A 62,485-nucleotide genomic window follows, 5' to 3' on the forward strand; every position below is an offset into this window, starting at 1 on the left:
AACAATGCTAATCAACGAATATTGTCCAAGGAACGAGGTTAGGAAGTTGGAAACTGAGTTACGAAGCCTGAAATTTGTTGGTACTGAACTCACCAACTACAATCAGCGATTCATGGAATTAGCTTTGCTATGTCCCGAATTGATACCAACCGAAGAACGGAAGATTGAACTGTACAAAGATGGTTTGCCTAAAAATGTCAAGGCAAATGTTACAGCATCGAAACCCAAGACTATTCATGAAGCCATCACTATGGAAAACGAGTTGATGGACCAGATTATTCTGGATAAGAACACTGATGTCAAGACATCGGGAAACAAAATAAAGTGGGAAGGTAATCATCAACAATCCAACAAGAAACGAGAAATCACGCAAGGTGCGGGTAGCGGTTCGAGCTCAGGTTACAAGGGACGAAATCCTTTATGTAACAGATGCCACAAACATCACTCTGGTTATTGTAATGTGGTGTGCAACAATTGTAATCGAAGGGGTCATCTTACTGAAGATTGTAGGGTTCCCGTTAAAATTACAAATGACACCAAGACTCCTGCCACCAATGCAAATAGAACTGCCTTGGCCACTGTTACTTGTTATGGGTGTGGGAAACAGGGTCATTATAATAGCCAGTGCCCTAATCCAGAGAAGAATAACAGACCTGCACGTGGAAGAGCATTTATTATTACAGTTAGAGAGGCGCGTGAAGACCCGGAACTTGTTACGGGTACGTTTACCATTAATAACTTATCAGCATCTATTATATTTGATACTGGTGCCGATAGAAGTTATATGTGTAGAGACTTTTACGCTAAATTGAATTGTTCCTCATTACCTCTAGATGCTAAGTACATGATTGAGTTAGCTAATGGTAAACTAATTAAAGCCGATAAAATTTGCCGTGATTGTAAAATAAATTTAGCCAGAGAAACGTTTAAAATTGATTTGATACCCGTAGAATTAGGAAGTTTTGATGTAATAGTCGGCATGGACTGGATGTCCAAAATAGGAGCTGAAGTTGTGTGTGCCAAGAAGGCAATTCGCATTCCTCGTAAGGATAAAACGCCAGTAATGATTTATGGAGAGAAGAGTAACTCAAAGCTAAAACTCATTAGCTGTTTGAAAGCCTAAAAGTGCTTGAAGAAAGGGTGCTATACTATCCTAGCACATGTTAATAAAGTGGAAACGAAAGAAAAAGAGAAGTGCATCAACGACGTGCCTGTGGCAAGAGATTTTCCTAAAGTCTTTCCGGAAGAGTTGCCGGGATTACCTCCATTTAGATCTGTAGAATTTCAAATAGATCTAGTACCAGGAGCTGCACCAGTGGCTCGTGCTCCATACAGACTTGCACCATCTGAGATGAAAGAGTTACAAAGCCAGTTACAAGAATTACTGGACCGTGGTTTCATTCGACCGAGCATTTCACCGTGGGGAGCTCCAATTTTATTTGTCAAGAAGAAAGATGGATCCTTCCGAATGTGTATAGATTACCGTGAATTAAATAAGTTAACTATCAAGAATCGGTATCCACTACCGAGAATTGACAACTTATTTGATCAACTGCAAGCATTATGTGTTTATTCGAAAATCGACCTAAGATCGGGCTATCATCAACTACGTGTCAAAGAAGAAGATATTCCGAAAACTGCTTTTCGGATACGCTACGGTCATTACGAATTTTTGGTCATGCCGTTTGGATTGACGAATGCGCCAGCTATATTCATGGACCTCATGAATCGATTTTGTAGTCCGTATTTAGATAAGTTTGTTATCGTTTTCATTGACGATATTCTCATCTATTCCAAAAATGAGCAAGAGCATGAGCAGCATTTAAGGTTGGTATTAGAATTGTTAAGAAAAGAACAGTTATATGCCAAATTTTCTAAATGTGCTTTTTGGTTGAAAGAAGTGCAATTTCTTGGCCACGTTGTTAGTAGCAAAGGAATTCAGGTTGATCTAGCTAAAATTGAGGCCATTGAAAAGTGGGAGACTCCTAAGACACCAACACAAATACGTCAATTTTTGGGTTTAGCCGGTTATTATAGAAGATTTATTCAAGATTTTTCCCGAATAGCTAAACCATTAACAGCGTTAACGCAAAAAGGGAAGAAGTACGAATGGACTTCTGAGCAGGAGAGTGCATTTCAATTACTGAAGAAGAAGTTGACTACGGCGCCTATTTTATCGTTACCTGAAGGGAACGATGATTTTGAGATATATTGTGACGCTTCGCGACAAGGTTTTGGTTGCGTCCTTATGCAACGAAAGAAAGTTATTGCGTACGCATCCCGACAATTGAAGATTCACGAACGAAATTATACGACGCATGATTTAGAACTGGGAGCAGTCATGTTTGCATTGAAGATATGGAGACACTACTTATATGGGGTTAAATGCACTGTGTTTACCGATCATAAAAGCCTTCAACATATTTTCGATCAGAAACAGCTGAACATGAGGCAACGTAGATGGGTCGAGCTGATAAACGACTATGATTGTGAGATTCACTATCATCCCGAGAAAGCGAATGTAGTGGCCGACGCTCTAAGCAGAAAGGAACGAGAGCCAATTCGAGTACGAGCAATGAACATAAAAATTCGCATGAATCTCAACTCACAAATCAAAGAGGCTCAACGAGAAGCTCTTACTAAAGAAAACATAGGAAATGAAATAATGAAGAAGTATGAGAAGCAACTCGTTATACGGGAAGATGGAATTCGATATTTTGCAAAACATATTTGGGTACCAAAGTTGGGTGGATTAAGGAAGTTGATATTGAACGAGGCACATAAGACAAGATACTCGATACATCCTGGAGTTGGAAAGATGTATCAAGATCTTAAGACGCATTATTGGTGGCCTAATTTAAAGATAGACGTTGCAACATATGTCGGGGAATGTTTAACTTGTTCCAAAGTCAAAGCAGAACACCAGAAGCCGTCAGGGTTACTTCAACAACCAGAAATCCCAGAATGGAAGTGGGACGGTATTACCATGGATTTTATCACGAAGTTACCCAAGACTGCATGGGGTTATGACACCATTTGGGTAATAGTTGATCGTCTCACCAAATCTGCACATTTCTTGCCTATAAAAGAAATGGATAGAATGGAGAAACTATTACGATTATACATAAAGGAAATTGTTTCAAGGCATGGAATACCTATTTCCATTATATCCGATCGTGATAGTAGATTTACATCAAAGTTCTGGCAATCACTACAGGAGGCCCTGGGAACTCGTTTAGATATGAGCACCACATATCATCCGCAAACTGACGGGCAGAGTGAAAGAACAATTCAGACTCTTGAAGACATGCTCAGGGCATGTGTGATCGATTTTGAAAACGGATGGGATAAATATCTACCATTAGCAGAATTCTCGTATAATAATAGTTATCATGCGAGCATTAAAGCTGCACCATTCAAAGCACTGTATGGAAGGAAGTGTAGATCCCATATCTGTTGGAATGAAGTAGGAGATCGACGATTAATTGGTCCCGAGATCATACACGAAACTACTGAGAAGATAGTACAAATCAAGGAGAGATTCAAAACAGCCCGTAGTCGCCAAAAGAGCTACGCCGATGTCTGAAGGAAACCATTAGAGTTTCAGATCGGTGATATGGTTATGCTAAAGGTGTCACCTTGGAAAGGTGTAATACGTTTCGGCAAAAGGGGTAAACTGAACCCAAGGTATGTAGGCCCGTTCAAGATCATCGAACGCATTGGACCGGTAGCTTATCGACTCGAGTTACCACAACAACTCGCCGGAGTACATAATACGTTTCACATTTCAAACCTTAAGAAGTGACTTGCAAAGGAAGACCTCACCATTCCCCTTGAAGAAATCCAAGTCGACGAGAAACTACAATTCATAGAAGAACCAGTCGAAATCATGGACCGTGAAGTTAAACAGCTCAAGCAGAGCAACATACCAATCGTTAAAGTTCGTTGGAATGCTCGAAGGGGTCTCGAATTTACTTGGGAATGAGAGGATCAGATGAAACAAAAGTACCCACATTTGTTTCCCGAGAACGCAAAATAGGTACAACTTTAAAATTTCGGAACGAAATTTATTTAACGGGTAGGTACTGTAACGACCCGGATTTTTTCGATCATTTTATACATATAAGATTAATATTTACATAAATTAAACATTACCAACATGATAAGCAATCCAAATTGTTGAGTCTTGTGTTTTTGAAAAGAGTTTTACACAACGTTTGACCGTCCAATTTGACCGATGATATCACGAACTATATAACATACGATAATTATATGATTGTGTACATATATGTATTTATACATATTTAACATGACCTAAGGATGGTTTAACATATCATTGTGTACTAATAACAATGAGTTATAAGTATACTTTGAGACTACTAACTAAAGTTTTCAAAACGGTAACTATACGTAACGTTCTTTGATATATATACCTATAGCCTATAATGCTTATACAAGTATCGTATAAATACGTATTTAATTACTTTTAAAGGGCTTAAATACATAAAACAATATAAGTATATTCATAAAAGATAGTTATATTTGAATTCTCGTTCCGTTTCCTCACGATTTTTACACGTATACCTAGGGTATATGTAATCGTATTGTACACAGCTTCTAGATGTATTTACTATTGGTATATACACCTTTAATCATTCATTCTTAGTAGCCATCTTAGAGTCAAAAACATGTGGAACCATTATTTATCAACTTGTATGACTAATGAGCTAAAAACAAACTTAAGGATTTTTTTTTTCTATATAACAAGTAAATTCGTTTTTATGATTTCACCCCATTTTTTCATTCCATTTTCTCATACTTACACTCCAAATTCTCTCTCAAAATACTCCTAACATCATACTTGGTCATCTCCAAACATTTTCACCATCTTTTAGCTTCATAATCAAGGTAAAACTATGTTTAAACTTTGATTCAATTCATGTAAGTTATTTATCTTAAATCAAGATATAAACTTACTTACAACCTTTGTTTCTTTTCATGATTTCACTTCTTAATATTCCAAGTCATCAAGAACAAGTTCATATCTTGTTTATTTAGTAACTTTCTTCATCATACTTGAGGTATAACCTTGGTTCATCATCTTGTTCAATTCATATATGACTATCTTACTACGAATATATATAACAACAAGAACATAGTTTGAATGATTTCAAACTTGTCCTCAAACTAAATAGATCCTTCTAAATTAACTTTTAAAACACTTCAAGACCTGTAATATATCATAAGGATATGCTAACTTAACAAGATACAACTTGATTTTACAAAGAACACCTTAAAACTGAATCTACGTCGTCGGAGTGCAACCGGTGGCTGTTTTGGGTTGGATAATTAAAAACCATCTTAAACTTTGAATTGGAAGTTTATATTCTGGAAAAATGATATTTCTTATGAATATGTTAATACATAAAAATCTCATGGTGTAACTCAAAGTGTAAGTATTTTTGTAAAAATGATCATCTAGATGTTGTTTTTACAACGGAAATGATCACTTTCATAAGATTCACCAAAGTTTGACCTATAACCTGTGATTTTGAATGCAAAATAAGGTATTTACAATTCATATTCATAAATAATGACTCGATCCAAGGAAGTGACAAATTGAACCAACAAAAACGGAGTTATATTGAAGAAACTACGGCTAAAACAAAATTGGGTATCCGAAGCTAGTTTAGCTACGAAATTAATTGGAGTAAAACTAAACTAATCATATCTTTGCTAATTAATATGATATTTCATATATATTTACTCATGAATTAATTCTACATATTTCAGGACCACCCGTAAACAACACGAGAAGATTAATCATAAGACCTCATGATTGTACGAAACACGTCATTTGACAACATGGTACCATGGGTCGAGATTAATTCCGATCAATACGAATACGATGGGGTCTTTATTTATTTTATTGAACAACTAATTGTGAACCACTAATATCGAACTGCTAACTACGAACAATTAGATATTAAAAGTATTATAAGTATACATGTAACGATTATTTGAAAAGAAAACATGTTGATATATTATATGTGGTTAGGTTCGTGATATCTATCGGAGACCAAGTCGTGTTAAACATCTTCAAGGAAAAAGTGAGTATATAGTCCCACTTTTAAACTCTAAATATTTCGGTATGAGAATACATGCATTTTATGATTTACGTTATGGACACAAGTGATAAAAAATATATATTCTACGTTGAGTTGTACCACTGGCATACTTCCCTGTAACTTGGTAACTACTATTTACATGCAGTATTGTAAACGCGAATTCTTTTGATAGATCTATCGGGTCTGACAACCCCAACCGGATTGGACGACCAGTATTCAACGGTTGCACAGTACTTCGTTTCGGTAACTATACTTGGTACGGTGTAGTGAGATTTCATAATAAAGGGAATATGCGACGTTGATTAAATGTTAAGTATGGTTATCAAGTGCTCAACCACTTAGAATATTTTTATTAAAACGTTTGTGTATATGAAATCTTGTGGTCTATATTTATAACGCTGCTAGCATTAAACCTATATCTCACCAACTTTATGTTGACGTTTTAAGCATGTTTATTCTCAAGTGATAATTAAAAGCTTCCGCTGCATTATGCCGAATTTAAGCAAGATTTGGAGTATGCAAATTTGTGTCAAAAATAAAACTGCATATCGGAAGATTTGTAATGTGAAATATGTTGGAAATCGTATTGTTATAATCAAATGTAAAGTTTGTAAAACTAAGATTATCACTAAACGATAATCATTATTATGCTGTTTGAATCTTCGATTATAATAAAGGTTATGGTTTGTATTATAAAAACGTATGCAGATTTTGAAAAATGTCACATATAAAGGTCAATACCTCGCAATGACACCAATGAGTACGTGACATTTATATTCGATATGAACGGGACGCTTCACTAAATCTTACTACTCCTTATGAGTAAGGGAAGTATGACCTAGAGTCGTATTTTTGAGATATCAGTAACATCGAACCTATATTTTAGCCTAAGATAGTTAGGGAGTAGTGAATATTTATTTTGGGATTTTCTAATTTATAAGATAGATAAATTAAATGCGATAAAATTTGTAATTCAGATAAGGTTAAAGTAAGCGCATACTATGATTTCATTAGTTATTCTGCCGAGATTATGAAATGCTGGCTCATGAATAGGCAGAGGCCTTGTATTCATTACACTGGTCCTAAACGCCCCTGTCATAAGACATGTCACTGGGTACAGCGTTGGGCTTGAAGATTCTGAATAGACAGCAACGTCCCTTACCCCCGACGCCCGTGCAGTCTGACTACAGGCATACACGTTAAGATGGCTCATCCAATTGAGCAACTCGGTTGGGTGACGTATTAACATTCCAAAATGGTCTAAACTTTCTTAAGCGTAATAGAATACATGGTTTACCATATCCGAGAGACGTGATGTGTTTCAATGCTTTCGTTAGTGATTGGTAAAAGATAGTTAGGCCCTTAAAAATAGTTCAACCATAAAGAACACCATGGCCAAGTCAAGATGACTTCCATAAACACGTTCGGTTATCCTAATGGTCCAATCCTTTATGTGTCTAAGCAAACATTTCCTTAATTAACTAAGAATCCCTCAAGCGGGGTGCAATGCTTGAGACCGCATTATGGTGCAGTGTACTGGTCGACACTAACCGTGTTCCAAGGCCTTACTTAGCAGAGGTACAGCTTACAACAACCGATGTGCTTCAGCGTGCACATACGAAGTTTATATGCTTGGTGACGACACTAGCATGGTCTGGGACCGACAATGTACTATGGGTCTAGTCAGATGTTTCACTACAAAAGAGTCCTCAGTCGAAATCCAAAGCTTGATAGACTTACTACAACCGGTGTGCCTCAGTCGATCTTATGTTGTATCCGATAGACTTCTCTTACCAAAGGGTGACACAGATAGTGTACTCTGGATCGGGGTTCGCGACTTCCCAATAACAGAGCCTATAACTACGTTCTATTAGTTGGAAAAGCGATTGAGTTTAAAGCATAATCGGAAAGAATTTCGACAGCATACACAAACCATAATATTATTTCGGCATTATAACTGCTTACATCATAGCATACACTAAAGATAACTACTCGCTAATCATGGCAACAATATAATAAAACATTATATAAGATAAAGGATAGAGGTACCAGTAGATTAAACAAGTTCCGAATACAAAAGTGACAACTTCAAGACTCCAAACCGCTCCTAATACAATCTTTAGCGTTCTTCTGCGGGTACTAGGTTTCCCGCACGGAGTCGAAGGCCTTGAGAGTATGACTAATATTGTACAAGAGAGAGAAAGAAGTGAATTGAAGTGTGTGTTGGAATGAATGACAAAGACCCATTAAATAGACTAGTAAAATGCCAAAATACGCCTGGCAGGCCGCATAGCAGGCCGCATGGCAGGCCGCATGGCTGGCTGGCCGTATGGTGAGGGCACTTGGTAGGGCGTATCTGGCAGGCAGTATCCATAGAGGCAGGCCGTATGGCAGGCCGTATGACAAGCCGTATGGTGTGCTGGTCAGCCTTGATTCCCTGGATCGTAACTTGATTTCTTGTCTTTCACCGTTTTCGCTCTAGAATCTTCGTTTTAGCTCCGATTCTCTTGATTCTTTTTGTACCGCCTTCGTAATTACTTGTTCTTCAATTCTAACTGACGAAATGGGTATTTTTCCGATAAAGTTCGAATCTTTCTTGTTTTTGGGCCTTAATACCTGGGTGAAAACGTGACTTTTTAGTCGATATCAAATATCCCACACTTAGACTTTGCTTGTCCTCAAGCAAACTCTCATTTTTTTTAAGAATCTTTTCGTTGTTTCTTTTCTAATAGCCTAAGCGGTTTGCTTTTATTATAAGAGAAAAAAGATAAGGTGAGTCATCTATGTTAGGATTTTGAAATTAGCTCTGCAAGCATGCGAGGAGGTTACATGACATAGGGTAGCTTTCACGGGTCACTCAAATCACTCAAGTGTTTAGGGTTCCCTATGGATCTAAGAAATGAAGTACGCTCATAGCCAGTCATGCTGCACCCATCTTCATAGGCTTGATAAAGACTCAAATCCTTGCTGCTAATGCGAGAACGGTAGTAATCTCAGCTTTATAGGTCATTTGTCAATGATGGAGAAGGAATTTTGGAGTGGTAGTGAAGTTGTTTTTTGAAGGGTGAGATAACGGGTAATGTAGTCTTTATACAGACTTTTATTCGGACAAATAGGAGTGCTGAAGTATTTTGAGAAGCACTTTTGAATTTTTTCTTCATTTGATAATCATTTTCGGTCGAGTTCTCTTCGGCGTTTCTCTTATTTAGTTCTGCTCCTCTTTTCAGAACTTCATTTTTTTTTTTTTGAGACTTCATCTAGAGAAACTTTTTGCCGGTAAACTTTTTCAAGACCTTTGTCATGATACTTGAGAGGTTTATAACATCGGGTTTTCGGAAGGAATCTCATTTTCTGGGTTTTTCGAGTAAATAGTAAAGGTGATATGGATGTGGTGGTGGAGTAGAAGTAGTGGAGGTGTGGAAGGTTTATGTTTTGACAAATGGGTAGCTATTTGAGTACAACCGAATCACGTTTCGCTGCTTGGAGATGTAGATCTAAAGTAAGTTCTGATTCTGAGCACAGACATCGGCACTCTCAACGGAAAATAGTGAAGCATTAAAGATGAATACCGGTCTTATTTGGGGTGCCTCACCATAATCAATTTAGGTCGATAATGCCTTAGTCATGCAATGCTCTATTAGAGATTTTAATCTAACAAGAATTCCACCTTAAGGACTTGAAATCTTCGTAATGGTTTATTATAATACAGCATAAAAAGATACCAACATCCCACACTTAGACGAACATTGTCCTCAATGTTCCTAGTGTATCCCACACATAGGAGTTTTAGTTGAAGATTTGGGAGTATTTGTCTAGTGTTTTGAATTGAATGTTATCCCACACTTAGTGATAAGCTAGGATGTGGCATATTTTGAATCTTGAGCTAGTAGCGAAAAGAAAGAAATACCCCTAGCAGATGCGGCTGGCTCCCTTGCTTCTTTATCGGCTCATTTGTCATCCTTTATTCTTCTACTCTACTTTATTGCACGGGTTGCCTCCCGAGAAGCGCTTTTGTTTAAGGTCGTTGGCTCGACCGTAGTGATGCTTCAAAAAGCAAACATTCCTCGTTGATGGTTGTGATCTTGGTCTTCTTGAGGGAATGTGAGTCTTGGTGGATAAGTCCTGAGAAAGTGTCGGACCAACAGTGGTAACAGATCCGGTACTTCTCTTGAAGATCTTCTGAAAAATAAGTAGTGTGCAGTTTCAGCTATTGACAAATCTTGAAGTCCGATGAGAATATGATCCACAGCTCTGCTAGTTGACTCATGAATGTCAATCATAGAAGTAGTGCTGGTGTTGATGATTTCTCTGATGGGATGCTCATTTCGGAGGTCTTCAAACAATGTCAGAAACTGTATTTTTAGAATTTCGAAGTCTTCGGAACGGTGATCTCCACAGTAGGAGTCTATATCTTTGCACAGATTACTTAAGAGACGAAGCCAGAAAGAATTGAACAGCAATCTTGATCCGAGTATTAGTTTCACCGTCTTTGAGTATATCTCCCAACATCCAGCTTTAAATGTGAAACTAGGATCCGTGGACTCGTGGAAGATACGTGATAGCTGCTTCATAACAAAGGTGAAAATATTGACTCGATCTGGTTCAAGATGAGAGAACGGATTGTTTCGCCTTGCTTCCTCCATAATAGCATCTTGTAACTCTTTGATAATCAGATCAGCGTGGTGATCAATTGTTACATAAATCACTAGTCTGTCTGGTGTGCTTTCAAAATTATCTCTATCCAGAAAAGCGAAAAGACTGTGAATATCCTCGATCATTTGCAAATCAGAGTGATAAGTCGGGCAGCCGGTGGAAAGATCCATATGCTTCTGGATGAGAGTCAGTAGTGCTCGTTGGTTTCGCGAGAACGGAAGTGCAGATCCGGCTAAGGCGTTATAAACCCTAGAGTAAATGATCTTCTGATCTCGACAGAATCTTATTTCGAGAATAGTGCGAACTACTGAGTTATGCTCTCGTTGCCTTCTCTTTGGAGATAGAGGTGGTGCTCTTCTCTGATAGCCATAATTCGTTCTGTTAAGCGTAGCGAAAAGTCAATGGTTGACTTCCGGATGGCTTCGAGAATGTCTTCAAATTCATCGGTATCATTGATGAAGGTGATCATGTCTGCATGTGTGGATATAACTGGAATTCGATCTGAAGAAGAGTCCAGCTCTCCTTGATCTAGTTCGGTTGGAGAGTGTGAGTTAGTCAGAATGTCTTCTTCCTCGTCATCATCGGTATCTTGCTTCTCTGAGGATGCGTCTGATGAACGGGTTTCTTCAGTATTCTGACTCTCCACTTTGATACTTACAGGATCAATTTCTATATCCTTAACCTCAGCCTTGTCGGTCTTCTTCTTGAAGCGAATGATTAAATTGTGATCTTCTGTCTCAAGCCTCATTATTTCTTCATGACGCTCAGTGCTTGGAACAGGTATTGTCGCAGTTTCTTTTATGTCTTCCATTTCCTCTTCCTCCTCCAGATTCTTCCACTTCCTCTATTTCTTCGCTGGAATCCTCTTCTTCCATTTCTGGGTCGTTTACAGACTGTGATTCGACACCCATTTCGATATCATCGGCTGGTGGTGACTCGTCATCAGAAGTGATCCGTCTAGTGGAAATAGCAAACATCTCTGCCTGCCCAGAAAGATCGGTTGGTCGGTCAATTTTGAAGGTAACGCTCTCCCCATGTGATCGTAAGATCATGGTTTGATTGTACACATCAATAACAGTCCTAGCCATATTAATGAAAGGTCTTCCTAACACTACTGGGGTGTGTAGGTCTTCCTTGATATTCATCACTACGAAATCTGTAGGATACAAGAATTTTTCGACTTTCACCAAGACGTTCTCAACTATGCCCTTAGGATATCGAATTGTATGATCGGCAAGTTGGATTGTCATTTTGGTTGGTGACAAGTCTCCTTACTCTAATCTATTGTAGAGAGAGTAGGGGATTAGGTTGATACTTGCTCCTGAATCTGCTAGTGCGTGAATGGTTCCATATTGGTAGATTGAACACGGGAAAACGAATCGGCCCGTATCTCCTAGCTTTGGTGGTAGAGAGTTTCTGAGTAATGCAGAACATTCTTCACTCAGTGGAATTTTTTTAGAGTCTGGTATCCTCTCCTTTATAGAAAGAAGCCTTCGGATGTATCTCTTCTGGTTGGGAACTCTGGACATGGTGTCCAAGAATCTTCCATCAAGTTTGAAAGAATCAAGCTTAGATGGTTCTTCTTGTAGCCTTCCAGGATAAGGTACGCGAACTGGAGTTTCAGGAGTCAGCTTCTGAATATATGTAGATTTGTTCTTGAGCCTAGTTGACCTTCTCCTTGGTTCTTCCTCTGGGATTTCGGAATCCATTTGCTTTGCTTCTTCTATGTGGGGATTTTGGATAGTATTTCTTGGCAATCTTCCCTGCGGTCGGGTTTCAAGGCGTTGTGATAACTGTCCGAGCTGCGTTTCCAAACTTTTGAGTAGAGCCAATTGATTTCTCATTAGTATCTCCGTCTGATCTTGTCTAGTTGCAGTTCTCTGATTTAGCTGTTGTTGTCCTTGGATGAACTGAGTTAACTGATCATCAGCTCCGAGATTAGGGTTAGTTGCTTTTGTAATCTGGGTGGTAGGGGAGTTTTTCTCAACTGGGGGGCCAGTGAGTGGAAGTGGTTGATCGTAGGTTAATTGAGATTGTTGGGCTGGGTATGGTGGATAGCGATAGCGAAAAGGTTGATTGCTTCGCTGAAATTGATTAACCGTAGGTGGTTGATTGAATCCGGGATTTGGTGAACGAGCTGGGTATTGGACATAACAGACTGAACCGTCAGGGTTTTCGTACTCAACTTAATAATCTTAAGTAGGCTGCGGGTTGGTACAATTAACACAAGCCTGAGCATGGTTAACCTGCTGCGGTTGCGTCTTCAATTCTCCGAGTTGTTTGGCAAGAGATTACATCTTATCCGTGAGGGATTTGATGGCCTCCGTTTGATTATTAAGTACGGAGAGTGGTGCAGATGATGAAGTTGTTTCACCACTGTTCCAGTCATGATGATGCATCGTCATGTTCTCGAGCAACTCTCATGCTTCGTCTACGGTTTGGTTCATCAGATTCCCTTGAGCTGCTGCATCGATCGTCGTCCTATGATTTACCGTAAGACCATTGTAGAAGGTGCAGTTTTGGGCTGACCGTTCTAGCTGGTGATTAGGGCATTTATTCAGCAGGGTTTTAAAATGCTCCCATGCGGTGTAAAGAGATTCATCATAACTTTGCTTGAAGTTAATGATGTCATTCTTCAGTTTGGTTTGTTTAGAAGGAGGGAAATATTTGGTTAGGAATTTAGTAGCCATCTCCGTCCATGACGCGATGGAATCTTTTTCCAGTCCTTCAAACCAAGTTTGAGCATGATGAGTGAGAGAATAGGGGAACAAGTATAGCCAGACTATATCTTGTCCTATCCCTGGCTGTTTGTAGGAGTTTGAAAGAGATATGAATTTATCAAGGTGAGAATTAGGATCGTCATTCGGTAATCCATGAAACTGACAGCTATTCTGAATGAGCTGGATGATGTGATGTTTTAACTCGAACGAGTGTCCTTGAATCTCTGGAAATCTGATTGGTCCTCCTCGACCTTCAATCGAGGGTTTGGTATTTTCTGCTAAAGTAACGCGTAACGCCATTTGGTTTCTGATTCTTGCTTCCTTGCGTGCTTTAGAGATTATTGCGTCTGGATCAGGTACGAATAACAACGGCCCTGGTCTAGATCGGGTTTGGGTCATACACTAGGTATGCCTTTTTGTTTTTAATTTTCGCAAATAAGCTAAATTATAATAAGCTAAACTAAACTAAGTTAATCTAATTCTAAGGTAATCTAATTTAATCTAAGGTAATCTAAGGTAATCTAATCTAAGGTAGTCTAAGGTAATCTAATCTAAGGTAGTCTAAGGTAATCTAAAGTTCTCTAGCTAATGAACTAACTATCCTATGGTGGAATATGTTTTTGGTTCTGGCTACTGATTCCCTGGTATTTCAGTAACAGAGCTTTGCACAAACTATTCAACAAACCAAGTGGCCAGGCCGACTACGGAGAGGCAGGATCCTTTTGCTCCCAATATAATTGGCGACTGTTCGGAAAATCCAATAACCAAGTCCGTGTATAATTGTCTTTCTTAGACACCACTAAATGCTTGTGAATAAGTTTGATAGAGAGAAATATTGCCTGATACCAGTTCCCTGGCAGCGGCGTCAAAAACTAGGTTCTCTCCTGATATGGTCGAAACGGACGCTTTTTATTTGCGCGGTGTCGTTAGGCCGTGGCTCGCCAGGATCAGCCACTCGTGGGAGAGGGTACAGTTTTAAATTTATATTTAGCGGGGCCTAAATCTTACTACTCCTTATGAGTAAGGGAAGTATGACCTAGAGTCGTATTTTTGGGATATCAGTAACATCGAACCTATATTTTAGCCTAAGATAGTTAGGGAGTAGTGAATATTTATTTTGGGATTTTCTAATTTATAAGATAGATAAAGTAAATGCGATAAAATTTGTAATTCATATAAGGTTAAAGTAAGCGCATACTATGATTTCATCAGTTATTCTGCCGAGATTATGGAATGCTGGCTCATGAATAGGCAGAGGCCTTGTACTCATTACACTGGTCCTAAACGCCCTTGTCATAAGACATGTCACTGGGTACTGCATGAAATGTCCCGTTCATATTGATTATAAACGTTCCATATTAATTGATTTCGTTGCAAGGTTTTGACCTCTACATGAGACGTTTTTCAAAGACTGCATTCATTTTTAAAACAACCATAACCTTTATTTTATCAATAAAGGTTTTAAAAAAAAACATTACGTAGATTATCAAATAATGATAATCTAAAATATACTGATTACACACGACCATTACATAATGGTTTACAATAGAAATATGTTACATCGACATATGTTTCTTGAATGCAGTTTTTACACAATATCATACAAACATGGACTTCAAATCTTGTCCTTATTTTAGTATGCAACAGCGGAAGCTCTTAATATTCACCTGAGAATAAACATGCTTTAAACGTCAACAAAAATGTTGGTGAGTTATAGGTTTAACCTATATATATCAAATCGTAACAATAGACCACAAGATTTCATATTTCAATACGCATCCCATACATAGAGATAAAAATCATTCATATGGTGAACACCTGGTAACCGACATTAACAAGATGCATATGTAAGAATATCCCCATCATTCCGGGACACCCTTCGGATATGATATAAATTTCGAAGTACTAAAGCATCCGGTACTTTGGATGGGGTTTGTTAGGCCCAATAGATCTATCTTTAGGATTCGCGTCAATTAGGGTGTCTGTTCCCTAATTCTTAGATTACCAGACTTAATAAAAAGGGGCATATTCGATTTCGATAATTCAACCATAGAATGTAGTTTCACGTACTGGTGTCTATTTTGTAAATCATTTATAAAACCTGCATGTATTCTCATCCCAAAAATATTAGATTTTAAAAGTGGGACTATAACTCACTTTCACAGATTTTTTACTTCGTCGAGAAGTAAGACTTGGCCACTGGTCGATTCACGAACCTATAACAAATATGTACATATATATCAAAGTATGTTCAAAATATATTTACAACACTTTTAATACATTTTGATGTTTTAAGTTTATTAAGTCAGCTGTCCTCGTTAGTAACCTACAACTAGTTGTCCACAGTTAGATGTACAGAAATAAATCGATATATATTATCTTGAATAAATCCACGACCCAGTGTATACACATCTCAGGCTAGATCACAACTTAAAGTATATATATTTTTGGAATCAACCTCAACCCTGTATAGCTAACTCCAACATTACTACATATAGAGTGTCTATGGTTGTTCCAAATAATATATATACATGGGTCGATATGATATGTCAAAACATTTGCATACGTGTCTATGGTATCCCAAGATTACATAATATATTAGAATACATGTATAATACGATATAAGTTAGCTAGGATATGATTTGTATAGAATTGTTAATATTTCCCGTAGCTACAAAACTCAAAAAATATCCAATCTTGTTTTACCCATAACTTCTTCATTTTAAATCCGTTTTGAGTGAATCAAATTGCTATGGTTTCATATTGAACTCTATTTTATGAATCTAAACAGAAAATGTATAGGTTTATAGTCGGAAATATAAGTTACAAGTCATTTTTGTAAGAGGTAGTCATTTAAGTCGAAAGAACGACGTCTTGATGACCATTTTGAAAAACATACTTCCACTTTGAGTTTAACCATGATTTTTGGATATAGTTTCATGTTCATAAGAAAAATCATTTTCCCAGAAGAACAACTTTTAAATCAAAGTTTATCATAGTTTTTAATTATCAAACCCAAAACAGCCCGCGGTGTTACTACGGCGGCGTATGTCCAGTTTTACGGTGTTTTTCGTGTTTCCAGGTTTTAAATCATTAAATTAGCATATCATATAGATATAGAATATGTGTTTAGTTGATTTTAAAAGTCAAGTTAGAAGGATTAACTTTTGTTTGCGAACAAGTTTAGAATTAACTAAACTATGTTCTAGTGATTTCAAGTTTAAACATTTGAATAAGATAGCTTTATATGTATGAATCGAATGATATCATCATTACTACCTCAAGTTTTGTGGATAAACCTACTTGAAAAGAGACAAATGGATCTAGCTTCAAAGGATCTTGGATGGCTTGAAAGTTCTTGAAGTAGAATCATGACACGAAAACAAGTTCAAGTAAGATTTCCACTCGAAATAAGATTGTTATAGTTATAGAAATTGAATCAAAGTTTGAATATGAGTATTACCTTATATTAGAAATATATATTACTGTAAATAAAAAAGATTTCTTGAGGTTGGATGATCACTCTACAAGATTGGAAGTAAGCTAGCAAACTTGGAAGTATTCTTGATTTTATGAAACTAGAACTTGTAGAATTTATGAAGAACACTTAGAACTTGAAGATAGAACTTGAGAGAGATCAATTAGATGAAGAAAATTGAAGAATGAAAGTGTTTGTAGGTGTTTTTGGTCGTTGGTGTATGGATTAGATATAAAGGATATGTAATTTTGTTTTCATGTAAATAAATCATGAATGATTACTCATATTTTTGTAATTTTATGTGATATTTCATGCTAGTTGCCAAATAATGGTTTCCACATGTGTTAGGTGACTCACATGGGCTGCTAAGAGCTGATCATTGGAGTGTATATACCAATAGTACATACATTTAAAAGCTGTGTATTGTACGAGTACGTATACGGGTGCATACGAGTAGAATTGTTGATGAAACTGAACGAGGATGTAATTGTAAGCATTTTTATTAAGTAGAAGTATTTTGATAAGTGTATTGAAGTCTTTCAAAAGTGTATGAATACATATTAAAACACTACATGTATATACATTTTAACTGAGTCGTTAAGTCATCGTTAGTCGTTACATGTAAGTGTTGTTTTGAAACCTTTAGGTTAACGATCTTGTTAAATGTTGTTAACCCAATGTTTATAATATCAAATGAGATTTTAAATTATTATATTATCATTATATTATGATATATGAATATCTCTTAATATGATATATATACATTAAATGTCGTTACAACGGTAATCGTTACATATATGTCTCGTTTCAAAATCATTAAGTTAGTAGTCTTGCTTTTACATATGTAGTTCATTGTTAATATACTTAATGATATGTTTACTTATCATAATATCATGTTAACTATATATATATCCATATATATGTCATCATATAGTTTTTATAAGTTTTAACGTTCGTGAATCACCGGTCAACTTGGGTGGTCAATTGTCTATATGAAACCTATTTCAATTAATCAAGTCTTAACAAGTTTGATTGCTTAACATGTTGGAAACACTTAATCATGTAAATAACAATTTCATTTATTATATATATAAACATGAAAAAGTTCGGGTCACTATACTGCATTAGGCTTGAAGATTCTGAATAGACAGCAACGTCCCTTACCCCCGACGCCCGTGCAGTCTGACTACAGGCATACACATTTAGATGGCTCATCCAATTGAGTGACTCGGTTGGGTGACGTATTAATATTCCAAAATGGTCTAAACTTTCTTAAGCGTAATAGAATACATGGTTTACCATATCCGAGAGATGTGATGTGTTTCAATGCTTTCGTTAGTGATTGGTAAAAGATAGTTAGGCCCTTAAAAAGAGTTCAACCATAAAGAACACCATGGCCAAGTCAAGATGACTTCCATGAACACGTTCGGTTATCCTAACGGTCCAATCCTTTATGTGTCTAAACAAACAGTTCCTTAATTAACTAAGAATCCCTCAAGCGGGGTGCAATGCTTGAGACCGCGTTATGGTGCAGTGTACTGGTCAACACTAACCGTGTTCCATGGCCTTACTTAGCAGAGGTACAGCTTACAACAACTGATGTGCTTCAGCGTGCACGTACGAAGTTTATATGCTTGGTGACTACACTAGCATGGTCTGGGACCGACAATGTACTAAGGGTCTAGTCAGATGTTTCACTACGAAAGAGTCCTCAGTCGGAATCCAAAGCTTGATAGACTTACTACAACCGGTGTGCCTCAGTCGATCTTACGTTGTATCCGATAGACTTCTCTTACCAAGGGGTGACACAGATAGTGTACTCTGGATCGGGGTTCGCGACTTTCCAATAACAGAGCCTATAACTACGTTCTATTAGTTGGAAAAGTGATTGAGTTTAAAGCATAATCGAAAAGCATTTCGACAGCATACACAAACCATAATATTATTTCGGCATTATAACTGCTTACATCATAGCATACACTAAAGATAACTACTCGCTAATCATGGAAACAATATAATAAAACATTATATAAGATAAAGGATAGAGGTACCAGTAGATTAAACGAGTTCCGAAAACAAAAGTGACAACATCAAGACTCCAGGCCGCTCCTAATACAATCTTCAGCGTTCTTCTTCGGGTACTAGGTTTCCCGCACTGAGTCGAAGGCCTTCAGAGTATGACTAATATTGTACAAGAGAGAGAAAGAAGTGAATTGAAGTGTGTGTTGGAATGAATGACAAAGACCCATTAAATAGACTAGGAAAATGCCAAAATACGCCTGGCAGGCCGCATGGCAGGCAGTATGGCTGGCAGGCCGTATGGTGAGGGCACTTGGTGGGGCGTATCTGGCAGGCTGTATGGCAAGCCGTATGGTGTGCTGGTCAGCCTTGATTTCCTGGATCGTAACTTGATTTCTTGTCTTTCACCGTTTTCGCTCTAGAATCTTCGTTTTAGCTCCGATTCTCTTGATTCTTTTTGCACTGCCTTCGTAATTACTTGTTCTTCAATTCTAACCGATGAAGTGGGTATTTTTCTGATAAAGTTCGAATCTCTCTTGTTTTGGGGCCTTAATACAGGGGTGAAAACGTGACTTTTTAGCCGATATCATCGCGTTTATGGTCTAAGGCATTTAAAAATTGAAAGAGCTTTTGCTCTGACCTGATGTTATTACATTTGGCAATTTTTTAATTTTAAAGTTGGTGAAATTTCAACCATACCCCCGTCCTTGACATGAATAGTCCCGCCATTAGCGGTTTTAATTTTGGTTTTGTTTGGTTGTGTATCAATAATAATATCTTTTTTATTAAATGTCATAGTGTCGGTGGCACCGCAATCAATAATCCACTCATTATTTTTGGTCTTATTTGAGATGATATTAATGGACGAAACGTTGCCCTCGGACTTAGTTTCTAAATTTCTAATAAACTTAGGTTTTTAATTTTTTTCACCCGAGGGTTTTAATTTAAAATTTTCATTGTTAGGGGACCCATTATTAATAACATTATTATTTAAAGGGCTGTTTTGGTCAATAAAGTTTGAGCAGGGATCAAAATTGGTTGTGGGTTTCGGATTTGGGGCAAACAATCCTAACCCTAACCCGTTTCTTTGTTTTAACCCACCCATCGTGTTTATATGTGGAACAGGTTTGGGCGATTTCAACCTTAACCCTAATCCACTATTACCTTCACCAGAAGATGATGAATTGGCTGTGAATAAACCGAATCCTCCTTGTGTGGTTCTATGTTCTGAATGATCCAGGAAAAAACCACCAAGTCTTCCTGGTTCCATTTCTGATTGTTGCTTGCTAGTGGATCTTCAGTTAAATGATTGAGGAGGGCCTCGGATTTACCTCCGATGACAACCTTAATCATACGAGACCATAATGAAAAATTTGAGTTGTTAAGGGCAACACTGATCTTCAAAGAATCAGGATGCCTTTGTGATTGATTTTCATTTGTGGCTTGAATTATCCTAGCCAATTGGCTAGTTAACTCAGTGATAAGTTGATTGCTTTGAGTTTGGCTGTCCTCTAACATGATAACCATTCAAAGAACGGGAAAAAAACAGAAAAAGAGGCAAATGATTGAGTTGCTGTGATTGAATGATCCTAGATCATCAACACAAGCTCTGATGCCATATTATAAATAAGAAAAAAACAATTGATCTGAATAATGAACTATGTATTATATTTGTTTTGTATGAAGATGAGTAATCTTTTACAATGCAGGATCTCCTATTTATACTACAAGTCCTAACAGCTATATTACATAAAAGGAAAGGAGCCTAGAGATAAAAAAAAAAAAAAAAAAAAAAGGAAGGTATGCAAGCTGTTGAGCAGCTGTGATCTTGCTGTAAGGCCCCTTTAATTCGTTGAAGCTTCCAGAAAAGGGAAATGATGAATATTTTCTGATCCCAATCTTTGATATTTTCTAACTATTACTCCTATTTTTTAACCAAAATAAAGACACTGAACGGATCGTATCAAATAAGTCTCCCTTTTTAATCTTTACGTCCGCGAACACAACTCCATTCCGATATCTCCAAAGGATCCACAAACAAGCCGAAACAATGGAATAAATCTGCAACTTATTGGACCTAGAAGTGGCCCAATTATCATACCAATGAACAAAGTCAGCCCAACTAAGGCAAACAGGAAAACCGAAGCGCAACTATATTCTTAATTTGTACCACACTTCCCTAGCACTAGAGCAAGAAAATAATAAATGATCAAGTGACTCAATACCATGAGAACAACTTGGACACCCAATAACCGTGATTTCCAAACCATGCTTTGAAATGTTAAAACAAGTGGGAAGATGATCAAGATCCACACGCCAAATAAATATGTTAATTTTAATCGGAAATATTCTTTCCCATCTAGTCGATGGATGAACCGAAGGAAGAGGATGATCATCAATATGTCTCCTGGTAATTCTAACAGAATACTCCTTGTTACCAATTGCCCAAAGAAAAGAATCCTCCTCATTATTAGTTACAACATGTTGAACAATTTCTTTTAAACATGAAAGGCTAGTCTCATTTCTCCAACTAATTATATCTCTATGCCATTTCCATTGCCAAACCCCATCAATCAATTTAGAAGAAATCACATCTTGCTTATTAGTGGCTAAGTGAAAAAGACATTTAAAACGAACACAAAGTGGATCACCTTCCAACCAATTATCAAGCCAAAACCGTACCGTATCAACTTTTCCAATCTTAAATTTGATCAGATTCGAAGGAATAGCATTAGCAGCTTGCGAATTTTTGTACAATTTCACAATATTTAGCCATGTTGAATTATGGGACTGCATAGAATTGATTAAGGAACCTTCTGCACCATAAATTGAACACACCACACGCTTCCATAATGATTTCGGTTGTGTGTAAAACCGCCAAATCCATTTCAAAATCAAAGCCACATTAAAAGAAGCCAAGCTACCAATGCTCAAACCACCTTTATCTTATGAAGAAAGAATCGAATTCCATTTGACCCAACACATTTTTTTAGATTCTACATCACCACCCCAAAAGAATGCACACCTCAACTTTTCTAACTCATGAATTACTTTTACTGGACATTTGAATATAGATAGGTAATATATACCTAAACTAACAAGAACCGACTTTATGAGTTTTAAACGACCACCATAAAACAGCAACCGAGCCTTCCATATAGAAAGTTTTTTCTTGAAACGATCCACAATAGAATTCCAACTAGAAATCAAATTCATATTTACACCCAAAGGTAAGCCAAGATATTTAAACAGAAAGTGTCCTTGAGCACAACCCGAATGAGCCACCATTTCAAGCATCTCTTCCAAAGACACATTTACCCCAAAAACATTAGACTTACCAATGTTAATTTTTAGGCCCGAAGCAAGAAAGAAGATATTGAAAATTCGAATAATATCATCCATCTCTTCATGATTTCATTCTGACACGATAATATCATCATCGGCATAAAATAAGTGAGAAATTTTAACTCTTGAATCCCCCACTACAACACCTTTAATAATGTTAGAATCAAGAGCCCTCTTCGGATCCAAGTGAAGACCTTCCATAATTATAAAAACAAAAATGGACTTAAATGATCTCCTTGTCTAAGACCACTCTTAACCCGTCTCTTGTATGTTGGGTTTCCAACAAACTTTAAAATGATGATTCATATATTAAATTATTTTAATATTTGATATAGGACTCTTATATCAAATTATTTAAAATTTCAACCGAAACAAAAAAAAAATAAAAAAAATAAAAAAAAAAAAAAAACTTGTTTAAATGTCTATCTTGATCAATTTCACAAAATGTTTCAGAACAAAGATATGCTCTTTCCGTTGTATTTATAAGATAAGCGAAAATATATAGTCATTGTTGGAAAAACATTGGTAAAAAATGTGTTTTCACCAATATTTAGACACAATTTAATATATGATAGAGTGTTATATATTGATGATTAGTTAATGAGTTTTGTAGCCTTTAACGAGGGCTTTACAACTGAAATGTCCCGTTCATATTGATTATAAACGTTCCATATTAATTGATTTCGTTGCGAGGTTTTGACCTCTATATGAGACGTTTTTCAAAGACTGCATTCATTTTTAAAACGACCATAACCTTTATTTTATCAATAAAGGTTTTAAAAAACATTACGTAGATTATCAAATAATGATAATCTAAAATATACTGTTTACACACGACCATTACATAATGGTTTACAATAGAAATATATTACATCGACATATGTTTCTTGAATGCAGTTTTTACACAATATCATACAAACATGGACTCCAAATCTTGTCCTTATTTAAGTATGCAACAACGGAAACTCTTAGTATTCTCCTGAGAATAAACATGCTTTAAACGTCAATAAAAATGTTGGTGAGTTATAGGTTTAACCTATATATATCAAATCGTAACAATAGACCACAAGATTTCGTATTTCAATACACATCCCATACATAGAGATAAAAATCATTCATATGGTGAACACCTGGTAACCGACATTAACAAGATGCATATATAAGAATATCCCCATCATTCCGGGACACCCTTCGGATATGATATAAATTTCGAAGTACTAAAGTATCCGGTACTTTGGATGGAGTTTGTTAGGCCCAATAGATCTATCTTTAGGATTCGCGTCAATTAGGGTGTCTGTTCCCTAATTCTTAGATTACCAGACTTAATAAAAAGGGGCATATTCGATTTTGATAATTCAACCATAGAATGTAGTTTCACGTACTTGTGTCTATTTTGTAAATCATTTATAAAACTTGCATGTATTCTCATCCCAAAAATATTAGATTTTAAAAGTGGGACTATAACTCACTTTCACAGATATTTCCTTCCTCGGAAATAAGACTTGGCCACGGATCGATTCACGAACCTATACAAATATGTACATATATATCAAAGTATGATCAAAATATAATTACAACCATTTTTATTATGTTTTAAAGATTTGAGTGTATTAAGTCAGCTGTCCTCGTTAGTAACCTACAACTAGTTGTCCACAGTTAGATGTACAGAAATAAATCGATATATATTATCTTGAATCAATCCACGACCCAGTGTATACACGTCTCAGGCTAGATCACAAATCAAAGTATATATATTTTTGGAATCAACCTCAACCCTGTATAGCTAACTCCAACATTACTGCATATAGAGTGTCTACGGTTGTTCCAAATAATATATATACATGGGTCGATATGATATGTCAAAATATTTGCATACGTGTCTATGGTATCCCAATATTACATAATATATTAGAATACATGTATAATACAATATAAGTTAGCTAGGATATGATTTGTATAGATTTGTTAAACATTTCCCGTAGCTAAAAAGATCAAAAATATCCAATCTTGTTTTACGCATAACTTCTTCATTTTAAATCCGTTTTGAGTGAATCAAATTGCTATGGTTTCATAATGAACTCTAATTTAAGAATCCAAACAGAAAAAGTATAGGTTTATAGTCGGAAATTTAAGTTACATGTCAATTACTAAAGAGGTAGTCATTTTCGTCGAAAGAACGACATCTTGATGACCATTTTGAAAAACATACTTTCACTTTGAGTTTAACCAAGATTTTTGGATATAGTTTCATGTTCATATGAAAAATCATTTTCCCAGAAGAACAACTTTTAAATTAAAGTTTATCATAGTTTTTAATTATCCAAACCAAAACAGCCCCCGGTTTCACTACGACGGCGTATATCCGATTTTATGGTGTTCATCGTGTTTTCAGGTTTTAAATCATTAAGTTAGCATATCATATAGATATAGAACATGTGTTTAGTTGATTTTAAAAGTCAAGTTAGAAGGATTAACTTTTGTTTGCGAACAAGTTTAGAATTAACTAAACTATGTTCTAGTGATTACAAGTTTAAACCTTCGAATAAGATAGTTTTATATGTATGAATCGAATGATGTTATGAACATCATTACTACCTCAAGTTTTCTGGATAAAACTACTGAAAATGAGAAAAATAGATCTAGCTTCAAAGGATCCTTGGATGGCTTGAAAGTTCTTGAAGCAGAATCATGGCACGAAAACAGTTTAACTAAGATTTTCACTCGAAATAAGATTGTTATAGTTGTAGAAATTGAATCAAAGTTTGAATATGAATATTACCTTGAATTAGAAAGATAACCTACTGTAAATAACAAAGGTTCCTTGATCTTAGATGATTATTCGGAATGGATTAGAAAGCTTGGAAGTAAACTTGCAAACTTGGAAGTATTCTTGATTTTTATGAAACTATACTTATGGAATTTATGAAGAACACTTAGAACTTGAAGATGGAACTTGAGAGAGATCAATTAGATGAAGAAAATTGAAGAATGAAAGTGTTTGTATGTGTTTTTGGTCGTTGGTATATGGATTAGATATAAATGATATGTAATTTTGTTTTCATGTAAATAAGTCATGAATGATTACTCATATTTTTGTAATTTTATGAGATATTTCATGCTAGTTGCCAAATGATGGTTTCCACATATGTTAGGTGACTCACATGGGCTGCTAAGAGCTGATCATTGGAGTGTATATACCAATAGTACATACATCTAAAAGCTGTGTATTGTACGAGTACGAATACGGGTGCATACGAGTAGAATTGTTGATGAAACTGAACGAGGATGTAATTGTAAGCATTTTTGTTAAGTAGAAGTATTTTGATAAGTGTCTTAAAGTCTTTCAAAAGTGTATGAATACATATTAAAACACTACATGTATATACATTTTAACTGAGTCGTTAAGTCATCGTTAGTCGTTACATGTACATGTTGTTTTGAAACCTTTAGGTTAACGATCTTGTTAAATGTTGTTAACCCATTGTTTATTATATCAAATGAGATGTTAAATTGTTACATTATCATGATATTATGATATATAATATATCTTAGTATGATATATATACAGTTAAATGTCGTTACAACGATAATCGTTACATATATGTCTCGTTTCGAAATCATTAAGTTAGTAGTCTTATTTTTACATATGTAGTTCATTGTTAATACACTTAATGATATATTTTCTTATCATTTAACATAATTAACCAAGTGTATCAATATCTTAATATGATTCATATGTACCTAGTAAGACGTTGTTATAACGATAATCGTTATATATATCGTTTTCGAGTTTCTTAATTTAATAGTCTCATTTTTATGTATATAACACATTGTTAAAATACCTAATGAGATACCTACTTATAATAAAATCATGTTAACTATATATATAACCATGTATATGTCATCGTATAGTTTTTACAAGTTTTAACGTTCGTGAATCACCGGTCAACTTAGGTGGTCAATTGTCTATATGAAACCTATTTCAATTAATCAAGTCTTAACAAGTTTGATTGCTTAACATGTTGGAAATATTTAGTCATGTAAATATCAATCTCAATTAATATATATAAACATGGAAAAGTTCGGGTCACTACAACAGCTGTCTAAAGTGTGTCTAAAATGGATTAAAAGTCAATGAGATATCGAATCTCAAGGTTGATTGTTTGGAGCAAATTCTAGAAAGTTTTTGCATTTGTCCCACATCAGACATTGGTTTCAACTATAAATAGCATTGCCTTGAGGGTTTGTAGAAATACACACCAAATCGTATAAGCATTCTTGTACGATATGTGTTTTCCTCTCAGCCGCAACATGGTATCCCCGTTCCGGTTTTCCATTCAGGCAATGGTTCAAGTCCGGCAGTACGCTGCTTCGTACCGGTGTACCCTGGGAACAGCCGAAGAATCTGTTTAAGAGAATTCTGTCAAACACAAGCCTGGTTCAACCTAATATCGGTTAGATCATTCTTAACTTTATCTTTTTGATTATTTATTAGCAATCTGATTATTACGTTTATTATAACATGTTTAGTTATTTTAGTTTCCTATATTATTTTACCTACAAACTTAAACAGATGCATGTTCCATGAAATTGATATGCTTATAATCAGATTTGATATGCTTATATAATTTTATAAACGAGTTACAAGCGATATTAATGAGTTATAGATCTTATAGTTATTAATCTACTTTAACGTGTTGAACGATTAGGAATTATAAACATACTAGTTTTATGAGCCCGTGCGTTGCACGACGGTCGAATAAAACATTAAAAATTAGCTGACATGTGTCAAATTTAATATGATGCTAAAATGTAGCAGATATGTGCAATTTTTTTTTCGAGACGGCTGATGCTTTTTTGCTTTATTTTTATATTACTTTATACTTTTATTAGTATACCTTATTATTAAAAAGATCATAACAAAAATAATACACTGACAAGTGACATCAATATATAAGGGGATGACATGTGCCAGATATGCACTTGTTTTATGAGTCCGCCCGCTACCTTTTTTGGTTTATTTATATTATTTTATAATTGCACTTTACATGAAAAAATATTAGACGAAAAATAATATAGTAACATATTTATATTATAGAAGTGACATGTAATGAAATTAATATAGTGGAGACATTTGTCAAACTTAATACATTGATAACATGTGTGCACAAGCTTTTTATCTAAAAAAAACTTGCTTTGAAAACATGATAGTTATAGTTGGAGAAACATGCTTCAAATTCGTGATTATATCCGAAATTGTTTCATCCACAAGATTGGTAATGGCCAGTCTACTTTAGCGTGGATGGATATATGGTATGACCATCACAGGCTTATTGATATTGTCTCGAGAAGGAACATTATTCGTGCTGGATATAATGCAAATGAAAGGGTCTATGTCATTCAAATTGGGAACTTGTCGTGGCCTTCAAAATGGTATGATGATTTTCACTTTTTGCAACATATGTCAACTCCTATATTAGATAATACGCCTGATGATGTCCTTTGGAGAGACGTTTTTTTAACGACCACAATTTTATATAACTCAAACGCTCCATAGCAAGGCGTTAAGTGAGAAATTACAAATGAAAAGACAACCATGTGTTCCAACTTGAAACAACACAGCCTCATTTTTTAGCCAACGAAAAGAAAATAATCTAACTACGTCAAATAGACTATTTTTACAATAAAACTGTTCGTTGAACACGATGTCGTTACGAAATCGCCAAATAACCCAATAAAGAGTGATGATGATCGCTATAATCCTTTGGAGAGTCGTTTAGGGTAAAGTTTCTTAATTCTCTGTGAGTCGGATGTGGGATACTATACGCCCTCATGTGACTCGAGTGAATTGGACAAAGGTGGTTTGGTTCTCGCAATGCATTTTCATTTGTTATTTGGTTGCTGATGGGTGAACGTCTTAAAACTCAAGATTACCTTAAAGGATGGGAAATTAATGCAAATTATATTTTGTTGTGTCCGCTTTGTAACACGCAACCTGATTCGCATGTTCATTTGTTCTTTCAATGCTCGGTATCGGCTCAGATTTGTGCTAGATTTCAACAGCTAGCTCATGTGTCAAATTGGTGTAGTGACTGGAAGGTTATCCGTGATGCTCTTATTCATCTTGTTGTCCGAAAGTCAGCCCGGATTGTAATTGCAAAAATTATTTTTACGGCTTTGGTCTATTTCATTTGGCAAGAGCGTAATAATCGGTTGTTTATAAAATGGCAAGGAATGTGGATCAAATTTTTGATATGGTTTTTGCGACAGTTAGATTGAAGATTCTTTCGCTCAAGTTCCGAGAGTTGACTCATGTGCTGCTAATGAAAGATGAGTGGAAAGGTTCTTAAGATGGCAACTTTTATTTGGCATTAATTGAGTCTAGATATGTGCTATATGTGTAATAATAATCTAGTTGGTTTGTTTTCGGGTTGCAAGGTTCTCTTGTAATATTTGTTCTCCATGCCTAACCATTATTTTATTAATAATAATATTCACCATGGTATCGGTTTACTAAAAAAATAAAAATTGATAGTTATGTTATTTGTGTATCGGTATTCGATGAATGCATGGTAATATTGTGAGATACTAATACAAATGGATGGTATATTTTTATATGATTAATTAAATTTGAACTATTTGTACTGGAACTTTTATATTGTTACTCCATATATATATAAATATTAAGGATGATAACTATCTCATTGCATACACACCGATGATACTTATGTATATGATTAAATTTTGAATTATTGATAAGGAACCTTTTATTTTGCTATAAAATAGAAATGATGATTACTCTCAAACAAATATTTTGTACAAACAATTTCCTTAATATGCATGGACCTTTTATTTTATTACTATAAAATAGGAATGATGATTACTCTCAAACAAATATTTTGTACGTATAATTTCTTTAATATGCCACGTGTAATTTTTAGGTTTATAGGGTTATTTAATTCAGAATAATTGAGAAAATGACACGTAGGATTTATGTCACGCGTTTTATAATAATGTATAGAAGATAGATAGATAGATAGATGTATAGATGTATAGATAGATATTTACTATACATATGGCTTTTAATATGTGTGAATTGTGGTGAACATATATAAATACATACAGACTTCATACACATCCTTCTCTGTGTTGACTGTTAAACGGAGTTTGTAATTAAATCGGTAATATTAAAGATTTATATTTTCTTCCTAAATTGTGAATGGAGCTATTATTATAGTATATAATATATATATATATCCATTATCCAGTGGTAGTAGGATCTTTAAAATAGTGGTATATCTTACCATGATATAAATTAAATCAGAAAGTAGTGGACCTTTGAATTATTGATCTATATTTGATTGTGATTTTGATTATAATATGTCTGAATATATGCCTTCAAACAAATAATTGTTCATTATTTGTTTCGCCATAGACCCACCGTTACCATTATGAGATGCGATGTTTAAATTTTATAATTATAATTATAATCAAATCTGGGATTTGCGATATTTTGATTAAACCATGTATGTAATGTGTTTATATTATTTGATGTTTATCTGCTTATCTTGCGGTTTTAATCTGATACGGGGACATGTGGTTTTATATATTTATTATATATCATGATCATGAGAAACTAAATCAATTACATGATAAATTAAAGGGTAATAATATGTACACAACTCACTTTTGTTATGTACACAATCTTGATGCTTTACAGTATTGTAATGTACAATACTGTAAAGCACCATAGTTGTGTAGTGGATTGTGTACATATCACTCCCCTTAATTAAAATTGTGCCATTTTTGCTTACACACGTTTGTGCTATCATCCGTGTTTACTACGTAGTATCATGACAACAATATTTAATAGCTGGTTTAATTAATTATTGATGCTACTGTGATTGTATACATCGGAATTTGACGTTATGCAATTTATGTTTATTAAATTGTTTGTGTAAACTAAAGAGAATATATTACTAATCTTGTTGATTAGTAATAACTAGTTGATGAACCCTACCGTTGGGTCGGAGTGGTAATCAATATTTTCTACTGTAATATATTTAGTAGCATCAAACAGTAATTAAACTAATATGTTAAAGATTGTTAATTACAAACACCGAAGCCAAAGTTAAAATCGCTTAGTTACTGCACAAAATAAGGCGATTTTAAAAGTGTAGCAAAAAATGGGGGCTTCACAACATATAACGAAACTTAAAAAAGATTGTTTTTAACGGGATCGGGGAGGGTAGAATTCGGTTAGCTGCTTAAACTCATATTCACCAACTTCATAAACAATACAACATGGATCACCAGCCTTCAACTTCTTTTCTTTCTTGAACCTTTACCAACCACCTGAAACTGCAAGCTTTCTTTTACCTATCGAACCTTCATCAATGAGCTTTCATGGCCAAATGTCTCCTTCCTGATCATAACATCGTACTATCACACCAGCTTTTAATTCCCAAAGCTCATTCAATTCGTTAGGAAGGCGCAGTAGTAAGAAAGTAAATATACATTTAGAAATGACATGTAATGGAAGCTGCTGTTAATGCAAAAACTGTTTTTTAAACCTAACATGAATGAATAAATAATAGGTAATACTAAAGTAATAAGTAAAAGCTTGTAAATGTACCCAAATGTTTGCCCTCGGGAATGAGAAGTGCATGTAGATGTATGGTTCCTCGTGTACTTAGGCTTGTTGTACGGGATCTTGGGCTCAGGAATTGGGTCCAGATCGATAGGTTCAGCTTTAGTTCCAGGTGATTGATACATGAATGAGGTTGACATTTTTGTTATAAACCTGATAGGGCCAAAAAAAAAAAAAAAAAAAAAAAAAAAAAAAAAACATTAAAACACAATAGTAAACATAGGTGATAATATTTGTTCTACTCTTTTAGGCTCAAACATATGTGTAAATCAAGCAGTTACTGCCTAAACCATTTTGGCTTTATTGAATGCACAATAATATGTGTTCAACAACTGATAGCTAAAGAAGCACTACCTGATTTACAATATGTTTACCATCATTGCCTAGGCTTTAATACCACACAGAAGATGTAAGAAACAATAAGGGTCTGTTTACTTTTTTTTCCATTAAGTTATGTTTGGATATAGATGTCAGAATGGATATAGATGGCAGAATAGATATATCAGTAAATGATTAATGTTGTTTACTTTTTATGCTGAATAAAAAGTCTGAATGATAAAATTGACCTTTTTACCCTTTTTATTATATTTAAAATTTATTTAATCTTCTTTTTCTATTTTTTGTTCTCGTCTTCTTTCATTTATTAGTAATATCTTTACATAACACTGAACGATTTGAAGATCTTATACCCATTAAACAACAACCATCGTCATTCAATATTTCACACCACCTGCAAACTTATTAAATTGCTTCTAACTCTAAATTAAAACCAAATCATATCAAATCCAATAATAAAGCCAAGGTTCAATAGTATACAAATCGTATTACATTTCCAATTTAATTAATCAAACACAGCTAGCTGGTAACAACCTATTAACTATACAAATATAACTATAGGTACAATACAACAATCGTATCACAAATATAAACACCAATTTATAGCTCCGATTGTTGCTATTCACCAATTTAATTTAATATTAGTCTATTTGTAGGGAAAAATAATCGAAGTTGGGTTGTTACCGGAATCAACCATTATTCTCACCGGAATCCGCCATTGTTCTCGCCGAAATCAACCAGATCTGTCAACCAACACGATTGGTCATCAAAATCCACCAGATCATTTCATCGGGTCTTCCTCCTTTTTCGCTGCAACCATCACCAAATCTTCCTCTTTTTTGGTGCCAGATTTCGGTTTCTTTCCAGTGGTTGAACGAAAGCGGTGTTCTGGTGAACGGAATCATCATCTCATCGTTTTATAACGAAAGTTTTGAATCACAAAAGAATGACTTTTGATGAATTAAAAATGTGAATTACGTAGTACTCCGTAGTAATTAAAGGTGGGGTAATATTGGGAAAATAAACAAAAGAATTGGCTATATGGGGACTACATAGCCTTTTGGCATTTCTGATACAGCCTTCCAATTAGTCCCAGATTAATATAAAGTCAAAAGTAAACAGTCAAAGAATCTTACCGAATAAGCATTTCATTCAACTAAGCACATTAAGTCAAAAGTAAACAAGGCCTAAGTATAAAAAGAAAATACCATAGCACCATTAGTAAAGATGGCAACTAAAACACACCATCGGCAATCATTGTCGTTTTCTTTAAGGCTCATACATATGCGTAAACCACGTGACGCATAATAAATCCTCATGGCTCGAATCCAAAGATTGCCAGGCAATTTAAAAAAAAAAAAAAAAAAACTTGTTTGTTATAATTCAGTAGGCTTATAACTACCTTTAGTGGTTTGATTCTTGATGTTATAATTCAGTAGGCTTATAACTACCTTTAGTGGTTTGATTCTTGATGTTATAATTCAGTAGGCTTATAACTACCTTTAGTGATTTGATTCTTGATTTAGAATACTAATAATGAAGTGTAAGAACAAAGATGATAATGGAGAGAAAGAAAGAAACACTTTGTAAGTGTGAGAAATGGTGCAAGTTTAATGCTTGCATTCATGAGTATTTATAGCCTAAAATCTCAATATAAAAATACATACTTTGTGTACCAAAATTGACTATATGTATACACCAAAATTGACTATCCATATCTATATTATTATTATTATTATAACACTCCCCCTTGGATAGCAATTTTATTTTGTTGAAGATCAACTATAAATTACTGCCTCGTTAAAAACCTTGCTAAAGAAAACCCAGTGGGAAAAAACTTTAGCTAAGGGAAAAAGAGTGCAGCATGGAGTTGACTCCCCCTCAAGTAGACATCGCTTCAGTTGTTACATCTTTTGAACATGTCTCATGCCAATGTTATGAACGTGTGTTCTGAAAATAGCAGTTGGAAGTGCTTTCGTGAAAAGATCAGCAGAGTTTTTGCTAGATTGCACATATCTCATTTCAATCTGGTTGTCCTTAATGAGATTTTGAGTGTATGAGAAGAATCTAGGTTGTATGTGTTTTGTTCGGTCACTTTTGATATACCCTTCTTTCATCTGTGCTATGCAAGCTGCATTATCTTCATAGATAGTTGTTGGACTTTTATCGCGTTCTAGTCCACAAGAATCAGTAATGAGTTGTGTCATTGATCTCAACCAAAAACATTCTCGAGTAGCTTCATGTAATGCAATCACTTCGGCATGATTTGACGATGTAGCAACAAGTGTTTGTTTTTGAGAACGCCATGATATTGCAGTACCTCCATTTAGGAATACATATCCAGTTTGAGATTTAGCTTTATGTGGATCAGATAAATAACCTGCATCTGCATAACCAACCAAATCTTGTTTTGATTCGTTAGAATAAAATAATCCTAAATTAGTAGTTCCTCGAAGGTATCGAAATATGTGTTTGATCCCATTCCAGTGTCTTTTGGTAGGAGCAGAGCTGAACCTTGCCAACAAATTAACTGCCAAAGAAATGTCAGGTCTTGTACAATTTGTAAGATACATAAGAGCTCCAATTGCACTAAGATATGGTACTTCTGGTCCAAGAATGTCTTCTTGATCTTCACATGGACGAAATGGATCAGCTTCAACATTGAGTGATCTAACAACCATAGGAGTACTTAATGGTTTTGCCTTGTCCATATTGAAACGTTTCAAAATCTTTTCAGTATATGTTGTTTGATGTACAAGTAAACCATTAGGCATATGCTCAATTTGTAAACCAAGGCAATACTTGGTTTTTCCGAGATCTTTCATTTCAAATTCTTTCTTTAGAAGTTGAATGGCTTCATGGATCTCTTTATTTGTACCTATGATGTTAAGATCATCAACATAAACAGCTATGATCACATATCCGGATGTTGTTTTCTTAATGAAAACACAAGGGCAAGTAAGATTATTTGTATACCCTTTGCTTATCAAGTAATCACTTAATCGGTTATACCACATACGTCCCGATTGTTTTAACCCATATAAAGATCTTTGTAATTTAATCGAATACATTTCTTTGGGTTTTGCATTTGATGCTTCTGGTACCTTAAATCCTTCAGGTATCTTCATATATATATCACTATCAAGTGATCCATATAGATAAGCAGTCACAACATCCATGAGATGCATTTCTAAATTTTTAGAAACTGCCAGACTGATTAAGTACCTAAAAGTAATTGCATCCATAACAGGAGAATAAGTTTCTTCATAATCAATTCCCGGTCTTTGAGAAAAACCTTGAGCTACAAGTCTAGCTTTATACCTTGTAACTTCATTTTTCTCATTTCTTTTTCGGACAAAAATCCATCTGTATCCTACAGGTTTCACATCTTTAGGAGTGAGAATGATGGATCCGAAAACTTTTCTTTTATTGAGTGATTCTAATTCAGCTCGTATTGCTTCTTTCCATTGAGCCCAATCATGTCTATTTTGACATTCAACCATAGATGTTGGTTCTGGATCATCATCATTATTCATGATGTCATATGCAACATTAAATGAAAATTTCTCATCAAGATTTTTCATTTCATTTCGGTTCCATAATATTTTTGAATATGCATAATTGATTGCAATTTCTGTATTGACATCATCAATCTCCTCTGCAGTAGGAGTACTGATTTGTGGTTCTTCTTGAACACTTTCTTTTACTTCATTATCAGCTGATTTTCTTTTTCGAGGATTTTTATCCTTTGAACCGATTGGTCTTCCACGTTTCTGACGTGGCAAAGATTCATGAGTGACGTTATTGCCAGCTTTTGGAATTTCAATTCGAGCTGGAGTATTTACTGCTGGTATATATGATTTTGTCACCGTTTTTGTATCTGTAAATGCATCAGGTAATTGATTTGCAAGTTCTTGTATATGCATTTGAACTTCTGTCTCGCATTCTTTTGTGCGAGGATCAAGATACTTTAATTGAGGTTCACACCATGAAACATCATTTTCTTTATTTTTCATTTCTCCCCCTAATCTAGGGAACAATGTTTCATTAAAATGACAATCAGCAAAACGTGCTGTAAAAACGTCACCTGTCATAGGTTCAATATACCTTAATATTGAAGATGTTTCATATCCAACATATATTCCCAACCTCCTTTGAGGACCCATTTTTGTACGTTGTGGTGTCGCAATTGGAACATACACTGCACAACCAAATGTTCTAAGATGGGAAATATTTGGCTCTTGACCAAAAGCAAGTTGTAGGGGGGAATATTTATGACTTGCACTTGGTCTGATGCGAATCAATGCAGCAGCATGTAAAATTGCATGACCCCATATAGATACAGGGAGTTTTGTTCTCATTATCAATGGTCTAGCGATTAACTGTAAACGTTTAATCAATGACTCGGCTAAACCATTTTGTGTATGCACATGAGCAACAGAATGTTCAACAACAATTCCTATAGACATGCAATAGTCATTAAATGCTTGAGATGTAAATTCACCAGCATTATCAAGTCTCACCCTTTTAATGGTGTAATCAGGAAAATGAGCTCTCAATTTAATAATTTGGGCAAGAAATTTTGCAAATGCCACATTACGGCTTGATAACAGACAAACATGAGACCATCTGCTAGATGCGTCTATTAGAACCATGAAATATCTAAATGGTCCACATGGTGGATGAATTGGTCCACATATATCACCTTGAATTCTTTCAAGAAACATTGGTGATTCTTTCTCAACCTTAAGTGGTGAGGGTCTAGTTATCAATTTTCCAAGAGAGCAAGATGTACATGGAACCATTGTATCATGATGGATTTTTCTATCCTTTAGTGGATGTCCATGAGTACATTCAATAATCCTTTTCATCATTGTTGATCCTGGATGGCCTAATCTGTTATGCCATAAAATGAATACACCAGGATCAATATATTTTTCGTTAACTACCATATGTATTTCTGGTACATTTATATGTGTATAATGTAATCCAGAACTAAGTCTTGGCAGTTTTTCAACCACATGACTCTTGTCAGTGATACTTAAATATTTCTCATTTTCTGTTGTCACTGACTGATAATCATACCCGTTAAGGTATATGTCGGAGAAACTCAATAAATTTCTGCTTGACTTGGGAGAAAATAAGGCATCATTTATTAAAAATTTTGTACCATTTGGTAGTATGAAATTTGCCTTTCCTATCCCTTTTATCAAGTTAGCAGGTCCTGATATTGTATGTATAGTTCCTTCCGTTGGTTTTAGATCAATAAAATATTTCTCGGATTTAAGTATAGTGTGTGTAGTTCCACTGTCTGCTATACAGAGATCTCCACCACTTGATTGATGTTGTATTCCAGCAAAATTCATATTGAACTTCATATATAAGAAATAAATAGTGAGTACATTAATATTACACAATATTTTAAACGCAAATAGATAGTACTGAAACATTTAGCAAACATAATGACAAAGACAGATGATATTAAATCGTTTATTTTTCAAAAGACACACAACTTAAACATTCAAGAAATCTTCATATAAATCAGATGGTTTCTCAGTGACTGTTGGATCAATATTATCCACAAAATTTACTTCCTTTTCTTTACCTTTCAGCGAATCCTGATACATCTTAACAAGATGTTTAGATGTTCGGCAAGTATTAGCCCAGTGGCCCATTCTACCACATCTGTAGCAAGATTCTTCAGAATTTTTAGAAGAATTTTCTTCAACATCTTGTTTAATGGGCTTGTTTTGTGGTTGATATTTATATTTTCGTGGATTACTATTTCTTTGACCACCACGGCCACGACCACGACCACGTCCACGCCCATTACCATTACCATAAGGATGGTTTCTACCATAGTTATGGCTTTTGGCATGATGATGGTGATGGTTATTATAACCACGACCTTGCCCGCGTCCTTGTCCCTGTTTATAATTATTTGCAGTATTTGCTTCAGGGATTGCAAGTGTACCAGTAGGACGGGATTGCTGATTTTTCATTAATAGCTCATCATTTTGCTCTGCAACTAAGAGATATGAATTAAGTTCAGGATATGTTTTGAACTTTAGCATTCTCAAATTTCTTTGCACTGTGATGTTTGCAGCATTCATTGTGGAGAAAGTTTTCTCCATCATGTCTGCATCACTAATTTCATGTCCACAGAATTTAAGTTGTGAACATGTATTATACAGAGCTGAGCTGTATTCATTTACTTTCTTAAAGTCTTGGAACCTTAATGTTCTCCATTGTTCCATTGCAGCTGGAAGTAAAATTTCTCTTTGATTATTGAATCTGCTTTTGAGACCTTCCCATAAAACATGGGGATCTTCTACAGTCACATAATTATTTTGTAAGCATTCATCAATATGTTGATGAATAAAGCAACATGCCGTAGCTTGTTCTTTTTCAGAACAAGTGTTGTTTTCATTTATGGTTTCAAGAATGCCCATTGATTTAAGATGCATTTTTACTTTTATAACCCATGGCATGTAGTTGTTTCCAGTTGATTCTAAAGGAGTAAATTTAAGCTTTTCCAGATTCGACATTTTCTATTATCAAAAATTAAAACAAACATCATGATAAATTGGAGTCAATTTATATTCATAAGTATATAAACATTAAACATAAATTTAATATAACATAAATGATAATTAGGTGACAGTGTCGACCATGTGTAAGCAATCATAAATAAATGTTATATAACAAAAATATAAATATTAGTAAACATAAATGAAAATTTGGCGACAGTGTCGACCATATATTTTTTCAGGTGGTATAACCGACCTATATCATTCTGGTGGTATAACCGACCATATATCATTTTGGTGGTATAACCGACCATATATCATTTTGGTGGTATAACCGACCATATATCATTTTGGTGGCAGAGCCAACCATATTTAGTATTAAGATTATCGTGCTGATAACGTGTTATAATTCAGTAGGCTTATAACTACCTTTAGTGGTTTGATTCTTGATGTTATAATTCAGTAGGCTTATAACTACCTTTAGTGGTTTGATTCTTGATGTTATAATTCAGTAGGCTTATAACTACCTTTAGTGATTTGATTCTTGATTTAGAATACTAATAATGAAGTGTAAGAACAAAGATGATAATGGAGAGAAAGAAAGAAACACTTTGTAAGTGTGAGAAATGGTGCAAGTTTAATGCTTGCATTCATGAGTATTTATAGCCTAAAATCTCAATATAAAAATACATACTTTGTGTACCAAAATTGACTATATGTATACACCAAAATTGACTATCCATATCTATATTATTATTATTATTATAACATTGTTAATCATTGTGTTTGGATTTAATTACTTAATCCAAAGATGGGTCAGTAAACGCAAATATTCAATTAAGTTGCCCATTTGATGTGTAATTACTTAAGAGAATAGGGGAAATAAAAATTTTAAATAAAAAAAAAAAACATGTTACTGTTACTATAGAAAGCAAATTAAAAACAACACTGGCAACCGTTGTGTTTGTATTTAAGGCTCAGACATATGTGTAAACTGAGTGATAGGTAGTGTATCATCATAGCTGCAATCCAAAGATTGCCTTGCCATTAAATGAAAACATTTATTCAAGTCACGCAGTCCATATTCAATACTGTATGTTTATCATCAATGCCAATTTTTTGTTAAGCGTTATGTTTCTGTTCAAGGGTCAGACATATGTGTAAACCAAGTAATGGATTATAAATCATCATGGCTGCAATCTAAACGCTGCCTTGCCATTAAATGAAAGTATTTATTTAAGTCATGCACCACATTTTCACTATTTATAGTATCATAGCCGATGTTTTGTTACCATATAAGATGAAAAACAACAATTAGTATTAACAAAAAATTGTTTACAACACTTATAAACAAAACCAGTCAAGAACAATGTCATTAATCATTCTGGTTTTGTTTAATGCTGAGACATATGAGTAAACCTAGTGATTAATAAAGAACCATCACGGCTGCAATCGAAAGATTGTTCTGCCATGTAATGAGTACATTTACTAAAATCACCCAGTCCAACTCTAATATGTTTCCCATCAAAACCTGCTCATGTTTTCATAATATCAGCAAAGAAAACCACTCACAAATAAAAAAAGTTGGAGATCATTGTGGTTCTCTTTAAGGCTCAGACATATTCGTAAACTAAGTGACAGATAATGAACCATCACGGCTGCAATCCAAAGATTGCAATGCTATTAGATGAAATCATTAATTGAAGTCACAAAGTCTACTATCAATATGTTTACCATCACAGCCTAACTTTTAATACCATGCAAAGCATAAAAAAAATCTAGATTTTATTTAACATCAGTTCAAATCTAGCATTCTAGTATGTATACAATTTAGTCTTCATACTACACAACCACCAGAAGTCACCATCTTATACCAGCACGACCGTTCACGACAAATTAAGACACATTGAAGAACAAACAACTAAAGCTAATAGAACACAACTGATGAACATCCAAAATCTGAAGATATAAAAACATAGTAACTTTAATGTAAACAACCAAAAAACAAAATTTAGTATTCGAATCTATTTTGTTATTAATCAAGACAAAAGAAACCACAAAAACGTTATAGTATACAAACTTTGTAAATTAGCAAATACCAATCTGACACCAAATAGCAAACCCTAAAAAAATATAGTAATTTCTTTTGTTTGTACAGATAATTTAAAAAAAGAAAACATAATTTAACATGCATTTAAAGAAATAAGAACAGAATATGTCGATTTTAAAGAAAATCAGAAATACAAATTAAAAAATGAAGAATAGCGACGGCGATCACATTCCAAACACGTGACGGCGTCGATTACAACCAATTTTCCGGCGGATTTTAACGGCGAGTACGATGGATAGAACGACATATCGGAAAGACGACGATGGATGGATGTATAAGGTGAGGAACGGAACGTAAAAACCTATCGACAATCCATACAAACCTGGATCGTCGACGGTAAAAACGTCTTTTTACGTGACTAATTTACCGGAATCTATCACGAGGCAAGGATTGTGGAACCTGGTTAAGGATTACGGAACCCTAGCCGATACTTATGTCGCGTTTAAGAAGTCTAAACAGGGTAAGAAATTCGGCTTTGTTCTGTTTTCTGACGTTAAAGATCCGACTACAATGGCAAAATTGTTGTCCACGATTCAAGTCGGAGATGAAAAGTTATTTGTTACAGAGGCCAGGTTTCAAGATTCCAATGCGAATCATGCAAACCATAGGGTGATGAAACCTAACCCTAAGCCTACACCGGTGCAGGAACCGTTGAATACTAGTTCGAACAACACATACGCCACTAAGATGAACACTATGCGAAGGCGACGTCTGGGGTGGTGTGTCGACTGGAAAACAACAGCCCTCGGTACCGATTAAGAAAACTGTTTCGGTGGAACATGATTTAATTCAATTATCAAACCCAATGGAGTCTTTAATGATCAAGCTTAAAGACATTCGCTCACTTCCTACCTTCGCAACACTGTTGAAAGAGGAAGGATTCCCGGATGTGGAGGTGAATTACATGGGTGGTTTATGGGTTTGGTGTGTGTTTGATTCGGTGGACGCGTGTACGTCATTTAAAATCAATACATCATTAAGGTCGGTGTATGCTTTCACTCGCCCCATTACAAAAACTTCGTGATTGATGAGCGACTTACTTGAATTGAGATTTCGGGCATGCCCTTATGTGCTTAGAAATCAAGTGCCTTCAAAAAGGTGTCGGAACTGTTGGGTAGGTTCATCTTTTTCGATAAAGATGGTAATGACGCATTGAGTTTAGGAAGAATTTGTATTGCTACATGCCAGTCTAGTCGAATTAACGAGTGGGTGAATGTTGAAATCAATGGGGTTTTGTACGAAGTTCACATCCATGAAGTTGGCTCGTGGGCTATTAGTCTTGATAAAGGGGATAAAACGGATCCGGATGATGTTTCCTCTACTCCCTCGGATGCGTATGAATCGTCGGTGGATGAAACAGTAATAGGGGGTCGAAACCGAAAGGAGATGAATCTCCTTTTACTTCGGCTGATCAGAAAAAGAATGATACTAAGGAGGAAGGTGAAAGTGGTTATCCGGTCTTCACTAAGAAAGCAAATGCATGGGCAAATGAAGAAGAAAAAATTGCGGATATATGTAAGAAGGTTCGTATCGATGTGGATAAGGTACGTGAGATTTATTCACATATTACATCGTCGGTGGGTATTACCATGTTTAATTAATGAAGCTACTTTCTGTTAATATTCGGGGTTGTAAAAAGAGTAAAAAACGAGTTTGGATTAAGGAGATGTGTTACGCTAATAATGTGCAATTTTTGGGGATTCAAGAAATGAAAATGACGACATTGGAGTTATTTCGATTAAAGTCAATGTGGGGTAACTACACATTTGACTTTGCGTGCTCGTTATCACGAGGTTTGTCGGGGGGTATTGTTTCTATGTGGGACCCTAATTACTTTGTTAAAAGTAGGATTTGGTGCGACACGAATTATGTGATTGTTAAAGGGAGATGGTCCGGGTGTGATCAAGATTTTTATATGGTGAATATTTATGGTCCTCATAACTCGGGTGCCAAAGCGAGTTTATGGGATCGTTTATTTTCTTTTGTGAATAATAATAGCGGTGAATACGTATTTTTTGGGGATATGAATGAGGTTCGGAACGAAGGAGAGAGGTTGGGATCATGTTTCAATAGAGAAGAAGCTAAAGTTTTTAATTCGTTTATTAATAATGAGGGTCTTATAAAAGTTTCCCTTACCGTAGACGTTTTACATGGATGAACAAAGCGGCGACCAAAATGAGCAAGATTGATCGAGTGTTGGTGTCGTTGAATGTGTTCTTGGGTATTTCGAAACATAAATTAGTTACGATTGAAAGGGGTTATTTGGATCATGTTCCTTTATTGTTGCATGATAAGAAACTTGATTATGGCCCACAACCATTCAAGTTTTTTCATTCTTGGTTTAATTTACCCGGTTTTAATGAGTTTGTGAAAGATTGTTTATTAGCGGACGGTTATAAAAATCCCGTGGCGTTTAATGATAAATTAAAATTTCTCAAAGTAAGTATCGAGAATTGGGTAAAAACGAAAAAAGCGGAGTTAAAGTCAAGGGTACGGGTTATACATGAGTAGATTGATGTCATTGAGAAGAGAATTGATGATAATTCGGTTAGTGATACGGAACGCCAAACTAGACTTGATTTATTGCAAGAAAGGAACGAAATTCAAGGGTTAGAGGCACAAGATTTGGTCCAAAAGGCGAAAATAAAATGGAATATAGAAGGGGACGAAAATTCCAAATTCTTTCATGGAATGCTCAAAAATCGTAGGAATAAACAAACGGTTCAAGGTATTTCGCTAAATGTTGTGTGGGTAACGGAGCCGGGCATTGTTAAAAATTCGTTCAAAAAGTGGTATGGCTGTAAATTTGCTCGACAGCAGGCTGCTGTTACTACATCGATGTCGGCTGGTCAGTTTTCGAAACTCACAGTAGCTGAAGCTACTAATCTTGACGCGGAATTTAAGGAGGAGGAGGTACGTAACGCGGTTTAGGATTGCGGGAATGAGAAATCTCCGGGTCCGGATGGTTTTACATTTTTGTGTATAAAGAAATTTTGGCCGGAATTGAAAGAAGATTTAATATCTTCTATAAGGTACGCTTTTACAAATAAGGTAATACCCAAAGGGTCGTTATCGGCTTTTATTACTTTAATACCGAAACTTAATAATCCCACTTGTATTAAAGACTATAGACCCATCTCGTTGATCGGGATCCAATACAAGATTGTAACTAAAATTTTAGCCAACCGGTTATCTCTTGTTATTGGTAAACTTGTGTCGAAAGAACAATCGGCGTTCATAAAAGGAAGACAGATTTTGGGTGGACCATTAATCATAAGTGAATTGATTAATTGGTACAAATTGAAAAAGAAACGTTTAATGATTTTTAAGATTGACTTTGAGAAGGCATATGACACGGTAAAGTGGGATTATTTGGATTATCTTTTTGAGGTGATAGGATTTGGACCAAATTGGCGGGATTGGATTAGTATGTGTTTGTTTAATGCTAGAACCTCAATACTAGTTAATGGTAGTCTTACGGGTGAATTTCAGTTACACCGGGGACTACGTAACCGATTAGTCCGTTTTTATTCCTTATTATTATGGAAGGGTTACATGTTTGTTTGAAAAATAAGGTAGAAACGGGGTTGATAAAAGGGGTGCAAATTGGCAATGTGAGAATTTCGCACCTCTTTTACGCGGACGATGCGATTATTGTTTCGGATTGGGATACGGATAGTCTTTATAATTGCATCACGACTCTTAATGATTTTTTCTTAGCTCGGGGCTGAAAATAAATGTAGAAAAATCTAATTTATTTGGTGTTGGAGTTGATGACTTGTCTTTGGATTTGGTAATTCAACAAGTGGGTTGTTCGAAAGGTATGTTTCCTTTTATTTATTTGGGTCTTCCTATTGGGGTGAACATGAATTCCTTATCGAATTGTAAATTATTAGAAGACCGTTTTATTAAAAAACTTTCGGGTTGGAAGGTGAGTCTACTTTCGTTCGGGGGTAGATTAACCTTACTTAAATCGGTGCTAGGGAGTTTGGGTGTGTATTATTTCTCATTGTTTAAATGCCCAGAAGGTATTATTGATAAATTGGAAGCATTGCGTGCCGGAGTTTTTTGGGGTAGTTATGATAATTCTAAAAAAATGCATTGGGTTAATTGGGAACAAACTTTGGCATCGTATGATAAAGGGGGTTTGGAAGTTGGAAGTCTTTGGGCTTTTAACTATGGGCTTATGTTCAAATGGATATGGCGATATAAAAATGACCCGAACTCATTATGGGCCGAACTGATTCGCGCGGTATACGGACCGAATGGTGGTTTAGACGGCACTCCGATTCGTTGCAAAGGTACGTGGTACAATATTGTTAATTCGTTTGTAAAGATTAAAAACAAAGGTATGTTACCGGCGAATGTGTTACGCCCGAAAGTAGGTAACGGGTTATCGATTAGTTTTTGGAATGATGATTGGCTTGGTAATGGGCCATTACGTGATCGATTTATCCGATTATATCACTTAGATTCGAATCAAAATTGCACCTTGGCGGATAGAGTTGATGTGAATGGTTGGAAATGGGAATGGAAACGTGATATCAGCTCGAGGAATATGGTGTTACTTGAGAGTTTGGTCACCGAAATGGGCAGTATCGCATTAACCAACGAAGCCGATGGGTGGAAATGGGTGTTATATGATGAGGAAAATTTTTCGGGTAGTGGGACGAGATTATTTATAGATGATAGATTGTTACCGGCTCACTCTTTCCCGACGAAGTGGGTAAAAATTGTTCCAAGAAAGATTAATATTTTCTTATGGCGTGTGGCGTTAGATAGATTACCTACTAGGGTGAATCTAGCTAATCGTGGAGTTGATGTGCCTAATATCCATTGTCCGATTTGCTCGTTGTATTTGGAGGATGTTCATCATACTTTATTCGGGTGTGAAGTGGCGGCGAGTCTTTGGAGGATGTGTAGGATTTGGTTGGACATTACACTACCTTATTTTCTAGTTGGGCCGAGTTTCTATGTTGGTTCGATGATTGGCGTGAAAGAAGGAGACGAAGACGAAAGTTTATTCGATAGTGGCCGCCTTGTTGTGGATTATTTGGCGGTCCGAAACAGTTTGGTGTTCTCCGGCGATGGCATGAAGAAACCGTTGTTATTTGATTTTATTCGCAATATTTCTTTTTAATTGGTGTATTAGCAGAGGAAAATGTATGATTAGTTGGAACGATTGGCTTGTTAAGCCCTTGTGATTGTTTGGTTTTGAATCCCTATAGCTTCTTGCTAGAGGGTGATTGTTAGTAATAAAATTGATGTTCAAAAAAAAAAAAAGTTAAAAAATGAAGATAGCACTTTGTTTCACCATATTTTGACCAGCAAACCCAAAATCCTGCTCTAATCCGAACAGCTAACAAACGAAACCAAAAAAAATGTAAACAACGACCGTCGTCAGCCAAAGTTGACAGTGCAAAAGTAACTGTGACGGTGGTTTTAGCGATACCGTGAAAGGTTTTCAGACGAGTTTTTTCGACAGTGGACTGGTGTGTGTATCTGACGAAAAACAAAAGATAAACAAACAAAAAGATTGCAACGTATAATCAAGAAGATGAAATTTACAGCAGATGAACTTACTTGGCGGTTGAAGAAGAAAAGGGAGAGAAATTGAACGGTCACGTCAACTTATGCGTATCAAATGGGGTCTGCAAAGGTTGGGGGGTCTTATATACAGAATGAAGTTAAATTACCAAACTACCCCTTTGTGTCAACCTTTGGGCCTAACTCGTACATGGACTGCTTTTTACTTCAATTTTATTATAATTGCAGCCCAATTATTTTTTGTTTTGCTATTATAACTATATACTTGTAAGTTATAACAGCAATTTGAACTTAAATTATGTAGTTAATCTATGTTTCTTTGTTTTTTTTTCCTTTTGCATTCTTTTTTTCCATTTTTTCTTTACATTTGATATATGTTGAAAGGTTTAAAATTTCATAGTTTGGTGAAACTTTAGGTATAATGCAACATCGTAAACGAATAGTAACACATTTATAAATACACAGAGGTCTTAGCAATATTACAACTATACATATCAGTACATGAGTACACATTTAGTACAAACAGATACACACAACTAATACATTAATTGCAGTCGCTCAACCTAGGTTCGCGAAGTAAGTACAACCTAACTTTTGAACCTCGTCTTGCAGCTCGATTTTTAATGTCATCAAACTGGTCATCTACATTAAGGTATTTGAACTTTTCTTCAGCTTCATCAAAATATAGCACACAATCGTATTCACACGGGTTCTCCTTTCTTAGTATTTCGTGAACCCAATCAAGGAAAAAGATAGTTGGCTCACACAGGTGAAATGAAATCTTTTTTCCACCGACATACCATTTCCAACCAAGCGGAAATTGTCCACCATAGAAGACATCCATGTCGATATAACCTTCATCGTCACTAATATCACAAAACACAAATATGCTACTGCATAATCTAAAAATTATAAATAACAGATATACTGTTAGGTTAATCTTGAAAGCCCAAAGTCAAGACCAATATTGTAGTCCATTCTTGAGCCCAATACTCCGGCCCATTTATGTGTTTAATTGGTTTCAAATCAGTCCAGTTGAAGTATAGATCAATTAGCAAGTTGAAGGAATAAAATGAGTCTGGTTGGTGACCGATTATTACGGTTAATCGGTTATTAATGATTTGGTCTCCAAGCGTAGTGGTGTAAATGAGATTAGTAAGTGGGTACTGTTAGTTTTTAATTGTATTTTATTATTTAAAAGTCTACGTGAGTTATGGGGTTGAACATGGGTAGTTAATTAGTCCTATTTTTATGCATGTATATTGGCTATATAAGCTTTAGTTGAATGTTAATAAAAATGTAGAGATAAGTTAGCAAGATGTAGTCCTTTAATTTTTTATTGTCTCACAAATTAATATTTAATTTGTGTGATGTAAGTGATAAAAGCATGAAAGGAACTAAATATTCCAACATATACCAATGCATATCAAAATACCTTGCAGTTCCACTGGCTGACATTATATTTGATGGCTGTTACTATAGTTGAAATGCCCTCAAATATCGGGATAACACTGAAGCGCTTCTACATATATAAATATGAAAAACCAAACCAAAGAGAAACTAAAGATGAATATTCTAGAGCGCAAAAATAAAAGGTGCATGTTTTCAACTACTTTTAAGAAACATGTTAAATTCTGTGCAGCACCGAAAGTCTGTTCCTTTGTTTTAAAAACTCAAAAACAAGATGGTTTTATAGCAGGGCAATTGGTTGTTTTTTAAAAAAGTAGAACACATGACATACCTAATTGATAGAAACATTTAAACTTTTTTTAGTTACACTTCATTCAAGTACAATGTAAAAAACAGCGAAATGAAAATTAATAAACATTATAATAAGTCTTACAAGATACATGAACAACTACATTAACACGTCTACGAATCCTCAACATGCAGGAAGTGGTTAAAAAGGAGATTGTTAAACTCCTTGATGCAGGTCTTATTTACCCTATCTCTGACAGTCTCTGGGTGAGCCCGATTCAATACGTGCCCAAAAAGGGTGTCATGACCATCATCATCAATGAAAAGAATGAATTAATTTCTACTAGGACTTTTACAGGGTGGCGGGTGTGCATTGATTATTGAAAACTAAATGATGCTACCCGTAAAGACCATTTTCCCTTACCCTTCATCGATCAAATGTTGGAGAGGTTAGCGGGAAAGAGTTTCTATTGTTTTCTTGATGGTTTCTCGGGATACTTCCAAATCGCTATAGCACCCTGCGATGGCCGGTCAAGTACCCTTAACGGCTCCATCACTTGGTCCCACAGCTTGATCAAAACTCTAGATGAATTTATTAAACAACATTGCATTCTTTATTTAAAATAATTTCCTATAAAGGAAATCTACCAAAATATGTAGTTTAAACAAACTCAACATATTAAAATAACCAAATGTGACCAAAACAGTGTCAACCAAACACCCACAGTTTAACAAACCAAAAAGAGAATGCAAAGTTTAATGTTTAACAAAATCTCTCAAAATGCATGCAGACTCTCTATCACATCGGAAGCCCAATTAATCAAGTACCTGTGAAAAACATGCGAGTAAACTGTCAACAAAAATGTTGAGTGAATTATAGGTTTTTAAATAACGAATAAACTTTAGACCACAAGATTTCAAATGATAGAAAACATAAAATATTATCCCATTAATCCATGAGTCACCTGGTAACCACTTAACCATTTCCATACCCTTACCAAACACAATATATACTGAACAGGTGTATCTTCAAATAATAACGAAGTACTAATACATTCTGATTATAAATTGCTAGCGCGACTAGCTCGAAATGGGGCTGTCAAGCCCGTTAGATCTATCCATAGGATTCGTGTTCACCAGTAGAAACCAGTGATTACAGTTACCAGACTAGGGAATATTTTCGTTCAACTCATAATGAATAATTTAAATTTAATTCCACTTGTGTCTAAACGTAAAACAAAATGCATGTAATCACATCCCAAAATACTTTAAATAGTATGAAAAACGAGACTATAACTCACCTTAACGTAAACGAAGTAACTACACGAAAACGTGAACTGCAAATGAATAAGTGATCAAGAATGATCACAACGCCGACCTATAAATAAAGCAGGTCGATATAAATAACTAACTTAGGTCAAGTCTTAGTATGATAGCTATAGTACTTGTTGCAAATAAGCATTAAACACTCGGTATGTTTCGGTATGATCAGGACAGCGTATAACACGTACTTTCTATTTTTAGAAAGTTTCTATTTTTAGCAGGTTTTCATTTTTGGAAAGTTTCTATTTTTAGAAAGTTTCTTTTTTGGAAAGTTTCTATTTTAGGAAAGTTTCTATTTTAGGAAAGTTTCTATTTTTAGAAAGTTTCTATTTTTGGAAAGTTTTTAACTTAGGAAAGTTTCCTTAATTAGAAAAGTCAACAAAAGTCAACTGAAAGTCAAAGTCAACCGAAAGTCAACTCAAAAGTCAACCTTGGTCAAACTTAGTCAACATTGAAATTTAAGTGTAAATTATATTAATAATATAAGTTACAATGTTATTTAAAGTCATATATGTATAATCATGTCATATCATAAGTTTAATTAAATTAAATTGAATTATTAAAGTTAACATAAGTTTAAATGATATAATTAATATAACATAAGTATTTAATTAATTAATTAGATATTAATCATAATATAAGTATTATTAATAAATAATAAATTTTAATCATATCATAAGTATTATTAATTAATAATGAATTATTAATCATATCATAAGTTTTAATTATAATTACTAAACCATAAGTATTTAATAATTAACTTATAATTAAATAATAACTAAGCCTTATAATAAATAAATAATTAATTAATCTTTATTATAAGTCTAGATATAATAATTTCATAACATAAGTTTAACACTTATCATAAGTATTTTCATTAATAATAAAATGTATTATTAATCATAAGTTTAATTAAATGAATAATTAAATCATAAGTAATTATCAAATGATATAATAAATATATATCATAGGTCTTAATTAAATTTAATTACTTTTATATCATAAGTAATTTAATTATAATGAGAATCATTATTTATAACATAAGTTCAAATTTTATAACCATAAGTTTAATTAAACGTTTGTCGGGTCATAACTTGAGCCCCGGGTGTTGGTTTTCGACGAATTTTATATATATCCTCGTCTAACCAAACCACACGACACCTTAGTGTACTCAAGAACACCCTAAAGTCAGTTCCCAAGTTGTGACCTACAGCCATTAACCAACTTAGAACATTAATCCGCTTAAAATCTTGTTTTAGTCTTTCCGGGTGATCCGTGGCTCGGATTTCAATGACCCGAACATGAATGTTCATCCAATCATCAATCCTAACCCACTAGTACACCCTAGAGCCTCCAAAAATGGTCACAAAGTCGGATCCCAACTGATTACATTCATTTTTACATTTTAATCTCATTAAAACACTAAATCAAACATAACTTTTGATCCGAAACTCGAAATAACATGAATCTAAAGTCCAAAATTATTGTCTTAATGAGATGAAATCATCTAAACACTTTATTTTATCAAAATATATAGTTAAATTTACTGATTTCATCAAAAAGTCCGCTGTCCCAATTTAATCAAACCGAAATCATACAAAAACGAGCATTTCTACGCATGCAATCATCAATACAACAATACACAAGTACTATACAATCATAATAGCATCAAAAACAGTAAAAATGATTGAAAATGAAAAATCTAGGGTTAGGATTTATACTCTAATCAAGAAATGATTGATGTAATCGCGTAGAGGATGATAAGAGCAATCCGTTTATGTGAACAATCAAATGATCCAAGCTATAATTGATGAGGAAATGATGATGTTGATGATGGTTGGTGACGGACACAAAGAAGAAAAGAGGGAGAGGAGAGCAAGTGCTAGAATGTAGGTTATGAGAAAAATGAAATGTAATTTTCAAATGAAATGTAAAATGAATGAAAAAGGGCTAAACATCCCCCTTCATGGGGTGTTTGGCCGAAATGGTGAGAGTGGGCCCCATAGTGGGACATTTTTGATAAATGATGAATTGCTTTTACCCCGAACGCCCGAACGAAACCCGAAACGCGAAAACACCGCTACGCGATTAAATATTCGGAGAGATAACATACACGTGACAAATAAAATATATAAACACTAAATATATTCATATGACATAAAAATATCATATATAAAATAGTTGGGATTCAAAAATCTCAAAAGTCTGACCGTTGGTTTGAAAACCGAAAAGATTCACCGGATAGAAATCCACGACACGTAGAAACGCACAACTTTAAATACGAATACAAATATTCATATAACATATAATAATTAATATATTATTACAAAAATAATAATATAGGTCATAGAAATGACATGGCATGAATAACAATTAACGGACGTTAAATAATAAACGGTAAAAGATAACGACAAAAAGTAGGGTCGTGACAGTACCTTCCCGTTACGGAAATTTCGTCCCGAAAGTTAAGCAGGTGTAGGGGTTGACTCGACACACTTGCTAATTTATTTCAGAAGTTGTAGTCCAGACCAGTTGTAGGGTGACAAAAAATCTTGAAAAGTTATTGCTAACATCAGCTGGAAATCTACCAAACCTCAACATCAAATAGGGAAACTGGTAGTCAGACTTATCTCGATGAGGAAGATCTATCTCGTCAAATGGGGAGCTGTAACGACCCGTAAATTTCCGACCAAATTTAAACTCTAATCTCTATATGGTTCCGACACGATAAGCAAAAACCCTAAAGTTGACCCGCACTTTTTCGATCGTTCTATACTTATAAGATTAATATTTACATAAATTAAACCTTACCAACATGATAAGCAATCCAAATTGTTGAGACTTATGTTTTCGAAAAGAGTTTTACACAACGTTTGACCGTCTAGTTTGACCGATGATATCACGAACTATACAATATATGATAATTATACGTTTGTGTATATATATGTATATATACATATTTAACATGATCTAAGAATGTTTTAATATCTCATTTTGTATTAATAACAATAAGTTATAAGTATATTTTGAAACTACTAACTTAAGTTTTCAAAACGATAACCATACGTAACGTTATTTGACTTAAATACTTATGACCTATAATGTTTATACATATATCGTATAAGTAATGTATTTAATCACTTTTAAAGACTTAAATACATAAAACAATATAAGTATATTTACAAAAGATAGCTATATTTGAATCCTCGTTCCGTTTTCTCAAAGATTTCTATACGTATACCTAGGGTATATGTACCCGTATCATACGCAGCTTCTAGATGTATTTACTATTGGTATATACCAATAAAAATCTGCTCCTTAGCAGCCTTAAATGATTAAGAAACATGTGGAACCAACCATTTGTCAAGTAGCATGAATTATTTAGCAAGAAAACAAAGTTAGGTATTTTTTTTTTCCTTTATAACCTAAAAACGTTTTTATGCATGCACACCATTTCTTCACCCCATTTTCTTATACTTACACTTCCATTTCTCTCTCAAAATACTCTTAACTTCATACTTGATCATCTCCAATCATTTTCCCCATCATTTAGCTTCAAAAACCTTACTTAAACACCATAAGAAAACCATACAAAAACACTTCAAGAAATCCTTCCAAGAACACAAACTTACTTCCAATCTTTCATCCAATTCCATCACCCTTTTGGTTCTAGCTTTTTACTCCTCTTTTACAGAAACCTTGTCCAAGGAACTTGAGGTAGTATCTATGTTCATAACCTTATTCGATTCATATATATATAGCTATCATATTTTGTGGTATACAATTTTAACAACAAGAACATAGTTTGAAAGTTTTCAAACTTGTTTGCAAACTAAATAGATCCTTCTAACTTAACTTTTAAAATACTTCAAGACCTGTAATATAACTTAAATATATGCTAACTTAACAAGGTATAACTTGGTTTTTCAAAGAATATCTTAAAAACTGTTTTTACGACGTCGGAGTGTAACCGGGGACTGTTTTGGGTTGGATAATTAAAAACTATCTTAAACTTTGAATTGGAGGTTTATGTTCTGGAAAAATGATTTTTACTATAAATATGTTAACACATAGAAATTTCATGATTTAATTCAAAGTATAAGTATTTTTAGAAAAATGGTCATTAAGTGTTATTTTTTTGTAACAAAAATGTTTAACTTCATAAGTTTCACTAAAGTTTCACCTATGCCGTGTGATTTTGAATACAAACCAAGGTATTTTCAGTTCATAGTCTTAAAGAGGGACTCGATCCAAGGAGATGGCAAGTTGAATCAACGAAAACGGATTTGTAACGAAGAAACTATGACCGAAACAAAATTGGTTATCCTAGACTTGTTTAACTTCGGGATTAATTGGGAAAAATTAAATAAATTACATATTTCTAAGATAACATGATATTTTATATATATGTACTTATAATTCAATTTTATATGGTTCAGGATCACCCGTAAACAACACGAGAAGATTAATCATAAGATCCCATGTTTGTACGCAACACTTCATTTGACAACACCGGTACTTTATGTACGCAACACGTCATTTGACAACACCGGTACCGTGGGTCAAGATTAATCTCGACCAATACATATACGATGGGGTTTTATTTATTTCGTTGGGGGTTTTATTTATTTCATTGCGGGTATATTAAACATCTAAAAATGAACCATTAAAATTGAATTACTAACAACGAGCTGCTAACTACGGACTAAGGAATTATTCAAAGTATTAAAAGTATAACAAGTATATATATGTGACGTTTGTTTAAAAAGAAAAGGTATTGATATATTATATATGGATAGGTTCGTGATATCAACCGGAGACCAAGTCAAATTATATATATCTTCAAGACGAAAGTGAGTATATAGTCCCACTTTTAAACTCTAAATATTTCGGGATGAGAATACATGTATTTTATGTTTTACGTTATGGACACAAGTAACTGAAAAATATATTCTACGTTGAGTTGTACCACTGGCATACTTCCCTGTAGCTTGGTAACTAATATTTACAGCGGTATTGTAAACGCGAATCCTGTTGATAGATCTATCGGGCCTGACAACCCCAACCGGACTGGACGACCAGTATTCAACGGTTGCACAGTACTTCGTTTCGTGACTACACTTGGTACAGTGTAGTAAGATTTCATATTAAAGGGAATATGCGACGTGATTAATTGTTAAGTATGGTTACCAAGTGCTCAACCACTTAGAATATTTTTATTAAAATGTTTATATATGAAATCTTGTGGTCTATATTTATATCGCTGTCGACATTAAACCTATATCTCACCAACTTTATGTTGACATTTTAAAGCATGTTATTCTCAGGTATGAATTAAGTCTTCCGCTGTGCATTATCTCGTACTAAGGATACTACTTGAGGCCATTAAGGACTTATATCATAAGGCGTTGCATTCGAGTCATTGAAGTTCATAGAGACTATTATTAAGTAAATGGCGGTTTAGGTCATTTGAATATTATGAAATGTCAGGCGAATATGTCAATTATGGATGTAACTATAGATTGTCTTTTAAGAATAAATGCAACGTTTGTAAGATGTATCATATAGAGGGCAAGTACCTCGCAATGTTATCAACTATTGTAATTCGTTTGTAATCAATATGGACAACGTCCGGATGATTAGTTTCGGATCCTTTCAGTTGGTATCAGAGCGTTGGTCTTAGCGAACCAGGCCTTGCATTAGTGTGTCTAACTAGTAGTTGTTAGGATACATTAAGTGAGTCTGGACTTTGACCGTGTCTGCCTGTCAAAAGTTTTGCTTATCAATCCTAGTCGGAAATCATCTGCTTATCATTCTTAGGGAACTGCCTGCTTATCATTCTTAAGTCTAGACACGTCTTACTGCATTTAGTGCATCGATAGTGTATAGACAAAATTCATATCCTAGCGTATCTGTTACTATAGACATTGCCTGACGTATTTCAAAGATTCTCCGTAATTCATGGGATTTTGATATTATATATACATATGTAAATTATGTATTGAAGAGTACCAAACCCAACTCCTATAATCTATTCCAAACCAAAAATTCATTTCTCCGACCATACAAGATGGATTCTTCATCCAGCTCAAATTCCTCCGACTTCGATAGCTTCGCCGATATGGATTTCCATTCGAGCTCCGAGAACAGCGTTACCGGAATGGATCAACCAATTTCCCATCATCTATTCTGGATGAATTGGGGATGGGTTCGTAATATACTAAATTTCTGGAGGCAAGAAGAAGGTGATCCATTCCATCCACCAAATTGTCCTCTTAACGATGAACCTGAAGCACTTACCGGCGAACCTATTCGAAACACCATTTTCTCGCTCATTTCTAGAGTATCTCGTCATGATTACATACTATCCCATATTTCAAATCTTGTTCATTCGCTCGTTCCAACCGTCAATCATCCCGGTATAATAGAAGAAGTCAACGAACTCCGTGCTCGGGTAGTGGTTTTGGAGAATATGGTGCGAAGGTTACAAACACCAACAGCAGCACCAGCAGCATAATCCGTACTACCATCGTCAACGCCGACAGTACCTTTATCACCCCAATCACAACCGCGCCTTAAATCTCAACATCACAATCTGTATCTCGAATATCAACATCACACGACTCAATATCTGTACTTCGAGTATGATCTTCGTTCTATATATCGTTCTACATCGATTATCTTCGCTTTACGTATCGTATGACGATTATGTAATTTCTAAAGTCTTAGAGATTATGTAACCTAGAATTAACGATAAATCAAATGAGTTTAATATCTTATTGACTCATTAAATCTATGATTATCTCTGAAGAAAATATATATGCAAGTATATTTTCATAAAGATAGTAATTAAAAATTCCTTCGTACAAACTATTAATGATGAAAATATTTTAACGGGTGGGTAGTACCCGAGGAATATTTAGAATTCACATTAATAAGTTATATTGTACATTCTTGAATCTGATTCAACGGTTATCTATTATCTTACTTACAACCACCGATATTCGTATCCGCTCACCCCAGAATAACCATTTTCAATCAAATTTCATATTCGGATTTTGACCTACCAGAATCCAACAAGTGGCATAAAGAAGAAAACATTGGACAAAATAAAAAAAAAATTGTTAGAAACACACGATTTAACTAATTAAAAATCTATTAAGGATTCCACGCTAACTGTTCCGGCTAACTCTGGACAATTAAAATGAATTAAAATGTTGATTGTAACATATGAAGCTAAACAATTCTTCAAGCTTGCCACTTGATTTTATCTTAAACCTCATTCGTAACTTGACGATTACAATTCGCATTCAAATCCTTTCATGATTCCTGAAAACACCTCGACCGAGAAGTTGAACCCGCCGCACCTTGCCTACGGAATGAAGATTTATACATACAGTTATACACCTGAAGAACTCTCGAACCCAAATTCATAATTTAACACATAACGTATTGAATCCTTTGCCATTTATTAGCAAGAACAACCCTACAATTCCTTTTCAAGAAGCTAATTTTGTCACAGCTCCACTTCGACTTTTCAGTGAGATTATTTCTATTATAATCATGATATTTATACCTTGTCCTTTCGCCGTCATTACCGGAAAACCTTTTATATCCCTCGACAACATCAACAGGTGCACCAGCAGATCGTTATCCTTTTGGCGAAATCAACAATCAGTATTTTGAAAATCTCGCGGAACTTCTTCCATCATATCTATAATGTCTATCCCTAAGAATTTCATAATCTGAACGTGAAGTTTCTGAAAAACACCCGGGACTATGAAATAGTTCTTGAAATGCTAACGAAGCAGCAAAAACTGTAAACGACTTTAACGGTCAAAAGTTTAATGACAAAGAATAGTAAGGTGGTAAAGCTGAAAAAAAAAAGTTTGGAACTAGAAAACGGATGAAGCAAAGTATGAAAGAGGCTGTGGATAAATCACAGGGACTGAACCTGCTCTCAAAGAATACAAACGATTCCGTACCTGCTGAAACCGTCAGTAAGAACCCTACTCTTTATTCAAAACCTTGCCCGGATGATATTTTTCATCATCATCTTATCTTAGATATTATAAGATATCTTCATATCATTCGTTATACATATTTTTCATATTTCTGGAGATATTTTTACAACTATTCCTATCTGCGATCATTTATCTCTCCGTAACATCTGCGTTACAATATAAAAGAAACTGTGTTAATTTCTAAATTCTGAAACCTCCGAGATTAAAATATAAATGATTTGAAGTAGTGTTGGGAACTGATGCATGAATTAGTATAATATAATGAAACTTGATCAACTTCATTATATTACAGTAAGTCATGTTAAGTTTCTAATGGAATGTGATGATTCACAGTACCGTCATCATGTGCCATGTTACACGGCTCTTACATTCTATCAAGTCTCCAAACATATTAGAACGTATCACCTTGATAGTTCTATTTTTCCGGAATATTCGAGTAATTTAACGAATCAAGATCGTGCCATTACAATTTCATTCTAAAACCAATAGCTAGGTTCATTCCAAATTTCCTACCTACGAATTTCGGACCATTGTTCGCTTGGCTCGAGGACAGGAAGAAGAAACGAAGGGACAAAACCTCAGAATAGAAATAGGAACATAAACCACAGCAAATAAGAGAGAGCATTAACTGTGGATGACAATGATTTTAAGGGACGGGAGTAGGAACATCGAAATATAAGGGAAGGTATAAAACCTAACAACAACCCCGAAACTACAAACCGTGCATATCAATACGTATTGCAACGTAAAGGCACGGGAGAATTAAAAACATTATAATTCCAAGGAAAGGATAAAAGAGAATAGATTCTTCTGGTGATAGATGAAAAAGAAGAATGAAAGATATGAAAGTTAGAAATATAACAAGGATTAGAATGGGATGGAGCATATTAGCGAATGTCTTAAAGTAGGAACTAAAGAGAAAGAATAGAAGATGTGGGAAGAAAGAAAGGGAAGGAGGTAAATTTATAGTGAAATATTCGACAAAGAAATCAAAACAGATTGCCGCGTTAAATCAAAGAAGATCCTGATCGCCGCAAAACTAAATCTTATTACATAAGATTTTCTTTAAAACCCTTAAATCCCGGAAATCGATCATAATCACGTCATCGGTTACAACAATTCTATATTTACTCATTTCACTCTTTTGTGATAGCTTCGCTCGTGCATCTCACATAACCGAATCGTTTTATCTAAATCTTTCAATAATGATAAAATTTCATTATTACCTCATATTCGTCATGAAAACATTCCTATTGTTATTTATGACAACCTCTACCAAATTTCGAGGACGAAATTTCTTTAACGGGTGGGTACTGTAACGACCCGGAAATTTCCGACCAAATTTAAACTCTAATCTCTATATGGTTCCGACACGATAAGCAAAAACCCTAAAGTTGACCCGCACTTTTTCGATCGTTCTATACTTATAAGATTAATATTTACATAAATTAAACCTTACCAACATTATAAGCAATCCAAATTGTTGAGACTTATGTTTTCAAAAAGAGTTTTACACAACGTTTGACCGTCTAGTTTGACCGATGATATCACGAACTATACAATATATGATAATTATACGTTTGTGTATATATATGTATATATACATATTTAACATGATCTAAGAATGTTTTAATATCTCATTTTGTATTAATAACAATAAGTTATAAGTATATTTTGAAACTACTAACTTAAGTTTTCAAAACGATAACCATACGTAACGTTATTTGACTTAAATACTTATGACCTATAATGTTTATACATATATCGTATAAGTAATGTATTTAATCACTTTTAAAGACTTAAATACATAAAACAATATAAGTATATTTACAAAAGATAGCTATATTTGAATCCTCGTTCCGTTTTCTCAAAGATTTCTATACGTATACCTAGGGTATATGTACCCGTATCATACGCAGCTTCTAGATGTATTTACTATTGGTATATACCAATAAAAATCTGCTCCTTAGCAGCCTTAAATGATTAAGAAACATGTGGAACCAACCATTTGTCAAGTAGCATGAATTATTTAGCAAGAAAACAAAGTTAGGTATTTTTTTTTTCCTTTATAACCTAAAAACGTTTTTATGCATGCACACCATTTCTTCACCCCATTTTCTTATACTTACACTTCCATTTCTCTCTCAAAATACTCTTAACTTCATACTTGATCATCTCCAAGCATTTTCCCCATTATTTAGCTTCAAAAACCTTACTTAAACACCATAAGAAAACCATACAAAAACACTTCAAGAAATCCTTCCAAGAACACAAACTTACTTCCAATCTTTCATCCAATTCCATCACCCTTTTGGTTCTAGCTTTTTACTCCTCTTTTACAGAAACCTTGTCCAAGGAACTTGAGGTAGTATCTATGTTCATAACCTTATTCGATTCATATATATATAGCTATCATATTTTGTGGTATACAATTTTAACAACAAGAACATAGTTTGAAAGTTTTCAAACTTGTTTGCAAACTAAATAGATCCTTCTAACTTAACTTTTAAAATACTTCAAGACCTGTAATATAACTTAAATATATGCTAACTTAACAAGGTATAACTTGGTTTTTCAAAGAATATCTTAAAAACTGTTTTTACGACGTCGGAGTGTAACCGGGGACTGTTTTGGGTTGGATAATTAAAAACTATCTTAAACTTTGAATTGGAGGTTTATGTTCTGGAAAAATGATTTTTACTATAAATATGTTAACACATAGAAATTTCATGATTTAATTCAAAGTATAAGTATTTTTAGAAAAATGGTCATTAAGTGTTATTTTTTTGTAACAAAAATGTTTAACTTCATAAGTTTCACTAAAGTTTCACCTATGCCGTGTGATTTTGAATACAAACCAAGGTATTTTCAGTTCATAGTCTTAAAGAGGGACTCGATCCAAGGAGATGGCAAGTTGAATCAACGAAAACGGATTTGTAACGAAGAAACTATGACCGAAACAAAATTGGTTATCCTAGACTTGTTTAACTTCGGGATTAATTGGGAAAAATTAAATAAATTACATATTTCTAAGATAACATGATATTTTATATATATGTACTTATAATTCAATTTTATATGGTTCAGGATCACCCGTAAACAACACGAGAAGATTAATCATAAGATCCCATGTTTGTACGCAACACGTCATTTGACAACACCGGTACTTTATGTACGCAACACGTCATTTGACAACACCGGTACCGTGGGTCAAGATTAATCTCGACCAATACATATACGATGGGGTTTTATTTATTTCGTTGGGGGTTTTATTTATTTCATTGCGGGTATATTAAACATCTAAAAATGAACCATTAAAATTGAATTACTAACAACGAGCTGCTAACTACGGACTAAGGAATTATTCAAAGTATTAAAAGTATAACAAGTATATATATGTGACGTTTGTTTAAAAAGAAAAGGTATTGATATATTATATATGGATAGGTTCGTGATATCAACCGGAGACCAAGTCAAATTATATATATCTTCAAGACGAAAGTGAGTATATAGTCCCACTTTTAAACTCTAAATATTTCGGGATGAGAATACATGTATTTTATGTTTTACGTTATGGACACAAGTAACTGAAAAATATATTCTACGTTGAGTTGTACCACTGGCATACTTCCCTGTAGCTTGGTAACCAATATTTACAGCGGTATTGTAAACGCGAATCCTGTTGATAGATCTATCGGGCCTGACAACCCCAACCGGACTGGACGACCAGTATTCAACGGTTGCACAGTACTTCGTTTCGTGACTACACTTGGTACAGTGTAGTAAGATTTCATATTAAAGGGAATATGCGACGTGATTAATTGTTAAGTATGGTTACCAAGTGCTCAACCACTTAGAATATTTTTATTAAAATGTTTATATATGAAATCTTGTGGTCTATATTTATATCGCTGTCGACATTAAACCTATATCTCACCAACTTTATGTTGACATTTTAAAGCATGTTATTCTCAGGTATGAATTAAGTCTTCCACTGTGCATTATCTCGTACTAAGGATACTACTTGAGGCCATTAAGGACTTATATCATAAGACGTTGCATTCGAGTCATTGAAGTTCATAGAGACTATTATTAAGTAAATGGCGGTTTAGGTCATTTGAATATTATGAAATGTCAGGCGAATATGTCAATTATGGATGTAACTATAGATTGTCTTTTAAGAATAAATGCAACGTTTGTAAGATGTATCATATAGAGGGCAAGTACCTCGCAATGTTATCAACTATTGTAATTCGTTTGTAATCAATATGGACAACGTCCGGATGATTAGTTTCGGATCCTTTTAGGAGCGCACCATGATACACAAAATTTCAGTGATTGATCAGATCCCAAGTGGATAACCTCCGGAAAGGTAAGATATCAGCTTTTAAGCCTGATGATCCACAATCGTTACGGGTTGCTTTAAGAGATTAGGTTGTCACCTCATGGCAATTCGATGATATCTGGACGTAATGTAGTATCCTCCTAAGCTATATTATTTTCTACAGACATCTTTATGATGTTTGGTACTTGTTGGAGGCTCGGCTTGATCCGACCGTGGGTAATCTCGCACGTGTTTATGTAACACCCCGTTTTCCCTGTATATGATTTATAGGTGTATTGTGTATGTACGATAGGCGTATGAAGGGTTCGGGAAATGTTTGGGTGTTGAGGTCTTGTATGCAAGGAAAGGTGTCAGACCACGTTGAACGTCGCGGCGCAACGAAGGAGGCCGCGGCGCGACAATTAACTGGAATCCAGATCAGAAGTCCGATTAAAAATAATCCCAGACCTAGGCAAATGTCGCGGCGCGACACTTAAGGCCGCAGCGCGGCGATACGGGCAAACTGGTACCAGATTCTTGTAATTTTAAATAAGGTTCAAGGGCAATTTGGTCATTTCACGTTTGAGCCAGATTTGAGGCTTTAACCTCATCCATTCATTTCATTTCCTAATTTCATTTTCCTTTTCTTTTCATTTTTCTCTCAAAACTCAAACACCCAATTGAATTCAAAGGGATTTTTGGAAAGGAGGAATCGGGATTTGATCTTTGTCGTAGTTGACTAGGTTGTTCTCCTCGTTCTTAGCTACACGGTGATACTAGTGGTAAGCTCTAACTCCGAATTTCATTTTCGTGTTCATCATTCAAATTTGGGGCTTTTGATTGTATGATTCATAGATGGAACCCATTTAGTTGTTAATTGGAGATTAACACCAAGATTCGGGTTTATAAGTGTTAAATGCGGGTTTTGGGTTGGTTAATGATTTAACCATGTTTAAGACTTGAGAATGGTGTATAATCACTAGTATTAGTGATTATTGATGTTTTGGAGACTTCTAGGGTTCTTGTGGTTGACTAATTTTGACTAGAGTTAAAATTAGGGTTTGTTGATGGTTATGACCCGAATGTCGATTCGTTGAGGTTTATAAACTTAAAATGGATTAAGTTGAGGTATGAAACAGATTTAATATGTTTTGGTGTCAAAACTCGCTAATGGCGCGATGTTGACTCCTTTGGGTCAAAATTAGGGTTTAAGTGTCATTATGGGCAAGATAGGTGTTTAACACCTATGATTGGGTTTAATTGGCGTATTAGGACCATTCTCACTTGTGTTAGTGATTATTGGTTAGTTTGGGCGTGGTTTGTGCTTGGAAGTGCATTTGGGTCGAAATTGCACTAGTTGTCAATTTGGGTTGATTTGTATATTCACCCTAATTGTGTTACTTGTTATGTGATAAATGGAATAGGTACATTCCATCGGCGATTGTGGATTATTCGGTGGCATTCTTCAAGGCGACAAGGTGAGTGTTAATACCCTATATGCATATGTATGTGTAGGATGGGTGAGGGTCGGGTGAAGTGGTTCTCGGTTATAGAGCTCACTTCACATATAGGTGGATTTGATGGACTTGGGTACACGTCC

At 34.7% G+C, this 62,485-nt stretch overlaps 1 protein-coding gene across 1 annotated transcript; it reads left to right on the top strand.

Moving 5' to 3' along the window:
- The first annotated feature begins 42,144 nt into the window (after window positions 1–42,144).
- Window positions 42,145–45,109, top strand: LOC139854688 (uncharacterized). Its single transcript, XM_071843978.1, has 4 exons — window positions 42,145–42,408; window positions 42,499–42,882; window positions 43,300–43,396; window positions 43,713–45,109. The coding sequence occupies exons 1-4, from the start codon at window positions 42,145–42,147 to the stop codon at window positions 45,107–45,109; spliced, it is 2,142 nt and encodes a 713-aa protein (XP_071700079.1).
- The last annotated feature ends 17,376 nt before the right edge of the window (window positions 45,110–62,485 follow it).

The sequence above is a fragment of the Rutidosis leptorrhynchoides genome, chromosome 6, assembly GCF_046630445.1.
Source record: "Rutidosis leptorrhynchoides isolate AG116_Rl617_1_P2 chromosome 6, CSIRO_AGI_Rlap_v1, whole genome shotgun sequence".
NCBI classification, from domain to species: Eukaryota; Viridiplantae; Streptophyta; class Magnoliopsida; order Asterales; family Asteraceae; genus Rutidosis; species Rutidosis leptorrhynchoides.

Bases quoted from the DNA above. Each gene is read 5' to 3' on its own strand.
- LOC139854688 (XM_071843978.1), top strand. From the start codon at position 42,145: ATGAGCAAGATTGATCGAGTGTTGGTGTCGTTGAATGTGTTCTTGGGT. The intron at 42,409-42,498 runs GTAAGTATCGAG...GTCATTGAGAAG, and splicing joins ATAAATTAAAATTTCTCAAA to AGAATTGATGATAATTCGGT. The intron at 42,883-43,299 runs GTACGTAACGCG...ATGATTTTTAAG, and splicing joins CGGAATTTAAGGAGGAGGAG to ATTGACTTTGAGAAGGCATA.